The sequence below is a fragment of the Miscanthus floridulus genome, chromosome 17, assembly GCF_019320115.1.
Source record: "Miscanthus floridulus cultivar M001 chromosome 17, ASM1932011v1, whole genome shotgun sequence".
Taxonomy (NCBI): domain Eukaryota; kingdom Viridiplantae; phylum Streptophyta; class Magnoliopsida; order Poales; family Poaceae; genus Miscanthus; species Miscanthus floridulus.
In genome coordinates, this window is record NC_089596.1 from 80,908,153 (window position 1) to 80,980,241 (window position 72,089).

The following is a 72,089-nucleotide window of genomic DNA, read 5'->3' on the forward strand; positions in this document are numbered from 1 at the left end:
GTAGCCCTCGACGCGAGGATTATAGAAGTACAGCCCATTTTTCGAGCCGCCACTCGTAGCCCCGCAGATCGGACGCCGAAGTTCTCCACAGCTAGGTTTCCGGCGAACTCTTCGGCGAGCTTTTCCGGTCAAACCGTCGTGTTCTGGCATCAACCACCACCACCACAAGGTAGATCTCGTCGTCCTCTACACCGTAGTGTATCCCTTTTATTGAATCCATCACCGTTTGACCGTTTCCAATTTGTTTCTTTGTTTCCGGTGAAGTTTTCCGGTGAGAGCACCATGGCCGGCCCTGTTCTTCGAGTTCTCTGGCCGTCCACCACCGTAGCCAGGGCCGAGCGCCCTATGCCCCGCGACTCCCGTGCCGCCACCCATCGCGTGTGCGTGCTCCTGCTCACAGTCGACCAGGGCCACCGCCGGCCTTGAAGCCGTGCAGGAGTGCCTTGCGTCGCTGCCTTGGCGCATGCCGAGCGGGCCCAGCCCATCCCGCGCTGCCGTGGACCTACGCTGCCCCTGTCCCGGTACTGCGCCGCTGGCCGGCCAGCAAGCCCCAGCCGAGCCCCCTCCCCGCCCAGCGCGTGAGCAGCAGCATGCCATCTTCATGGCCAGAACGTTCGTGAAGATGAATGAAGCCCAAGGTAGAAGATGAGAGTAATTACGATTTTGCCATCCGCTGTTAATTCCCGCCGTTTAACCGTTTTAACTCCGTTTTAGTTCATACCAGTTGCGTTAGATTCATGTCGTCGAGATCTACACAGTAGAGTTATTAGTTTATATGTCACATGTTTATGAATTTATTTTATTAAAATATTAATTGTGCTATAATTAATTAATCGTTGTTTAAGAAAAATCGATTTAGGTTTTTAATTCCGTTTCAATTACGCTAGTTGCATCGCAACGTTTGATACGTGTTAATGATGATTCGTCATCAATTACAATCGTAAGATTTTCCCAAATCTCTGACTTTGGGATGCTACATTACAATATTTATACACCTGATATATAGCTGGAACTTTCTAATATATAATTATATATATCACTAGTGTTTAGGTACTATCATATATAAAGCCATGTACAAGCAGTATTTATGAACGTATAGTACGCGTAAGATACTGTCAGAACCATGTATAGATAGATAAATGAACATTACCTTTAATGGGGAGCGTTGGAGCAGACAGACACTCCATAGGACCAGCTCTGCAAACCAGTGCTAGGCCTTTTAACTAAAATCAATCTAGATTTTAGTTCCGCTTTCCATCCGTGTTTGTTTTATAACGTTGTATGCTATGCACCATGTCCATGTTTATGGTTTTCAACATAAATCTTAATTGGTTAATATTATTGCTCACACCATTTTTCGTATTAAAAGCAATTTAAGTTCTAATTCCGTTTTGCACCGTTTAAGTTGCGTTTGGTTCGTGCTGACGTGAACTATATGTTAGGGACAATGTTTTTCATGTCACATGTTTTTCCATATATAGCTAAATATTAAATTGATTAGTATATTTGCACACAGGTTGGAATTAAAAGCAATATAGGTGCTTAACTTTGATGATTTATACCTAAAAGTTAATATGATTAATTGTTAACTTAAAAGTGTTTCTAGAATATAATTTGATTAGCTGAACAGGATACATATGTGATAAGTACGAGTAGATGCAGTCACATGCTTAATTCCTTTGCGAAGGTAAAGTTTAATTGTTATGTGATAACATTTATAAATAATACATGATTAGCTTTAACTCGACTTTTAAAACTAAATATGTTGTGATTAATCTAAATCAATATTGCTCATATAGTTTTTCTTAGCTAATCTAAAACAAGCTCGTAGTTGTTTCTTTTATAATATAATATAAATCTTTTGATAGTGGTTTTCTTTTAACTGTAGCTCCTTTCTTAGTGTCTCTTGCATCTCATAACCCTAGCATCGAGCCGTTCTTGTCGTGTTACTTTTGTTTTGGCGTGTTCGACGCAGTGGCGTTAGTGGTTCTCATGTTACTCAAATGTGTTTTGGCAATTAAAAAGTTAATTGTATTAATACTATCACTTGCATCATTTTCAGAATATAAAGTCAATATAGGTTTTGTACTACGCTCTTTCTTAAGCAATGAATCAAGTTGATTAATGAGAATATTTACATGTGTTTCTACAGTTAAAATAAGTTAAATGGATAGGTTTTATTTTCCGTTGCTTCGATAGTCGCTTTTTCGTTGAATCGCATATAGCGTGTCTTTTGCGTTTGTGTGTTCGTAGCGATATGTCGTTTTGCTTATTTTATTGGTTGATGTACTGTTCTCATATATTTTTATTTGTATACCATGTATGGATGTTTGTGTGGTGATATATGGTTCAGTCAATCGGTGAGGTTTACGTGGTGATTAAGAAGTTGTTCTCTGAAGACTAGAAGCTGAGAATTGGAAGCAGAAGATTGAAAGTGGAATACTAAAGGCTTTTGAGCGTATTGCTTTGGGGGAAAAGCAAGTTAAGGCAAGTATAGCATAGGATTATCCTTGTTACCTATTCACATTTAACCACTTAATTCATATTGCATGTGTCTACCTTGGTTGCCAATAAGGATATCCTAGATATTTGATATCTTGTTCCTTGAAAACCTTTGGGATAATGCATTGGGATAGTTTTTGCTAGTGCTTAATCAAAACCATGATCTTGTAACTTGACTAATGGTATATGCAATAAACATTAAAACATGACTTTTTAGTAACATGGAATCAGGGGGCTGGAGTGTTTATATGCTTCAGATTCCTCTCCCTAAGGACTTATCTGTAAGCGATCATCCAGGACTTACAGTACAGCTGTGAGGGCCATATGGCTCTGGCTTTAGCTTAGTATGAGGATCTTTTCTAGCTTGTTAGTGGTTACCTTTCAGGCGCGGGGTATGTTTCCTTTGCTGCTGGGAAGTGTGTACCGTGCTGCGATGCCCACGCATGCCACTCCTAGAGATGGGCCACATACGCCTGGCGGCCCTAACATGTTAGACGAATTCTTTGAAAGGCTTCATAGTGAACCCTGCCGACCTTCCTTGGAAGTGGGTCAAGAGAATAGCTACCTCGGGCGAAAAGGTAAATCACAACTCACAGTGAACGTGTACAAACTCTGCAGAGTATAAAACTGTTATAACAGCCGTGCTCACGGACATGAGCGGCCTTGGACCCTTATGGAATAGAGATGATCACTAATGGATAATGGTTCTAATAATTGATTGTTTATGCTATACATTAATCATGTTTACCTGATCATGTGTTTAAGGGAATGATAAATCCTTTGCCACCCAACTGCTTAAAAAGATGATCTATTAAAGCTAATCGCAGTAAACCAGTGTCAGCCCTTTTTGAGCCTCATGAACCCCATGATATAATTGTTAAGTACGACATGTACTTACACTTGCTTTATTTTTCTATACTTTGGATAAAAATCCCGGATGGGTACCAGATCGCTGGTTTGGAGGAGTTAGGCATGTGGTCAACCAGTCAGTCGTCCCTGTGAATTTGAAGTCTTCACCAGAAGATCGGAGTCAACTTTCCACTGTCTATACTCTGAGGGTACTTTTCTTTTACTAATACGTTATGTAATAAGTATTGTCTTTTGATATTACCCTTATTTGTGGCTATATGTGAGATTTGACTTCCTGGGCTCACATATAGTGTGTATCTGGTTTTGTCTTTAAAACCGGGTGCTACAGTTGCCGTGGTAGTCGTCATGGTGTGGGGGGTGGTCGGAGCGTGGAACCCTTGCTGCTTCTTCAATAATTATCTTTTTAGCGTCGTCGGCGTCCGCGTATTTCTTAGCAGTGGCCAGGAGCGCTGTGACCGAATCAGGTCTCTTGCGAAGGAGCTTATCCCTTAGGGCGTCGTGGAAGCGGAGGCCAGTGATGAAAGCCTCGATTGCCTCGTTGTCGGAGATTGATGGGACCTTGATGCGCATCTCCGAGAAACGCCGGACGTACTCGCGCAGTGGCTCATTTTTTTGATCTCGAATACGTTGCAGATCGTATTTGTTGCCTGGTTGTTCACAAGTAGCAATGAAGTTGTCGATGAAGGCTTGCTTGAGCTCCTGCCAAGAGTCAAAATAGTTCGTCGGCAAGCTGACCAGCCATTGGTGACCCACATGGCCAACAACGATTGGGAAATAGTTAGACATGACGTGCTCGTCAGCCATGGCTGATCTGCACACAGTCTCGTAAAGCATGACCCATAATTCAAGGTTTTCCTTACCGTCGTACTTCTAAAGTTTCTCGAGCTTGAAATTCTTGGGCCATATGACTTGGCGAAGGTGTGGAGTAAACTGCTTCAAACCCGGCGGGCCGTGGGCAGTGTCATATTCCATACGGCGATAACTTTCGTGGGATGCTCGATCATCGGCTCTCTGGTTGATGTGAGTGCGTAGATCGCGTCCACCGAGGTAATGGTGGAGATCGTTATTGCCATCGCGGCGATCTCGATTGCCATCTGGATTAGCCCTACGACCGTGGTTATCGCGGCGATTGTCGCGGTTGTCCCGACGGTTATCATCCCGGACGTCGCGGCGGTTGTCGTCCCGACGGCGGTTGTCGTCCTGGCCACCATCATGGCCACTGTTTCCACCTTGACGGTTGTCTGATGGGTCGTTGTTGCGCGAGCCATGTTGGTTGAGTGGCTGTGAGCGACTTGGGTGTTGGCGGCTGTGGCTTGACTCGACTGAGACGGATGGAGCCCGAGCTTGGTTTACAATCTCCGCAGTCTGGGCCATAGCAGCCGTCAGATAGGCTTGTATTTCATCGCGAACTACATGGGTTTCCGGGGTGTTGGGTAGCCGTTGCATTATCGCCATGGCGACGGCTACATTGGCACTTGGAGTTCTGAAGACCTGTTTGTCCCCCACCCTATCGAAAGCATCGTTGAGGTCACGTGGCTGGACCCTTATGCATCGTGCCTCCTAGTCTGCTTCGGCTTCGATTTGTCGGCGATTAAACCGATCAATATTGCGTGCCTCACGTGCAGTCCTTTCTTGTTCTGTTTCACCAACTACCGGCGGTTCATCATTGCTGACAACATGGATCAAATCCCCTCGTTTTGGTGGGAAAGACGGGAATTGTGAGAACCCCGGGGCGTGGTCTGGGATATCCAGATCGTACTTGACGCCTTCATCTTCGTGATGCTGAAGCTCGGTGTGGACAAATGCATTAGATGCGGTGCCAGACGAGGAGCTAGAGTCGCCCTCTTGGACTGTGTGGATGGATCCTTCTTGATAATCTTCAATCTAGATCATGTTGACGAAGTTGCATGGCTTTGGCTGAGGTCGGTGCATAAGACACAGATCCAAGCGGCGTTGTAGGTTGTAGGCATAGCTGGAGGCAGCATTTCATAGGCCGTAGGGCTGGACCTGGTAGTTCTCCGTCGAGGCTTCGTACTCAGAGAGCCGGAGACCCGTCACGAAGGCTGGCCAGCGACGAGCAGAGCGCCCTTCAGGAGTAGATGTGACCACGAGATCTGTACTAAGTCATGCAGGACGACTGGTCTGAGCTAGTCAGGTAGATCTATTGTGGGGAGCGGTTACCTGGTCATTAGGTTGACTTTGAATCGTACTTACCAGAGCTAGGGTTTCAGCGAGTTTGGTGCCGACCCGATCGATGGAGTCGAGCAGGTCGGTGTTATCGATCTGCTTCCCTTTGTAGCGGGGAAGCGGATGACGAGTTGTCGGCATGGCTGAAGGTGATGCAGGCATGGTTGGAGCCAGATGTACCGTGGTCGGAGCCAGATCCATCGTGGTCGGAGCCGCATCCATTGTGGTCGGAGCCGTACCCATCGTGGTCGGAGCCATAGCCGATGTAGGTGAAGCAGTGGTCGGCGCAGACTGAATCCACGCCTCCTCCGGGGTCATGGCGATGAAGTCGTCGAAGCCGATGGTCCAGGTGATCTGGCCAACGGTGAACGTGAGGCCGTTCGGCGTAGCCATGGAACCGGAGATGATGACCATCTTGTTTGCTTGGAGAGCAGTACGCACACCCCCTACCTGGCGCGCCACTGTCGATAAAATATGGTCGGCAGTCTACCTAGGGGTATGCCCAAGGTAGTAGATTGTCGACAGACAGATGCGCAAGCCACAAACAAGATGGTGACACAAGACAGACATGAGGTTTTATCCAGGTTCGGCCGCCAAGAAGGCGTAATACCTACGTCTTGCGTCTGATTTATATTGTTGTATGTCAATGAGAGATGTTTTTAGAGGGGTCTCCTGCCCGCCTTATATAGTCTGGGGGCAGGGTTACAGATCTGGAAACTAATCCTAACCAGTTACAATTGCCATATGTGGCCGGATAAGGATTCCTATTCCTAAACTACTTCACATAATGTTCCTTCTGCTGGCAATGATGACACCTTCTCTTAGCTAGGTCTTTTGTGATGTCATACTCTACGGAATTGTTATTTGGTGTTTTGTTAGCTTTCTGACTCTGAAGATTCACCTTGGTTTGACTGATCTGTTTTCTAGCTTGCTCGGTCTTTCGAGGTTGAAACTCCTTATAGGTGATAGTCCACCCACCTATGCATACCTTATGTGAAGTAGTTTTAGTTTGAGAAGCTTCTAACTCTTTACAGTTTAAATTCCTCTGACTAGGGATCAGAGCTAGATGTGACAAATCCAAATGTTGATTGCTTCCCAATACTTGCTCTGTTGAGACCTCCTTTCTCTTCTTATCCATATTAGTTTCACAACTCAGGTTCACCTTAATTTCCTTCTTATTAGACTTGTCCTAAAAATAGGGAAAACCAAAATGTTTACATCACTGACTTGGATCCTAACCTCTAAGAGACTTGCTATGAACACCCTCATTATTTAATACTTTGAGTTCTCTCTTACATCCTTGAGTACCACCACGCTTCCGCTGCGCAAACTAGAATGTAGGACACTTCATCTTCTTCCAAGCTTCTGCGACTTGTCTCTTCACTAGTCCCTTTGGTATGTTGGTTTGACCTTGTAACAAGCACTGTTGAAACTCCTATGTTGAGTTATTCCTTCTAGCACTTGTTATTGCATAGCTACAGGCTTCTCCTTGTCAAATGCAGTCACGGCTAATGTAGCTTGACCCTCCTGATCTCTAATGTTGGCAGTTAACTCGTTACGTTCCATCTAATAGACCAAGAGAGAAGATTCAGAATAGAGACAAAGTTTTCATAACAGACACAGGCTGAAGTAAGCATAACTTTTCGCAAATAACAAGGTTAGAGAGAGAGCAAGAAGTAAGCAGAGATGAAGGCATGCTAATACGTCCAGTTCTAACTAGGCTTGCGTCCTACAGTCAGCATTGCTCTGATACCACTTTGTAGCACCCGGTTTTAAAGGCAAAACCAGATACACACTATATGTGAGCCCAGGAAGTCAAATCTCACATACAGCCACAAATCAGGGTAATATCAAAAGACAATACTTATTACATAACGTATTAGTAAAAGAAAAGTACCCTCAGAGTAAAGACAGCGGAAAGTTGACTCCGATCTTCTGGTGAAGACTCCAAATTCACAGGGACGACTGACTGGTTGACCACAAGCCTAACTCCTCCAAAACCAGCAATCTGGTACCCATCCGGGATTTTTATCCAATGTATAGAAAAGTAAAGCAAGTGTAAGTACATGTCGTACTTAACAATTATATCATGGGGTTCATGAGGCTCAAAAGGGCTGACACTGGTTTACTACGATTAGCTTTAATAGATCATCTTTTTAGCAATTGGCTGGCAACAAGTTTATCCATAAGCCCATAAACTCATGATCAAGTAAACATGAATAATGTATAGCATAAACGATTAATTATTAACATCGTCATCCATTAATGATCATCTCTATTCCATAAGGGTCCAAGGTCGCTCGTGTCCGTGAGCACGGCTGTTATAACAGTTTTACACTCTGCAGAGGTTGTACACGTTCACTGTGAGTCGTGATTTACCCTTTCGCCCGAGGTGATCAGCCTCTTGACCCACTACCAAGGAAGGTCGGCAGGGTTCACTATGAAGCCTTTCAAAGGTTCGTCTAACAAGTTAGGGCCGCTAAGGTTTTCCCATCAATAAGCATGAACCCCTCTCCAAGTAGTGACTAGCAAGTGCACCTACTTGGCAGACCGAGATCATACCCGTTGGAGCCCCTCTTGCGCCGTAAAGGTAACCACTAACAAGCTAGAAAAGGTCCTCATACTGAGCTAAAGCCAGAGCCATATAGCCCTCACAGCTGTACTGTAAGTCCCGGATGATCACTTACAGATGAGTCCTTAGGGAGAGGAATCTAGAGCATTTAGAAAGTAGCTAAACACTCCAGCCCCCTATTTCCATGTTACTAAAAAGTCATGTTTTAATGTTTATTGCATATATCATTAGTCAAGTTACAAGATCATGGTTTTGATTAAGCACTAGCAAAACTATCCAATGCAGTTACCCAAAGGTTTTCAAGGAACAAGATATCAAATATCTAGGATATCCTTAATGGTGACAAGGGAGACACATGCAATATGAATTTAGTGATTAAATATGAATAGGTAACAAGGATGGTCCCATGCTATACTTGCCTTACACACCGATCCTTCGGTAAGCTTTATTCTTTGATGTCTTTCTTCTTCTTCTGGATCACCACGTATATCTTACCGACTGGACAATCGTAGAACACCATACAAACATCCATACACATACATGCATAGCATACAGTTGCATCTATATCAGAACAGTACACCAATCATAAAAAAATAAGTAAAAGAGATTGATATACGATCCTACGCATCACTACGAACACATAGTCGCGAGAGGCACGCTAATCGAAGCTACGGTTGAAAAGTTACAACTACCGAGAGATTTGCTTTATACGTGGAAAAAGAAACTATAGGCTTCATTTATGTTAACTTTATGAATTCATATACAAAAGATATTTTATAAACAATGTGGATTGAATTAAGTCAATTTTAGATTTATATTATAAAACAAAAGTAATACAACTTATATTTTATGTATAAAACTTAGTTACATAATCATTAATCAAGATATGATTTAAATCACGTTATTTCAGAAATATCAATATAGTAAACACTATTACTAACGTGTAAATCTCGTCACTACGGATCTAATGCAACTTGAACGGACTATTTCGGAGTTGAAATGAACAAGTTATGATTTAAACAAGTTTTACTTTAGTTAATTAATAGATTAAATCTACTCATGAATTTCAAGTGTTGAAAACATGCCTAACAGTTGTATACTCATGTAGAAAACGTAAACACGGTCCTAACGCAACTCGAACGGATCAAATCGGACTTAAAACGCAAAAGTTACGCATGAAATAAGGTTCAGTGGCATTCCTGTGAATATTTGAACTCAAATTTGAATTAAAACAATTAAAAATCTGAATTTAAATGTACTTTGGACTGGGCACACTAATTCTGGAAAATACAGGGGTCTAACCGGATAAAAACAGGGCCTAAAAGAAATCATTTTGAACTGCATGGGACTGCGGGTTAATTTCTTAAAACTCCAGGGCTAATCTGCAAAATGTGCACGGCTGACCGTGGGTTGACCCCTAGCTGCTGACCAGGCAGGCACGTGGCACTCCGCAAGTGGTGCGGTTCACCATGTGGCGCGGTGGACACGGTGACATGGCGCCGTGGACCACGTCCACGAGTCCGTGGTGCACCGGTTACATAACCGACCGGTTGTTCTAATCTAGGACGTCTGTGCTCGATCCGACGGTGTGGAGTGAACGGGAGGAACTCCAGCGGCGGCACGGCATCTCCGACGAGGGCGCCATGGCCAGCGGTGAGCCGCGCTTGCGGGTACGGCGTTCTAGGCCATCATTTGAGCAACGGAGAGCACCAGGAGGCGGAGAATCTCACCGCGAGGTCGAAGGTTGTGGTCGCGGCGTCTGGAAGACCTCCGAAGCGGGTCGTAGACGGCGGCCGTGAACTGGAGAGAGAGGGAGGGCGCGGGTGAGCAAGAAACCCGATCAATCCATGGCAAAAACGTGAATTGAATGGCACCTATGGGCGCGGTGAACGACGGCGTATCCTTGGGAGTCGTCGGCGACGTTGATTGAGGCGCCGAAACGATGATTTGCGGCGGCGGCGGAGAGTTGCTTGAGCGCGGCCGGGGAAAGGGGAGAAGACGGGGCTTGGCTCGGGGCTTTATAGTCCAGACGGGGTGCGGCGAAGAAGGAAGGGGAGCGGGGCACGGCGATGGCCTTCCATACGGGCGCTTTCCATGTGGGAGCAGCGGCGGCGGAGACTTGCCGTGCGGGCGCGCGCCATCGGTGGGGCAGAGAAGGGAAGGAGCGCGGGGAAGAAGGAAGGGGAAGGTGACGCGGCTGACGGGTGGGACCGGCAGCACGGTGAGGGAGAAGAAAACGCGTGCGGGCGCGCGCTGACGAGCGGGGCCAGCTGACTGGCGGGGCCAGTAGCGCAGCAGGAGGGAGAAACGACGGGTGCTGACGGCCGAAGCAGAGCGGGGTGCGGGGCTAGGCCGCGGCGCTGATGCGGGCCGCGCTGGCGAGTGGCGCAGTGGGCGCGCGAAGCAGGCCGCGGGGAAGCTGGGCCGCGGTGCTGCGGGCGTAGGCGCTGCGCGCGGAAGAGAAAGGAGAGGCCGACGCATTGGAAAAGGAGAAGGGAGGAGCGGGCCACCGTGCGGCTGGGCTGGCCAGCAGGCCAGGCCGGTTGCTGGGCCGAGAACACGAAGGAGGCCGGGAGTTGGGCTAGAAGAGAGTTTTTCAAATCAATTTCTTTTTCAATTCTTTTTCTTCTCTTAATTCAAACAATTTTAAATATAAAACAAATCAAGCATAAATATAATTTAAAATATACTTTATAATTCCAACATAAATGAACCAATTTTTGAGTAAGTTTTCCAAAAATAACTTTTTAAGTTCTCACATTTTCCAAATCCTTTTCTTTTTCTAATCTTCCAATTCTAAGCTAAATTCAAATCCAATTCAAGTATGGTTTCAAAAATACTTTCCCATTTAATAAAAATGGTCAATTCCATTAGGTTTTCCAAGATAAACTTTACAACTTTTAAAAATACTTTTATTTTCTAATTTTCTTTTCTTTCTTTTCTTTTATTTCAAAGCCATTTTCAAACTCTTTTCAAAAGCATTCCAAATTACTTTGGAGTTTGGATCAACACCATTCATCGCAATAAATAGAATGCAACAGCATGTATGTTCACATATGTTGCTACCTTATGATGAATTTTAAATTAATCAAATTTTTTTTTCCTATATTTCATGTGCACAAAAATTCACAATTAAATCATTTTAATCCTATTTTCAAAAGAGGCAAATTTTTAGGGTGTTACAGACATGTTTGACCAAGTTTAAACTAGGTGTTAGAGACCTTGCATGGAGGTGGTCACTAAAGCAAAGCTGTAGTATTTGGTATAAGGAACAACTTTTATTTTTGGGTCATTGAATGATTCAGCTCCTAACATGTTTGAAATTGGATCACAAGAGTCAGCAAAACAAACATTTCAACACTTATAAAAAAAATTTCTAAGTCATGTTCACTGACCGACTGACAGGCTGACATTGGGGGTGATATTACTCAGTTTTGGTTACGAATTAGAGCATGATCCCTTGACAAGAGTTGTAGCTGGTACATGGGTCTACAAATCCTGTTCTGATTGTTTGCGCTTAGGAGCTACGGTTTAGCGGTTAAATCATCGTCAAGTCGCGCTGTCAGGCACCGTTGCTACTTAACTGAATGAACGATGACGAGATTCAGTGGCCGACACCAAGCAGAGTCCGCACGCTGCGTGGAGGCCAGCAGCGGCCATGCGTCGCCAGTGTCCTGCCCCGCGCTGTAGAGCCAGGCCAACGCGCGCGTTAATACCCCAGCACCCCCGCTCCCGCCCAGCGCACCATTTCGCATTTCCCGGCTCCTCCTTCGCCGTTCGCAGCGCCCGTAGCAGCAGCCATCCCCATGCCGAGAGTCTGCCATCGCCGTTAAAGGCACCAGCTCGCGCCTAGCTACTCCATCACCACCGCAGCACTCCACCGCCACCCTAGCAACCCGCTGCGTCCACCCATGTTCGCTGACGGTGCTTGGTAAGCCACAGCGCCGCGCGCAAGCTCGCCGGAGCCCTGCCGCCAACCCCGTCGTCGTGGCCACGCCGCTACAGTCCACCTCTCGCTACGCTAGTTGATACGCTAGGTTTCCCATAGTTCGTAGATGCTTGTACGCGCGTTTGATTGAGCCGCCGAGGTCGTCACCGGCGTATCGCCGTCGTCCCGCCTCGCCGTGCCGCTATGGCCGCCGCCGTCAGCACTAGCGCCGACAATAGGGCCGACCAAGTAGTGCAATAGGTGCGCTAGGTCGAGTAGGTCCCACCATGATGAAGTCACCGCCGGCGAGTTCCCCATCGGCGAGCTCTGGCCACGCCAGTAGCGTAGCACCGCCTGCTCTATTCTTGTCTCACTGACGCGTCGGTCCTCTGTCCAGCAAGTCCCATCGGTCAGCGGCAGTGAGAGTATAGGATAGTTCATATATTCCAGATTTGAGTGTGTTTTGTAATTTTTAGATCTCCAATTTGGTAGCTTGAAAAATGGTGAAATAAATTTGGTAGTGTTCCTTAGGAAGTGAAGTATTTAAAAAAAATATGATCTTGACACTTACAGTAGAAATTTTTGGAAGATTTAAATGGAGATTTGAAATGTGTTTTTGAATGCATGCAAACTTGTTTATTTTATATCTAGAGTTCTTGTGCTCCAAAAATTATGAAATTTTTGTGGTAAGCTGTTCTTGACATGTATGAGCTCTGGTAAAAATTTGAGGATCAGTGCATGCATAGATTTGTGGTTATAAAATTTCCTTTAATAATTAGGAGATCCTTGTATGAATTTTCATAAATTATTTAGGAATCCAATATTCATGAAATTTGTTGGAGGTTATCCTAGTACCATATGGATGCTAAGAAAAATAGGAAATCTGTTGCTTGACACTTTTCACTAGGGTTTTCTATTTTTACTATTGTAAGCCTTTTTGTCTTGTCATTCTTGTATAGAATGTTTTACTGTATAAAATGGTATGAAACTTTTACAATAGTCTTTTGATAGCATTATTAAGGCACTGTAAATTTTTGAGAATTTATGAAGTACATCTGGTATATGTTTATTATTTAACCTAAGTATTTAAATAAAATAATAAAGGCATTTAAAGAAATAGTTTGGTCTTCACCATTATATTTTCTTGAGTGTATTTGGTGTGCTTAAACTGTTGGTAGACTTTGTGTTATCAAACTTTGAATGATTACATGAAGTAGAAGTATTGTTACTTTGTAATGCGAATTGGAAGGATTCCGAACAGATTCTGGAGTTTGATAAGTTGCATGATAGAAATGACGTTTACTGTAAAAATAGTTATTAACAAAGTTGTAGATAATTTCATCATATGTCTTGTGTTAAAATTTCAGGACCATAGGTCAAACGGTTTAAAGTTACCTTTTCCGATTTTGCTTGCTCTCTAGAATTTCTGGACAGCACTGATATGATTGTCTGTTTTGCCTAAGATAAGTTGTGAATTAGCTTTTATGAATTAAATAAGAGTTGTAGGTAATTTTATAAGCTTTCCAGAAAGTCTAGGATCACTACATTTGGATAATTAGAACCCCAGTTATGAGTAAAACAAGTAGCTGTTATTTGTGAGATAGTTGATGAATTGTTGAAGTAATTAATTGCATAATCAAGAAGAGATATGCACCTACTCAGTAGAACATGATGCACTTGTAACATATATGCATTCACAATATCTTATGACATATTCATGCATCTAGGATCAGAGGAAGAAATAACGTTGCTGGAATTCGACGAAGTAGAGGAAGGGGACTAGTAGGAGAATCCTCAAGTCGCAGCTCCCGAAGGCGTGGAGCAGAATCCTGAAGAGCTTCCGGAGTGTCCTGACCATCGCCCCACTTCCTTTCTGTGAGGCAAGCCCCGGAGCATTCTAAGTCTCCCAGTATTTTACAAATAATTACTTAAGTACTTATGATTGATGCATTAGGTTATAAGAGTTGAATGGAACCACTTGATGCATATACCTTCCTTGTCCAGATATTACACCTTTAATCGGTATAGGTCCAGGATCGAATATATGCTTAGCCATGCTTAGACCGGTAGAAGTCAGGTGATGTCCTGTCACCTGCGAGACATAGGTGGATACCGGAGCACGGTTGGCTATATTTGCTATCGTGGAACAGAACCATAGGGTAAAAGCAAATCGAGGCCGGGCGGAGTCTATGTGTGGGATGACTCATGTGATTCCGTCTATGCCGATCAAGGACCGTACCATTGTTGGAACTTCTGACAAGATTGAACGCATGCCTATCACTTAGCTGGCCGGATAACTCGTTTTGACCACGAAGCCGAGTAGCTCAACTCAGGCCGGGACCTGTTCTGTTGTGCGCTCCTTGCGGGGGGTGATTAGACTAAGCCCAAGGGCAGGCTAGGCCTGAACATCCTGGCATCTGGTGTCCCAGATTGTGCGGCGTGGTATGGACCCACAAAATGTGGACCTGAGTTGTACCAAAGGTGACCTAAGGCTGCCTTCGCGTGGTATGCCTAGGTTTGTGTTAGGAATAAATTCCCAGCTGGTTGAAATCGATTTGAATCGACGTCTCTCCCGGATAGTGAGAAACTTGGCTAGCTCCAACATCGTAGTAACTGTGTTATGGAACATGATGATTTGAATGAATATGGAAGTACAATACCTGCTATGGTTACTATTGTATGCTTTTAAATTGATATATATCACATGTTTGGCACAGGATAGTTGCTAATCTAGAAATGGATAGTTATAATTAACTTGATAAAGGAACCAAGAGTGTACAACCAAATCGATTGCTTTTATGCAAAATGTTGTCAAGCTATCTCCACTTATACAGCCTTGCATAATCCTTGGAGTCGATTTATTTCTGGTTTATGATGGGTAAGTCTAGCTGAGTACCTTCTCGTACTCAGGGTTTTATTTCCCATTGTTGCAGATGGCACTGTGTATCATGGTTATTGCAAGAGTTGCTTCTATCCCGCCGTGGATGAGAAGTAAGCCTTGGGCAGGCTTCTTTATTAATCCCTATCTTTGCTTTTGTGGACCGTAAGCCTTGGGCAGGCTTCTTTATTAATCCCTATCTTTGCTTTTGTGGACCGTGATCCTACTTGGCACTGTATCAAACTATGTTGGAAACTTTATTTTCGAACTTAATTGCTTTCGCTTTATCTATCAAACTCGGTTTGTAATAACTTTTATTCGTACTCTGATGATGAAAATGTATCTGTGAACTTTATGTAATATGTGGCATGTATGTTGAATCCTGTACGATCTTGGTTGTTGTAATCATTTATCGAGACCCGTCGTGGTACTCAACGGACTACCGGGTTTATATGGGTTCAAGTATGACAGTGCGACCGCTTGCGGGCTGCCATTGTACTTGTACTCTTATAAATTGGTCGGTTCTGCGACACGTCATGGGCCACAGCGCATGCACGCCCACCGTCTCCATAGAGCTTGATTTCTTGCTCAAGCTTTGCGTGTTCCTGCTTGAGCTAGAGTCGTCATTCCACGAGCTCTTGGTGCCAAGCCTTCAGCTACTCCACCCACAGGCGAGGTCGGGCCCCTGCATCCCTCTCGACCTCATCATCAAGGTCGTTCATTGGGGTAGCCTCTCCCTCGTGGATGCTTTTGACGTGTCCCTTGGGGGTTACCTACCACGAAACATTCATGAGAAGGGTGATGGCTCCCCCCCCCCCCCGCTGGAGTCCAAGTTGTAGGCGACCCCGATTCTCCCACGAGGAGGTCATGGAAAGATTCCGTGACATATTCGGTCATCCCCATGAACTCATCGTTTGTGGGGGATGGAGGCGTGTATTCGCCACAAGGTGGCCAACGGTCTCTGCGGTGTTGCGAAGACCGGATGGGAGCGCTGTCGGGGCACTCCAGATGAGGTATTCCAGGGAGAGCGGCTCTCCTCTGGTAAGCTACATTATGACATTGGCGAACGAGAAGGTGAGGTGACGCAAGTCCTCCCGAGATGGTCGGGGTCCTAGAAAGGTGCCGAGCTGGCGCTCTAACCTCCCGTAGTCAAAGCAGTGGAGCTGGTCGCTCTCGGGGATGTGGGCCTCCAGTGCGCGTAGCTATAGCTCATCAAGCGCCTCAGCGATTACGTCGAGGCCAGCGGGTGGAGAGGTTGGACGGCGGCAGGAGCTTGTGCCAACCCTCCCTCCATCGTAACGATGAAGTCCAGGTTCCTGAAGCGCACGTGCATTCCCAGGACCCAGCTAACGTCGTGACTGGCCATCCGAGACCTAAAGTGGATGTCAAGACGCACAAAAGGCCCCTACCTGGTGCACCAACTGTTGGTGTTTTGAGTTACCACTGACGAGTAAATTTGTATTATTGCATGTCTGGCTCGGATGGTGTGCTTAGAGGACACGAGGTTTATACTGGTTCGGGTAGAAAGTCCCTACGTCTAGTTTGTCACTGGTGCTCGTGTTACTAGCACCGAAAGTTTGTAGTAGGGGGTACAAACGGGCGAAAGAGGAAAATGATCCCAAGTCTCTGGTGAAAGGAGTGAACGGGTGCTGAGAGCTCGATTGCTGCTCAGTTGAGTGCTCATGTCATGCTTCTTGTGTCGATCTCGATTGATCGGTTTTAATCAGATCGGCCCCCCTTCATGGGACACCCTGCTTTCCCTTTTATGAAAGCACGGATTACAGTGGTGGAAAAAAGAAGAACAAGAGAGAAGAAGTCCTTCAGGATCGCCGGGTCCTTATCCTTCATGCGGGCCCCACCGACCCTATAGATATCAATAGGGACAACTCCACGTCGTGGCCCTGTCTGTTACTGGTGCCATGCACAGGCATCGTCTGCCAGTCATGGTGTTCCATTCCATGGCTACGGACGTCGTGGTGAGCTGACGCGCCTGTCAGCGTTCGTACGGGGGTTAGGCATAACAGCACCGGTATGCCCGACGTTGTTCTTGATGTGAATCCTCAGATATGGCCCTATAGTGGACCGTGATGCCTAAGAGGGAGGGGTGAATTAGGCAACTTAAAAAATCTAACTCCAAACTATGGCCTCTTTTTCTAGCCTTAGCAAAACCTATGCAAAAGATAAACTATCTAAAAGTGCAACTACGGTTTTGCTAGTGTGTTGCTATCTCTACCGCAAAACGAGTAATGCATCAATGTAAATCCGGAAGCTAAAGAGAAAGGTAGAGATATGCAAACTCCCATCAACGAGTCTGGTATTTTTACCGAGGTATCAAGAAGCACGCATGCTTCCCCCTAGTCCTCGTTGGAGCCCTTCGCCAGGAATCCCTCGCAAGGGCCAAGCTCTCGATCGGGTAACTCCATGGATAGCCTCGGGCCTTCCCCACGCGCAAGTGGGTCTCCGACGTGCCTTCCGGCAAGCCTCTCTCGGATGCTCCTCGCCGTCTTCACTATCAAGCTTCTGGCCAAAATGCCGCGGGCCTTGTTTCCTTCGGTACACGATGGCGGCCACACCACAACCGTGGTTGGTGTGATCTCGCAAGACTATAAGCTCCTCCGATGTACAACAATGGTGCGTGCAAGCACCGAGTGATAAGAGGTATCTAAACCTCACTAAACACTAGGCCTAAACCTAGAGCAAGCACATAAGCGGTGGTCTAATCAACCTAAGCACTTCGCAAAGCACCTACGCTAATCACCTAATGAATCACTAAGCACTATGCAAGTGGAGATCACTAAAATGGTGTATCAACACTCTTGATATGTTTCCTCAGCTCCATTTACTTCAAATAGCCGGTTGGGGGTCTATTTATAAGCCCCACTGAGAAAGTAGCCGTTGGGGATGAAATTCCGCTTTTCTGCTACAGACCGGACGCTGATCACATCCTAACCAGATGCGTCCGGTCGTCCCGACCGTTAGATCCACAATCAACTGATCGGATGCTGCCAGCGTCCGGTCACATGCCACCAGACGCGTCCGGCCGTAATTTCACCGCTCTAGAACCTTTCTGTGCTCGATCAAACGTTGTAGCCCTACGTCCGGTCGATTTGCCACCAGCGTCCGGTCGCTGCTGCTAAAGCCTGTTGTTGCCGAGCCTCTTGATCGGAGTGTCCGGTCACTTTCTGCCAGCGTCCAGTCCAGCGTCCGGTCACCTCTATGAGCTCGTTTCTTCGTGATCTTGCATACGGCTTGGTTCCTATCTTTGTGCTTGGACTTTGCTTGATATCTTGGGTCTTCTCTTGTGCTCCTAGGGTCTTGCTTATAGTGTTGATCATTGGATCATCACGTCACCTTCGTCCAAGTCACGTCTTGCACCCTATTGAACTACAAAACAATCACTTGCAAATTCATTAGTCCAATTTGGTTGTGTTGGTCATCAAACACCAAAATCCAAAGTAAATGGGCCTAGGGTCCATTTTCCTTACAATCTTCCCCTTTTTGGTGATTGATGACAACACGACCAAAGCAAGCAAATAATAGAATTTTAAAAATTAAAAACTACCTACTTGCTAGGATGCAATGCAAGGGGCAAGGTTATATGATGCTAAAATATACTACTTGTAAAACTAAAGAATACCACATAAAACTTATCTTGCCCTTGCAAATGTCCCCATGTGGTACTATGGATTTAAGCCTTGCTTCCTACAAATTCTCCCATCAATTAGACTAATCCATAATCCACTATCCTCCCTTTCTCAGACCATTACCATTTGTAGACCATTACCACTCGTAAATTATTATGGTCTAGCTTTTGGTTCTACAAAATAATTCTTGCTTTTGGTCCTCTAAATTCTCCCCCTTTGGAATCAAACACCGAAAAGGAAGACATTAGTAGCACAAGGGAGGGTCAAACTTTGTGATCCTTTGTGTGTAGAGTGAAATAGGTCACAAAATTTGACTCTCACATTATATAGATTAAGCTCCCCCTAAATATATGCATACATATGGTAGAAGGCAAAGCATATGCATAATTGGCAAATAATTGCTCAAGGGAATTTAATCTATATAATGCATGGAGAAAGCATATAAATATCAAAATGAAATCAACATGATGATATTGGTTTAGAAATACCACATGTGGAAACCAATTTGATTTCTACCACTTGCAATAGGTGGTGGATGTTTGAAGTATGATGCTTAATTCCGTGGACTCCATTTTCCTTGCAATGAGACTACTACACACATGATAAGTTTGAAAAGGTGTTAGTCTCAAAGCATCCAACTTGTAGAGTAACCTTCCCCTAAATTTGTGCACATAAGTATGGAATACTTGTAGGAAACATGCACATTGATTTTAGAATAAAAAATACCACTTGAAAGATGACATCACATGAATGTGAGAGTCATTTTCGAAGGCGATATTCGGGAGAAATTATCTACAATTTGGACTTTAGCACATATTAGATGAACAATCGAAAGACAAGCTATGTGTCGTGCTCCTAAACAATTTTAAACCATGTAGGATTGCTCCAAGGGATAAGAATGAAACCGAGCAAGCCTACCATAAGATATACCTAGTGTATGCATGACAAAAAGATATAAACATGCAAATGCAAACCTAGGCATGAAATGTAACTAGATGCTTAAAGATACCACTTGTAGGAAATTAAATCTAGTACCAATTGAATCAAATTGAATCTAGTTACCTAACATGGGAAGGGGAATTTGGGTCCATAGTATTCACTAACCCACTTGGCAATGATCTTGTTCATCATGATGCACCCCATGAAATGCATCCATAATTGCCAGGTCTCCAAATTTCCCGAAGTCCATTGGACTTCTCACTTCCCTTTCGGGATCAAAACCTTCTTGGTGCTCTTCATGTTTGAAATGATCTCCTTAGGCACCCAAAAGCGTTTGACCCTATTGTTGGCTTGCTTGTTCACCTTGATGGTCGCCACCTTGTCATTTTTCTTCTTCTTCAAGAGATAAGGTGTGGAGGCCTTCTTGTCCACCTTGTTGGTGTAAGTGTTGGAGAGCTTGCTTGTTTGCTTCTTCTCTTTCTTCTTTGCTCCTCCCCCATTCTTCACCTTGCACTCATAGGACTTGTGACCTTCTTAGTGGCACACGTAGCAAACCACGGTTTGTCCTTCATTAAGCTTTTTCACTCCCTTGACGGTGTTATCTTGATGAAGTTGGGCTTGCTTCGCCTTGCCTTTCACTTGAGTCAAGTCCTTGGTGAGGCGAGCTACTTCTTGCTTGAGTTGCTCATTCTCCTTTGCAACCTCTTGTGTGCATGTATCTACAACAACTTTCTCAACACAAACTTGGTTGCACGAAGATGAGTCTAAACATAAATCATTACAAGAAGTGGAGGCATCTTTTTAGACATGTTAAAGATAAAACTTTCCTTTTTAGATGACTTGGTGAGGGTTGTACTAACGGCTTCAAGATTAGCAACTTTATTAGTTAGCTCATCACAATGTTTGCATATGGTTTCCATTTTAGCAAGCAAACTTTTATAAGCATCTTGTGAGCTAGCTAACTTTTCTTTTAATTTTTCATTTTTCTTTACAAGTTGCTCATCATTGATTGTGCATGCATTTGTTGTTGCACTAGCCTCAAGTTGCTCGATTTTAGTAGATAGCTCAACATTGAGATTAGCAAAGTTCTCATATTATTCAAGCAAGGTTTTATATGCGTCTTGTGAACTATTTAGCTTATCTTTTAATTTTTCAAGCTTCTTTTGTTGACTAGTGCAAACTTTAGCATAATTAAGATTTTGTTGCACAATTTCAACATAAGAAGGCATTTCATCATCACTATCACTCTCACTAGAGGATGAGCTTTCATTACCTTGTGCCATAAGGCACATACGAGATGAGCTTGATGATGAGTGCTTGCGGCCTCACCTCTTGTGATGGTGTTCTTCTTCACTTGAAGAATCATCCCATGACCTTATTGATATGAGGGCTTGTTCTTGCATGCCTTTTTCTTTGTCTTGGGTGTGGACTTGTTTGGATAAACTTCCACAAAGTACCCTAACTCTCCGCATCCATAGCATCCTCTCTTTCTTTGCTCATTTCTTCGATTGGTGAAAATAAGATCTTGAATTTGGATGGGCACACCGTTGACATTGAACCTTTGGATCATCTTCTCCACCTTGTTGATAAGTTTGATTGATTCTTCATCAAGGTCGGAGGTGGTGGAGGAAGATTGATCATCATCACTTGAATCTTCATTATCATCATCATCCTCATCTTCTTCTTCATCTTTACTTGAGGAGCTTGAGCTTGAGCTTGTCTCAACTTGCTTGCCCTTCATCTTCTTTTTCTCGTTACATGCGAGAGCTTTGCCTTTGCTTGATGAAGAGGCTTCTTCTTGACCTATCTTGTGTGACATTTCAAATGCCACTATCTTGCCAATGACTATGGCCGGGGTCATGATGCTTAAGTCCCCCATGTTGTGAAGGATGGTGATGATGCTTGCATATTTTTTTTGTGGAAGCACGGAGATGATCTTCCTCACAATGTCCGCATTATCTAGCTTTGTTAATCCTATTGAATGGAGCTCATTGATTATTAGATTCAAACAAGAATACATATCACGAACAAGCTCATCATCATTCATTGTAAAGGAATCATAAATTTTTTTAGCTAGACAATGTTTTTGCTTATGAACATCAGATGTGCCGTCATGGAGCTCTTGAAGTTTTAACCAAATTTCATGTGCCGTATTTAAAGTGAACACTTGGTTAAACACATCCATGCTAAATGATTTAAACAGGCAATGCTTAGCTCTAGCATTGAAATGCATTTCCTTTTCTTCACTCTTTGTGGGTTTATCGGGATTCTTAATGGGTTTCATCCCGTCACGAGTGACTCTCGAAACACCCAAATCAACCGTCTCAAGGTGGCAAGCCATTCTAGCTTTATAATAGGGGAAGTTAGTGCCGTCAAAGTGTGGAGGCCTAGAGGTATCCATCCCAACCACTTTAAATAGCGTCGGCTCAACAGCGATTAAGCCAAAGGTCCAAATTGAGCCAACCGGCTCTGATACCACTTGTAGTGGACCGTGACGCCTAAGAGGGGGGGTGAATTAGGCAACTTAAAAAATCTAACTCCAAACTATGGCCTCTTTTTCTAGCCTTAGCAAAACCTGTGCAAAAGATAAACTATCTAAAAGTGCAACTACGGTTTTGCTAGTATGTTGCTATCTCTACCGCAAAAGGAGTAATGCAATCAATGTAAATGCGGAAGCTAAAGAGAAAGGTAGAGATATGCAAACTCCCATCAATGACTCCGGTATTTTTAGCGAGGTATCGAGAAGCACACAAGCTTCCCCCTAGTCCTCGTTGGAGCCCCTCGCAAGGGCCAAGCTCCTGGTCGAGTAACACCGTGGATAGCCTCGGGCCTTCCCCACACGCAAGTGGGTCTCCGACGTGCCTTCCGGCAAGCCTCTCCCGGATGCTCCCCGCCGTCTTCACTATCAAGCTTCCGATCGAAACATCACGGGCCTTGTTCCCTCCGGTACACGGTGGCGGCCACACCACAACCGCGGTTGGTGTGATCTCGCAAGACTACAAGCCCCTTCGATGTACAACAATGGTGCGCGCAAGCACCGAGTGGTAAGAGGTATGCAAATCTTACTAAACACTAGGCCTAAACCTAGAGCAAGCGCATAAGCGGTGGTCTAATCAATCTAAGCACTTCGCAAAGCACCTACGCTAATCACATAATGAATCACTAAGCAGTATACAAGTGGAGATCACTAAAATGATGTATCAACACTCTTGATATGTTTCCTCAGCTCCACTTACTTCAAATGGCCGGTTGGGGGGTCTATTTATAAGCCCCACTGAGAAAGTAACCATTGGGGATGAAATCCCACTTTTCTGCTATTGACCGGACGCTGATCACGTTCTGACCGGACACGTCCGGTCGTCCCGACCGTTAGAGCCGTGATCAACTGAGGTCACATGCCACCGGACGCGTCCAGTCGCAATTTCGCCGCTTTGGAACCTTTCTGTACTCGATCGGACGCTGTAGTCCTGCGTCCGGTCGATTTGCCGCCAGCGTCCGGTCGTTGCTGCTGACGCCTGTTGTTGCCGAGCCTCTTGATCGGAGCGTCCGGTCACTTTCCGCCAGCGTCCAGTCCAGCGTCCGGTCACCTCTATGAGCTTATTTCTTCGCGATCTTGCGTACGGCTTGGTTCTTATCTTCGTGCTTGGACTTTGCTTGATATCTTAGGTCTTCTCTTGTGCTCCTAGGGTCTTGCTTATGGTGTTGATCATTGATCATCACATCACCTTTGTCCAAGTCACGTCTTGCACCCTATTGAACTATAAAACAATCACTTGCAAATTCATTAGTCCAATTTGGTTGTGTTGGTCATCAAACACCAAAATTCAAAGTAAATTGGCCTAGGGTCTATTTTCCTTCTTCACCCTAGCTAGGTTCCTCGGTCGCCAAGCCGTCGCTTGCCCTTCGCCCTTGCTTAGTACCTTGAAGCCTTTTCTTACTGGGCCTGTTCGGCTGGCAGCCGGCTGAAGCTGATTTGTTGTGAGAGAAAAATATTATAGATTCTAGGTGATAAGCCGGCTGATAAATTCAAACAAACAGGCCCGCTATCTTCACCATCTCAAGCCATCAAGTCACACTTGGTGTTGAATCATTCATTAAGATCATTTGTATAATTGTCTTTCAATATAGCAAGCTCTAAAAAGTGAGACAATTCCATAAACAATCATTTATGTCTCATTAATTATTTTTCAACGTGCTTACTTTCATATGAATCATCGAAATCCCATCATAAATAAGCCTTGCATAAGTTACATTTACATTGTTGTCTTGTGTTTGAACTAGATTATTTATACAACAACATATTATTTTGGTTTTCATCGAATACATGTAAGATAACCCATTTCCTGTCCAATACTTAACAACCGAATTAGACCTTTAATTACGTTCTTAAACCCAGATGCACTTTCAACGACGATGGGCTACTCCGCGGTGGTGGCTTCCAACAAATGCAGCAGTGGCTGCCAGTGCAGTAGCGCGTGCTCATTGGGCATCGGCGGTAGTAGTAGCATGGAAGTCGGACAGTCGGGTGATTTTTTTTAATTTTTTAGTTAATTCCCACTGTCGATTTGCAACCGGTGGTGATGAACTTCGTTTTTCACGGTCCACTTTCACTAGCGTCTTTTAAAACCAGCGGTGGTAGGGGGTTAAGAGCTAGGGGCGAAAATAATTGTGCAGTAATGACATGTTGTTTTGGAAGACTAAGGTGAAGTAAATGTAAAGTAAAAAATTCAGTTGTGGACGAGAAAAAAATTATTTGGACATGATATTTCAAAAATATACAAATATATCAATAGTAGTATCAAGCTGTTGTTGTCTAGGAGGAGTAGCTGGCTTTCTCGAAACTCCTTCCCTCTCAACTCTCATGCACACTGCACAAACTCTCAACGAAACCACGAACTGTACGGGGCCTCTCAACTCTCATGCTTGCCTCCGTTCCGGCTCACGTACACTGTCACGCGGTCACACCCACCCCAATCAGCGATCCATCGATTAACCATTAAAGCCCTCGGCTGCTGCACGGACACGATGGCCGTAAGCCGGTGATCACACTGGGACCCCGCATCCATGCATGCACAAACACACGAGACACGGACACGGCAGTGCCCCATGGACCATGGCCTGGTATGCCTGCCTGCCTGCCTCGGAGGTCGCGTCATGGGCTCGACGGGAAACTCGGGCGCCTCTGCTCCACACCTTCTTCTCAGAGATCTTGGTCGTCCCTGGCGCTCGTTTTTGAAGCAAAAAGACTGATGCGTGCGTCGTCGCAGCAGCGCCACGGCGATCAGTCCACGCCGCCCGAACAAACGTACTCGTATACGAATGCCGGTGCCAGGCTCCCCCTCGTGGCGGTGTCTACATGCTGTCTCTGACCGCCACTAACTTGGCGGCCCGCCGGCCTGGCTGTGGGGCAGGGAAAAACAGGGAGAGGCGACCCCGCCGGCCGCTGTGCTTGTGCATGCGCTCATGGCCGGACGGACGCTGCGTCGCTGCGTGCGACAGCGTCCCCCTGTGAAGCCTGTGACTAGAGTGACTGCGACCGTCCAAGCGCCGCGCTGGCCAATGCGCGCGCACGGTGCGTGCAGTGCCGGGAGTGAAGGCAGCATGCAGCCAGCCAGCTAGCTGTCGCTCGCTGCGCGACGTCCGTGACCGGCCGGTCGCTGAGGCACGGGAGCGCCTGGACGACGACAAGAGTACCTCGAATCTCCTGGTCCTTGTGCTGCCGGAGCAGGACAGAAACGGTATAGCTCTACATACTTGCACTGTGGGCGTAAAAAACATCATGTTATCTGCAATCGTGACGTTCAAGTTCAATGGCCCGAGACTACTACAGTGCGTTTTCTTGGTCATATAAATAATCTAAAAATATGGCATAGTATACAGGTAGAACGAGATGAAAAAAGTTTCGCACGATGAAATAAGTTTCATATAGGTATAAAACTTGTTCACACTGTTTGCAGCGTCAGATAGTCTTCTCTGATCGAGGGACATAAAACTGCCAATGGCACTGAGAAAACCTCTGATCGAGGGCGGGCAAATCACCAAACACTCTGCCGTACGTGTAGGTTTCCGGAGCTCTGAATTCTGATGCATGATTGGTCTGTCCCGCTCCGTGCCTCCGTGTGCCTGCCGTGCGCGCGTGGCAGCTGCGAGTAACTCGACGCCATGCATCCACCGCGGTCCGCGGCACATATCACACAGTGATCAGTCATCACTCATCAGTCGACCGAGGACGTACGCGTACGTGCGAGCCAGCCCAGGGGGGACTTGCATGGTGACTGAGCGTACGGGTACGGGTGCGGTGCACCAGGCGTCCCCCGAGGCCCGCCTGGGCGCCATGAATGAATGAATGAGAGGCGGAGGCGCGGAGCAAGCGCGCAGAGAGTGCAGCAATGGCGCACAGTGCATGCCGCTAGCGGCTGCATGGGGGCCGGTCCCGCCCGGGACTCAGGATTCAGGACGAACCTAACTCCGGTGACGATGCTACATCGGCACCACAGATAAGCCAACAGTACCAACGAAAAGCTCGACCACGGACACGGACGACTCGTTCCTTCGTCCAGTCCAGTAGTACCAGTAGTAGTGCCCACTCTCTCTCTCTCCCCTACTCCGTACTGGGTGTCGTGATAGATAGACGTGACGTTAAATGGAAACAGCAGGGACGTCACCTCCAGACCGCCTAGCAAATCTACGACTAGCAAAAGCATCACAGGCAGGATGACAAGCTCAGCTGTGAGTCTACACCAGTACAGTACGTACACACGTACGCACACTGTATCGCAATCTTTTGCGTCGCAGCGACCGTATCTAGCCCGTATAGCCGGTAGCCTTGCCCTCTATCGGGACGTGACACGCGTCCCGTCCCGGGACCGCGACTGACACCCCCTCGACGCGACGACCGTATCCCGGGAAATCTACTGTACGTGACAATCCTGGCCCCCCCGCTGTACTGTACTGCTCCCCTTGGCGAGGGGAGAGCGAAATTGTCCCACATGTCATTGGCGATAGCCCCGGGCCCAGAGGGGTCCCGTGACGGAGACGGGCCTGGGCCAGCGCTGTGCAACGTTGCGTCGCGTCGGTAGTGGTGGGACCCAGACGGATGCCCGATTGTTTATTTGGGGGTCCAATTATTAATGGGCCATCTGATTCTGGGGTCGCTCGCGCTCTCATGCACTCCATCCCGTTGGTTGATGCGTACTCGTCCCAACGGGGAAGATTGCCTTTCTTTCTATGTTTATATTTATTTTGGGTCTGTTTAGAACCGGAAAATTTTTTCTATTCCTACGTTTTTCTGTGAAATTAAATTGATTTCTCTGAAATTCCTGCACGATTCCTGCGAAATACATGTGTTCCAAACATGCCATAATTAGAATTAGAATGTACACAGGAATTAAGAGATGAGGAAATAGTTTACATTCAGTAATTAGAGTGTTAATTAAACAAAATTATAATGTAGCTGTCCATACTAGTTAAGCTGGGACTGGGATGCAATGCATGTGTACTGAGTAGTTACCTGGAACTCTTAAAAAAGAACAGGGATTGAGATATCGATTACCAATAAAATAATTTTCGCGGACTAGTTATTTTGGTCAATTCTCATTACGATCAATGTATGCCTACTTGATAAATCAGGATATTTTTTCACCAATAAATTCATTGGAAATTGAAGCTCTCTTTAAGGTAAAAATCTTCTTTTAGTCCCTCCAAAGAGGTGTTATCTTAACAAAGGACAATTTAGCTAAGAGGAACTAGACTTATAGCCAAAAGTATCATTTCTGTGATTGCCATAAAACAGTTAAGCATATTTTTTATTGCTATCATGTTAAGACTATTTGGAATATTGTTTATATAGCTACTGGGTAACCCACCTAGATCTACTGCTCACATGCTTAGAGACTACCTCGGGGTGAAATGATCAATGGATGGTTAGAGGGGTTGAATCGCCTAATTTGAAGTTTTTCACAACGCTTAGACAAAGCGTTCGAAACAAAGATGACCCTAATGAGCACTACTTTCTAACTATGATCTTGCTAGCCTAGGTTGAGCACAACTAAACCAATCTAGCGATCAAGAGAAAAAAAAACTAAGGCTATGCCGCTAGGAATTGTAAACAAGCTAGGCAAGCAAACTATATGAACACAATCTAATATCTCTACACTAGGAATTGTAAGAACACAATATAAAGCACAAGTGAAGAGTGAACAAACCACAAAAATGAGGACATAAAATATATCCGGTTGGTTTAGTGGCTTGCCGTCAACCTACATCCACGTTAAGGCGAGTCCAAGGATCACCACTCCTCTACCAACTCAACAACCCCTAAAGGACGACTCCAACATGAGTGCTTGTGTATGAAACTACTCAGTCAAGAGGTACTCCAACAAGCTTTGTATCAACTATAATTGCCTTTTACCTCTCTGATGGGGAATGAGCATAAGAGCCCCTCACAATCAATCTCCGAAGCCCTCACACTCTCCAACTGAGAGTTATCACAAGGCTTGGAATGTTTCAAAAATCACTTTTGATCAACAACCAACTTAGGAGAAAGACAGGGAGTATAAATACCAAGGCCAAGAAAAGTAGGGATTAGAGCTTAGAAACAAGCTAGTTGTGGGACCTGTAGAGTACGAAACTTCCACATATAATTGCAAAAACTTCTGCAGTTGTGCAAAACATCACAAGTCACCACATGAAAAACGACATAACTTTTCACACTGAACTCTAATATGATCTTGGACTCTACAAAATGCTTGTTCAGAGGGCTATCCATCCTAAGAAAGAACAAGCTAAAAGATAAAGTGCAAGTGTTGTTGTCAACACGGAAATTTGGTCACCGTGCAGGACACACGACAAGCCTAAAAAGATCTGCTTAACTTCAATGCAAGACAAGTCGGCTTCGAGTTCGTGAGGCGTGCCGATCAATTGACCTTACAATTGAAAAGGAGAGAAAAAATCATCAGTAATTTAAGGTGAAACATGTTGTGTTGTTCCAGACAGTTCCAATGTATGGCTAAAAAGTCTATCAGATAAGGCTATCGACTAAAGAGTCGATATCTAGCAATAAAGCAATTGAGATAAACATCATTGGCTAAACAAAGCATAATCAAAACAAAGCACTTAACCGACAAGTTTGATGAAAAGAGTATAACATGAAGACAATCATCTATTTTAACATAAACAAGTTTATAAACCGTCTAGATCTAGTTCATTATCGTTATCAAACATGAAAGGATCAAGATGCCCAAGAGGGGGGTGAATTGGGCTAATTTTAAAATTCTTTGCAATAATTAAACCCTATGGTTAGCCCACTTCACCCCTTGTGCCTAGAAAGTGTTTCTATTGTTCTACCGCACAAAAGTTTAGCAACATATGTCTAATCCTACTCTAGTATGGTAATTCTATGAATGTAAAGACAAGAATTAAATTGCTCAAAGTAAATGCTTAAAGTAAAGAGAGAAGGAGGAACGCGGCGATATTTTGCTAAGGTATCGGAGAGTCGCCACTCCCCACTAATCCTAGTTGGAGCACCCGTGCAAGGGTGTAGCTCCCCCTTGATCCACGCAAGGATCAAGTGCTCTCTACGAGTTATTTCTTCGACACTCCGTCGCGGTGAATCACCCACAACCACTCGCAACTTGAGTTGGGTCATCCACAAGCTCCGTCGAATGATCACCAAGCTCCCAATCACCACCAAGCCGTCTAGGTGATGGCGATCACCAAGAGTTACAAGCACGAACTCTCACTTGACCATGACAAGCCTAATGAGAAGGGTGGATGCACACTTTGCTACTCTTGCTTTCACTAATGAGGCCACTTTCTTGGATTCTTAAATTTCAATCACCTCACTAGGACCTTGCTCTTCTTGGCACTCTCAAGGGTGTTTCTCAGCTGTTGGAATGAGCAAAAGTGATCCCTTGAGTGAATAGAGGAAGTATTTATAACCCCTCATTCAAAACGAACCGTTATGTGCCACTACGGGGTGACCGGAAGCTCCGGTCAAGGTGACTGGACGCTCTGGTAAGTTCTCCCTGCAACCAAGCAATTAAGTTGTGACCAGACTCTGACCAGCGTCCGGTCAGCACTGACCGGACGCGTTCGGTCACAAAAACTGCCCTCTCGAACCTTACTGATGTTGACCGGACTCTGGCACCCAGCGTTTAGTCAATAGCCAGAACCTGATCAACGTTCGGTCATCACTGACCGGACACGTCCGATCAGGATTCTCCCTCTCTAGGACCTTACTGGAGATGACCGGACTCTAGCACCCAGCGTCCGGTCACATTTCACTCAGCGTCTGGTCACATCCAGACGACTTCACCCTGATCAAATGAACTGACTGAACTCTGCGCCAGCATCCGGGCACACTGGAACCAGCATTCGATCAACATTTGACTCTCCATTCACTTCTAACTCGCAATCATATGTGAATGAAGTTTGCTCCAATTGATCTAAGGGCTATTTAGGAGCTACCTAGTGCTAGATTTGATAAGTGTACACCACACCTAACCCACTAGACTCACCTAGGTCAAGCTACCCATCCATACCCCCCTTAATAGTACGGCCAAAGGAAAAAAAGTTCTAAACTACTCTAAGTGTCTCTTGAAAGGTCCTAATGGCTAGAGGGGTGAATAGCCTATTTAAAATTTTCTACAACAACACTTAACAAACCGGTTAGACAATTATGAGACGAAACGAATGTTGTGCTAGCCTACTAAAAATGCAAGCCACCTACCATAATTATAGTTTATGTAGTTTCTATCCACACAATAACTATGTCACTACACTCAGTTAGCGTGCTCTCAAAGGCTAACTAAAGAGTCACACTAACTAAACTAACAAGCTCTAACAACTAGCTACACTAAAGAGCTTGACAACTAGTTTGCGGTAATGTAAATAGAGTGAGCAATTTATTTATACCGCCGTGTCGAGAAAGGAGCCAATCAATCACAAGAATAAATACTAATGAAGACCAATCACCTCGAAATCAAATGATGAACACAATGATTTTTTACCGAGGTTCACTTGCTAGCCGGCAAGCTACTCCTTGTTGTGACGATTCACTCACTTGGAGGTTCACGCTCTAATTGGCATCACACGCCAAACCATCAATAGGGTGCCACCCAACCAACACAAAATGAGGATCATATAAGCGACGAGCAATCCACTAGAGTACCTTTTGGCTCTCCGCTGGGGAAAGGTCAAGAACCCCTCACAATCATAATGACCGGAGTCGAAGACAATCATCAACCTCCGCTCGATGATCCTCGCTGCTCCAAGCTGTCTAGGTGGCGGCAACCACCAAGAGTAACAAGCGAATCCCGTAGCGAAACACGAACACCAAATGCCACTAGATGCAATCACTCAAGCAATGCACTTGGATTCTCTCCTAATCTCACAAAGATGATGAATCAATGATGGAGATGAGTGGGAGGGCTTTGGCTAAGCTCACAACGTTGCTATGTCAATACAAATGGCCAAGAGAGTGAGCTTGAGCCGGCTATGGGGCTTAAATAGAAGGCCCCACGAAATAGAGCCATTGTACCCCTTCACTAGGCACAACACGGGGTGACCGGACGCTCCAGTCATATTGACCGAACGCTGGACCTCAGCGTCCGGTCACATGATGCATGCCACATGTCCCTCTCTTCAAATGCTGTGCGCCCGATCTCAACGATCAGAAGACGACCGGACGCAACAGCTAACAGTGACCGGACACTGAACCCCCAGCGTCCGGTCGTTTCTAGTAAGCTTCCAAAAATGATTTTTCCCGACCGAACGCGTCCGGTCATGCTTGACCAGACACAGCCAGTGTCCGGTCACATGGTGTCTTCCTCTGTGCTGCCACGTCAGCATGACCGGACGCAGCCTTCCAGCGTCCGGTCGCTGAGCGACCCAGCGTTCGGTCATGAGACCAAAACGCACGCCCTCTGCTGCCACTGATCGAACGCGTCGGTCCAACCGAGACCAACGTCTGGTCACTTACAGTGACCTCCATCCTTTCCGTCTAGGGCGCCGGTAGCACCGTCGGATTGTCCGCACTCTATGGGCGGACACTCCGCCGATGAAGTTCTTAACCCTTACTCAAATGTGCCAACCACCAAGTGTATCACCTTGTGCACATGTGTTAGCATATTTTCACAAACATTTTCAAGGGTGTTAGCACTCCACTAGATCCTAAATGCATATGCAATGAGTTAGAGCATCTAGTGGCACTTTGACAACTGCATTTCGATACGAGTTTCACCCCTCTTAATAGTACAGCTATCAAACCTAAATGTGATCACACTCTCTAAGTGTCTTGATCACCAAAATAAAATAGCTCCTACCATTTATATCTTTGCCTTGAGCCTTTTGTTTTTCTCTTTCTTCTTTTTAAGTCTAAGCACTTGATCATCACCATGGCATCACCATCATCATGTCATTATCTTTATTTGCTTCACCACTTGGAATGTGCTACCTATGTTATGATCACTTGATAAACTAGGTTAGCACTTAGGGTTTCATCAATTCACTAAAACCAAACTAGAGCTTTCATCTCTTCAACACCAAACGACACTTAGAACTAGTCCATCCTTAACCTTGTCGTCCATCCTTTGAAAACTGAAACGATTTCCATCGTAGGGGCATGACAACCATGATTGCCCAATCAATTGACATTACCGTGACCTAACTTAATTGTCTCTGCAAAACACACGTTAGTCACAATAATCTTGTATTGTCATTAATCATCGAAACCCAACTAAAGGCCTGGATGCTTTCAAAACAGTTCAAAGATGATGCAGCGTTGATAAAGACAATAAAATAAAGCCATTTGACTTAAAAGGCTCATCTCAAAATAGATTCTCGCAAACATGCTGTGAAGTGAAAGCGCAAGCTATCGGCTATTTAGCCGGTGCGGCATAGGTTATGTATAACATGCGATCAATCAACTATTTAATACGAACAAATCTATAGACTAGCCAGATCTAATCTATTACCACTACAAAATAGTTCAATTTGATGCAATGTTGGCAAAGATAGCAAATTAGACCTAGCAAGCCGGTAGATTTATCCATAGTTCAATAGAAATCGTGAAAACTTGTTATAAGCATGCAAGCACAAGCCATTGGCTATATATACCCGACCTCCCCTTATATATCGAGGTAGATCGGGTACATGGCGGTTTGTAGGAGTTAACATATGGTCTACATGCACCGGTATCCAAGAGCGTCTTGTAGCGGCGTGGATGGACCTTGGCGTTGTCGTGGAGCCGAAGAAGCTCTGGGTGTCGTCCGGCTCCTCTATTCCGGCACGCTGAGTGTCAGGCTTTGTTGGCTTGGACCAGCCTCCACCAGGTGCATCTTTTGGAGGCTTCTTGGCGGTGAAGGCATCAAGCTTGAGGGGATGACGAACGGGCCCGGAAGCCCTCGAGCCCCTAAAGCCAACGAAAGGATTTGTCCCGTTGTGTCACGCCCTGTGCGTGACTCTGTTAGAGAAGTGGTTGACAGCGTTGCGCCTGCTAGGCAGCGCTGGGGAGCCCCCGAGCTACGGAAGCTTGGGACGCTCGTCTCCGGCCCGAGCCTTGGCTAGTGTTGAAGGCCGGGAGGGGGCCAAGGATTGGGGTCACACTCCGGTCGATCGGGAGTCTGAGGCTAGGGCGAGCCCCCAAGTTCTGAGTAAAGGCGGAGGGCGTGCTCGGGCTCGGCCCAATCTTTAGCCGGAAGGTGCATGCGAGTACCCCTGAGGTGTGTAGCCCCGGAGCCTCAGGGCGATCCTTGAGGGATCGGTCGGGAACCTTTGACCCCGAGGCTTAACATATTCTATGTTAGGATCTCGTCAGCTATCCATGTTTGTCTATCTTCGCATATCTTGATTCTTTTTCCCTAATCTTGTTTCCGCCAAAAAAATTTAGAAATGAAAACACAAGATAGGTTTTTCTGCTTGTTTCCGCATGTTTTCATTCCTACAACCACCTAGGTCATGTTTATTTAGAACCTATTTGAATTCATGATGTTTTTTATTTTGTGCTATTTTTTCTATGAAAATAAATTGATTTGTATAAAAAAATATAATTTCCGAGGCACTTGACTTTCCGCCGCCTGCTATGCCGGCGAGCGGCGGCCACGAAGACACGAACACCTGGCCACGTCGGAGCTACCCGGTGCCTAAGTACAAATAAGCCCCCCCCTGACCCCGGCCAGGGTCTCTACCGCACGCCCTGCCGCGCGCCCGCGCCGTAGCTCGCGGCCTCGCGCCCTATCCTCGCAGGCTCGCACCACAATCACACGAGCAGACAATCACCAACCCCCTTTCTGTCTTTCGCTTTCACTGCTCACCATTTCGCGTCCTTGCCTCGCCCTCTCGCCGTCGGGGGCATCTCTTTTTCACCTCCCTCCCCCCATCTGCCACGCACCTTTGCAGAAAGAAAGGCGCCCCGAGGTAGAGGTAGAAGAGGTGGAGCCCGGTAGCCGAACACCTCCACCAACAGCAAAGCACCACCACCAGAGCCGAGCGCACAAAAGCGCGCGGCCGGGACGCCGGGACAAAGCAACGGGCAGACTGTACTGCCCGCTGCTGCAGCTACCCTTCCAGCCCCGGCCAGGCGCTCGCAAAGTGCGGAGCCGTCCTCTTCGCTCGTGGTCTCTCTCCGCGCTCTCGCTCCAGGTCGTGTACGACCCTCCCGTCCGTACGGACCCCGGCGCTCGTGCGCGGGCGACATGTCTTCGGCGGCGGGCGGTGGATACGGAGCCGGCGGCGCCGACCACCAGCACCTGTTGCTGGGGCAGGCCGCGGGGCAGCTCTACCACGTGCCGCAGCACAGCCGCCGCGAGAAGCTGCGGTTCCCGCCCGACCCGGCCGACTCGCCCCCGCCCACTGCCTGGCCGGCGCCCCCACCCTTCTACTCCTACGCGTCCTCGTCGACGTCGTCCTACTCGCCGCATAGCCCAACGCTGGCGCACGCGCAGCTAGTAGCGCACGCGCTACCTGCAGGCGCCGGGGCCCAGATCCCAAGCCAGAACTTCGCGCTCTCGCTCTCTTCGGCGTCCTCGAACCCTCCGCCCGCGCCGCGGAGGCAGCTCGCCGCGGGGGTAGCCACGGGGCCGTACGGCCCGTTCACGGGCTACGCGGCCGTCCTCGGGCGGTCCCGGTTCCTGGGCCCCGCGCAGAAGCTGCTCGAGGAGATCTGCGACGTGGGCGGACGGCCCCCGCACCTGGACCGGCGCTCCGACGAGGGTATGCTCGACATGGACGCCATGGACGTGGCGGGGGACGTGGACCACGACATGGACGGCGGTGACCGCGCTACCGCTGAGGCGGTCGCTGTCTGCGGCGCCGAGCAGCAGTGGAGGAAGACCAGGCTCATCTCCCTCATGGAAGACGTGAGTTAATCACTACGATCCGCCTTCCCCAGCTTCTTGATCCTTCAAAGAAAAACACAGCCTTTTTCTGCTTTTGTTTCATATCGCAATTATTTCTTCGTCGGCGAGAAGAATCTAACGAACACACCTCATGGTCACGTCACGGAGCCCACATCCTGGTTGAATCTTTATTTACTGTTCTGGTACAGCTTATTTCTTGTGCTTGTGATTTGATGATAGTAGATATGGATTGTGATTCGAGCTCTTTCGGATATGTTTCTTTGGAATATGCATCAAATCATTGTTCTGCACTGTTGATGTTGAGCGGTTTCCATTCCTTTTCATTTTTCCCTTGTGAAAACTAGCAACTTGCTGTGAAGTTCTTGATGAACAGAATTGCTCAGCAGTTCAAAGCATGAAATTGGAACATCAAAATATATCAGGGTTCTCTAGTTTTATCCGATCCCGTAGAAACTTTCAAAATTACTACTCGATAAGATTCCTAGAGTTTTTGTCTTCTTTCGAAAGGATGCCATATGCATCAGTGTAACCTGAAGAAAGATTCTGTTTATCTGGTCACCACTCTTTTGCTAAAATAATTCTATTGTTCACGGTTGTAATTTTGCCAAGCAAAGTACAGTACGTGCTAGCATCTTGATTCCTAACATACACTTTGGTGCAGTCTTGTCTAACGGGAGGAAAATAAATTCTTGCTATGTCTTATATATGCTGAACTTCCTGAGTTTATTGGCTGCACTAAGTAGTTATTAGTTAAGTACTAAATTTTAGGTGTGCTCTACCTTTAAACTCAGAGTCCATGAACCTTGCAGGTTTGCAGGCGATACAAACAGTACTACCAGCAGCTGCAATCTGTGATCTCCTCGTTCGAGACCGTTGCGGGGCTGAGCAACGCAGCCCCCTTTGCTTCCATGGCTCTTCGGACAATGTCGAAGCATTTCAAGTGTCTGAAGGGGATGATAATGAGCCAGTTACGGAACACAAGCAAGGTCGTCGCCAATGATGGTATTGGCAAGGACGATATGGCAAACTTTGCGCTTATGGGTGGTGGAGCAGGCCTCCTGAGGGGAAACAATGTGAACGTGTTCGGCCAGCCTCACAACATTTGGAGGCCTCAAAGAGGGCTTCCTGAGCGTGCAGTGTCTGTTCTTCGCTCATGGCTGTTCGAGCACTTCTTACATCCGTAAGTATATGAATGTCGTATCTGCTGATCTTGTTATCTTTGAAGTATTTTGGTTTTGGTGAAACTGATATTACAAAACATGATACATAGTCACATGTGTACTTGTAGTTGCTATTGAATTCGGGTGTAGAGCATTAGTACTTGAATCTGGTAACCATTGGGTAGAAAAGACATGTCATGATGATATGCTGCTTGCGCAACATGATCATGATTACTATTAGTGAGAGAATCATGAAACAATGCGAGATACGGGATAAATGCCTACATAGTTCCAACCGAACCAATGGCCAAATTCTTTGCTTTATTGGAAGTTTTTTTTCTTGTGCATGCACTTATTTTTTTGCCAGTGGTTAGTGCACAATGGCCACTGCTAGTGATAAGTCCGAGTTATGTTTTCACGGATGAGAAGTACTATGCTTGAAATTTTCTTTAGAGTCGCAAATCGTGAAATATCATTGATGTTAGTTCATTACTATCTGATTACATATTCTTCCCTCAAATTGTCAATAGATGTTCATTGTTTAAGATTTCCTCGTGGAGCCCACTTGTTAGTTCATCCTTATTGTACTTTGTACAGCAGCTTGAAAAATCCTTATATGCAACAACCTTAGACATGTACAGAAGTCTAGGGTAATGTTGTCATTATACTTGCAGTTTTTGTGATCGCCCTCTGGGGCCTCCTGTGCCTCCAATGGTGGATGCACATGGGGGCACATGCCCTTAAGGGCAAAACTCCGCGTCCTCGTCCATAATTTTGGATTGATTGTTACATCTGTTGGAATAAAGCCTTGCATCAGAATGGAGTTTGGTTCTGGTTGTGGAAACCTACAGGACCATTTGCGATCTTTCTGGTGTTGTTTAGTCTCATGCACTAGTGGTTGGACAAATTACTCCTTAGCGACTTTCGAATTACATGCTATATGTAACTTTACTCCTTAGCGACTTTTGAATTACATGTTATATGTAACTTTTATTTCAGTGAGTTTGTTCGAGGATTGTTTGATCACTTGCTTTCACGTGCCATTGTGCTGCTATCAGCTGTGCTTGCTTGGTTCTCTATATATCCTAGTTCTCATGTTTGGTGGTCATTTTTCAGGTATCCAACTGATAGTGACAAGCAGATGCTGGCTAAACAGACAGGCTTAACAAGGAACCAGGTAAGTTGCCATGAATGTAAAACTAACAATACTACTAGAATTTTACCATCAGCAATGTTTTCAACTGTCAAAACAAATATGTTGTATTAAAACATTATTGTGTCCCTGATAAGCCCGTGAATTCAATGAGCAGGTGTCAAATTGGTTTATCAATGCAAGGGTGCGGCTCTGGAAGCCCATGGTGGAAGAAATCCACAACCTGGAGATGCGGCAGCTGCAGAAGAACATGTCGGTGGACAAGAATCAACTCGGCATGCAGCAGATTCAACAATCGTCGGACAGCAGTGGGAAGCCTTCTGACCCTTCAAACTCTCAGCGTGGGCAAAGCAGCGGCATGACAAGAAACCTCAGCTCTCCGGCATCATGCCATATCCAAGACGAGCTCTCCCAGATGCCCCACGACATGCCAGGCCAGGTGAGCTTTGCTTACAATGGGCTCCCCACGCACCACGGTCTTGCGCTGTCACATCACCAGCAAGCTGAAGCAGTCAGCGCCGGCATTGGTGTTGGTGGCGTGGCTGCCGCCGGCGGCGGCGTTTCCCTCACACTTGGCCTTCACCAGAACAACAGGACCTACATTGCCGAGCCCCTTCCGGCCGCGCTCCCGCTCAACCTCCCGCACCGTTTTGGGCTGGAGGACGTGAGCGACCCCTACGTGATGGGGTCATTCGGCGGCCAGGACCGTCATTTCACCAAGGGAATAGGCGGCCACCATTTGCTCCATGACTTTGTTGGTTGATCTCGATCGTCTTAATTGGAAGTGTTGTCAGCATGCATGTATTGTATTATTAGGGGTAGGACAGTCGAAGAGACCATTTGGTCCATGCATCCAAGAATGCTGTCGATATTTGACAATGTGAGGGCTATAGAGGGCATGACATACCGTTGAAGATCTGTTCCAGTTGTATGTTGTAGAGTTGAACCCTATTTGTTCTAATCCCAGGTGATCGATTAAGCGGTGTTGACACATTGTACCACTATTCCTTTGACATGCAATTGAAGTGAAGGTTGAAAACAGTGGTTAATTAGTTCTTGCTCCTTTGCAGCTAGTCCCCAGTGCTCCTGGAGGTTGAGATGAGATGTTTTTTCACAATAATTTACAGTGTAGCTTCATTGTGTAGCCCTAAAGTATGACTGCTGGGATAGTGGACAGGTGGTAGCCTTATCTTGATGTTGGATATATGTAGTTAGCCTTTCCATGTACTCCATTAAACTAAGAAAGCAGGTTGGTGGCAGTATTAATCTGTGCCAGATCTTGCATCCTTAGATGGAGTACGCCTCCTAAAGCTTGGACAGGCCGGCCATGATTTGGCCATCAGCTACGTGACCTTCGCAGCTCCAGCACACGCGTACGGAGTACGTTGTCATCACCCGCACCTAGCTAGCGAACCGCTAACACTTGCTGTTAGGGCTGAGCTGTGCCTATTGGTAACCAAGCTTTCGCCTTGATTTACGCACTAAACAACCAGCCAATTAGCCAGCGGCGACATGGGCTACGCCATGATCTGGGGCTGTCCTGTCTATTTTTTTTACTTTTTCCCCAGGGTAAAAAGCCCATGTTACCTGGGATCAGTTATCCATGGCCCTCGGTTGTGCAGCGCCCGATTTGACGTACGCTTTGGCGAGTAGAATAACAGCTGGGGGGCTCCATGCACGCCCTTTTTTGCGTGGAGGGAATCCATGCACGTCACTGACTACTGCTGCTCAGGCTCAGCTTCAGCTCCTTCTCGGCAGAAAGCAACCGGTGTGTTCTTTGTTTAAAAAGGGCACTGTTGCGAGCCCCTTTCTTTTCTAGGCTCTACTAGCGCTCGAGTGGTGTGGTGTGGTGCCTGCATGGGCAGATTATTGCTCTCTGATTCTGCATGCCCGCTGAGGAAAACATGATGTGCTGCCTTTTTTCGATGCCTTCATGGATAAAGCAGGGGTGATCATTGCCACTCATGGAGAGGAGGGAGAACTGGACTTGCCAAGCTTCAGATTCTGGGTTCAGCAGCAGCTTCATGGAGGATGCATGGGAGCTAGAGGAAAGGCTGCCGGGACATTCCGGTTTCTACGTTGTTGGTAGGGGTACTACTACTACTCTCCAGAAGTGTTCGACGTGGAAAGGAGAACGCTGTCTTGTCAATTCAAGATCACGTTAACTCATGTCAGCAGTTCATGAGCTGTAAGCATCTTTCACCAGAGACTCGTTGTTTGGCGTTCGAGCATGGGTGACGGTAGTACTGGTAGGAATGGATCGGAGCTGTAGGTGTTTTGATTTTGAATTTGGTGTGGAGCTGTACAGCTCGTTGCTGGTTCGCGAAGGCTGACCGGTTCGTGTTCGAGAGAAAAATACTATTTTAATTAAAAATTTATAATCATTTATGAGAAGTCACAGCCGGTACTACTCTCATGGGACCAAGGAGAGGGCCAGTTTAGGTGCTTTGTTCCTTCTGTCGGCAATTTTGTTGCTTTGCTCAAGATTAGACAGCTTAAATTAGCATATCATAAATATTTTCTACGTTTTGTCTAAGGTTTAATCTTTTCACTTTTTTTAAAACACTGATGCTACTAGCATACTAGTGCCCAGTAGACAACATCTTTTTCACTCTGGCTGGCAGTGGCAGCTCAGAGCAACTGCAACACAGGAGGACATCAGGAGCAAATTCTCGTAAAATTTGTCATCTTCCTTATGTGCATGCATCCGAAACATAATATTTTTCCCCTATGAATGGTTGTATTAACTATTTTTAATCTTAACTTTTGTGACAAAGTATATCTATGATTGAATTATGAATTTTTAAAGTTTGAAAGCTTTTTAATATCAGTTGATATGTTTCTAAGGTACGTAATTTGTACCAAGGCCTTGTTTAGATGCCATCCAAATTCCAAGTTTTTTCACTCTCTCTCCATCATATCAATTTTTAGCCGCTTGCATGGAGTATTAAATGTAGGTAAAAAAAATAACTAATTGTACAGTTTAGTTCGAAATCACGAGATGAATCTTTTGAGCCTAGTTGGTCCACGATTGGACAATATTTATCAAATAAGACGAAAGTGCTACTATTCATCGAGTTGAAATTTTTTCGCAATCTAAACGTGCCCCAATTTGTAAAAGCGCACCTGATAATGCTCCCGCTCCAGCGCTGGTAAGCCTTTGCTCGCATCCTTCTCTGATCAGTAGTGCCAGCTTCTGCTCTTGTCACAAACATTTCTCAATCAAGTGACAGAGCATTGCAGCTGGTGTAGGTGCAGGTGCAGGTGCAGGGGCATGCATGGGGGCACACCTGGGAGCGGCGAAAGCACCCAAAGCTAAAGGGCAACGGCCTTTTGATCCTGCTCGTTAAGCATATGTTCCTTCCACTCTTAAGATATGACCGATCTGACGATCCGTCACTGGATTTGCCACTTTTAGCCTATTCGTTTATTGATTTCGACCAGAATTTATCAATCATAATATAGTATTTTTTTCTCAACGAGTCATCATTAACCGAACTCATCAACCTAGAAACCGGCCGGGCTAATCCGAGTGGCCACCTCCTCTTGCTCCGTCCGGCCGGCCGCGGCTGTCACACACCACACCACCACCGCTTCTTCGGTCCTGTTCGTTTGGTTTACGGCCCCATTTGCTCATAGGAATTCTAGAGGAATCTAGATTAATTCAAAAAAATTTATGAGAGAAAAATACTGTTTCAGATGAAAAAAGAAACAGATCAAATTGGATTTAAAGGCACACGAGCAGGACCTATAAGTCATTTTTTTAGCTAATAAATAGCATTTTTTCTCGATTCAACCAACGGTACTTTGCACTTTCAGCCGCACTTTCGCTTAAACTTATTTGGTCGATTTATTGGTTACAATCTATTTTTAACAAATTAGCTTCGGCTTACGTACTTTCAGCCGCGGCAGTGGCTCAACGTGCTTTCGCCTCGGAAATGACATGCGGCACTGTGCCCGCATAGAATAATTGCTTTTCTTGGGAAATGCGGGTGGCAACAGGCAGGCAGGCACAGGCGCTCTGAACCAGAACTAGTAGAGTCCGGGATTGGATGGCTTTTGCATCATGCATCCCCTCACGGCACCTCCTGCTCACCTGCAGCACTGGCACTGCTACTCTGCTAGCCTGCAGCTGCCTGTTGCATGGATGGATAAACAAAATACGTACGTCATCGGGACTCATGGCCTTTTTCTATAAAGAAATTGTTCAGTTTGTTGGGGTCGGGTTACGGGAACCGAAACAAAATACGTACGTACTACGCTGTTCTCTTCTCATATCTCTGTGATGGCTGCTTAACGGTTTTCTTGGGCCAACACAGCGAATCAGTGACAAAAGAGGTGAACATCGGGCCTTTCGTTTGAACTTATACTCTTGCAACAAAACTTTGTTTCAGCTGACTTTAATACCAGCTAAACAGGAGGCCATCGTTCGCCAAATGTTAGCCACGCTCTCAGCGAAAATATTTTATACAAATGATCGCGTTGCTGCAATAATCATGCATCCCATGCCACGTTTTCAATCTAGATTTTGACTTTACAGTAAGTTATTAGTTGCTACAAATGTCTTGTCCACATGCTAAGTTCAAACTTTTATGTTTACATTAAATTATTCTTATATTACAATAAAAATAAGGATAAATTCTATATCTTGCATTACACATTTGCCTCTTTGGCGTGGCTCCCAAGGGCTCCGGCTTCATCTGCATGTGTACTGTTGAACCATGTGCATCAGGGTAGGGAGGAGTCCTTCCATCAACATGAGCCAAAAATTGAACCGTTGAATGAAGGAGCCGGCGGAGCTGGTTTTTGAGGCTTCAACTGGCTCCCTGCTACAGGAGTTCTATAGTGAGGAGCCAGAACACCTCAGAGCCGCACCAAACGGCCCTAGGATCGGTTTAGAAGAGCTCCACCCGCTACAGATTCGTGAAAACTAGATCCAGATTCTGGCCCCATTTGGTCGGGCTCCCGCGTGCTCTGGCTCCTACACTATAGCGACACTATAGCCAGAGCCAGAGGAGAAAAAAACGAGCTTCTCCCCCTCAGAACGGCTCTGTGAGAGAGGAAACGAAGAGAGAGAAAACCGGCTCTGATGAACAGTGTCTGCACAAGACGTGAACAGTGTCGTAGCAGAGGGAGCTGGAGCCGCCCGGAGCTGCACCAAAGAGTCCTCTATTTTTCAAGTCAGGCATTTCTAGATCTACCAGATCCACCATGGAACTCATAGATCCATAGATTTCGTGGAGTATCTCAAGAGATCCTCCACCAAGCTCAAGTTTGATGGAGTTGGGTAAAATTACTAAACACTGTCACTTGTTGCATATCAGTTTGTTTCCATTTTTTCTTCGTCTTCCGTCCGAGTAGCGTCACCCGTCCCTGCCTTCCTCACGGGCCTCTTCACCGGCTGCCACCAACCTCCATGGCTGGCCACGACCGTCGTGCTCAAGCTTGCGATCGGCCACCCTAACCGCCACCACCCCCACCATGACCAGCAAGCCCGGCCCACCACGGTTGGTGAGCACGGCCACCACTGTGGCCGAAGCTCATGCCCGATGGTCCCCACGCGATGCCTCACGAGGAAGATGAACTGTTCAATTTGCCCCCCTGGATATTTTTTTTATGATTACATGTGAGTCCATGTCAGAGCTAGAGCTATGCCAAACACTTGGATGAAACGTAGATCCATGGTGTTGCTGCTCCATGGTGGATCTGGTGGATTTAGGTGGATCTGGAGCTGCTGGAGCTCTCTCAAACATGCCCTTAATAACTATGACAGCACAAACAATCCATGTTTCATGGAGGACCTTCTCTTAAGGCCGCTCCAATACCCATGGTACCAGGTTCTTCACATAATAAACTTGAATTCATGGAGGACCTTCTCCTTTACATAGAACCCAGCCCTATAGCATAAACAACAATTTCTCTTCTACCCTTTTCACTACCCCCTCTTCTAGGTCCCACTTATAGATCCAGCCCATGGTTCTATACATTGCGACCATTTCAATAAGTGACATCACATCATTGTATAGAACCGGGTTTGGTCCTATACATTGGAGTTTCCCTAAGGTCCTCTTTAGCAGAGCTTGGGCTTCTCCAAAAACTGTAAAGCTAGGAGAAGCCGTGTTTTGGTGGCGCAAGCTTCTACCTAGAAACGACTTTGCCTTCACTGTTTTTGCCTTGGTTTTGGCTTTAGAAAATTGTTCTTATATGCGCTTGTTTGGTATGACTTTTGATTAAGGCGGTGGACAAGCCACAATAAAAGTCCTACAAAAAGGGCCTAAGCCTACAACACCGAAAGAAACCAGGAGTCCTTGGACTTGAGAAACTCAAGAGGGGGGAGTTAGTGAATTGGGTCTCTACTAAACTTAACGTCAGGGCTTTCTTGATCTACACTAAAAATCATAATCTTAAGCATAGAGTTTTGCAATGCAGTGTCAATCCTATAAACTAGCCTATGCTAATCTAGGAAAGGTAAATGTCACACAAAGCCTGCACAATACGGAACCTTAAATGTGGTAAGTAAAGAGCCAGTTAAGATAGGGCATACACTTGGAGACAAGGATGTATCCCATAGTATCAGTTGTCCATGTTGGAGCTCAGGTACACTCTCGATTACCAAGTCTTCCCCAGTTAGGTTTTTTTATCTCACCATAAATGAAGCGACCCCGATTTCCGTGAAGGGAAATCCACAACGTCGAAGTGTAATAAGACTGTGGTAGATCATATTACCCAAATTCTAGTCGAATATCACATCCATACAACGATAATATCAGAGTACAAATAGTGCGGAATTACATAAATTATTACATCGCCACATTGGCGGAATCAAAAGTAGCATTCATTCAGAACAGCTTGAAGATAAGATCGCCAAACTTGAGCGTAGGAACGAATCCCTCAACCATCAAACTCCTTGAAGCTATACTCCTTAGCAGAATCTGTGTGCCAAAATTTATCAGTACGATTTGTACTGGCCACTCCCAACCCTATGAGCATTGCTTTATGGAAATTGGATGCAAGTTGGATATAGTCAAAAGGAACCTATAAGGCTGGGGTTTCCTATGTATTAGCATATCAAGTATATAATAATGGTTGGTCAAGTTTTAACACCATTCCCACACACATTCCACCCTATTCCCTTTCCAAAGCTAGGTTTCGATCCTAGGATCGATATACCACCATCTCCACACCATCGCCATACCATAACCATACCATCGCTCAGTCGATAGGCCAACTCCCTCTTGGCACTATCTCAAGGCCCGTAGCCCCTGGCTACGACCGACACTCTCTCACAGGGGAAGAAGAGAAGGACTCATCTCACTATCTAGTTTAAGCGAAACCCAAGAAAGGTCCATAGCTGATAAGTCGGCACATGTATTGATCGATCAACCATACACTCTGCAGAGTTTTACATAACCACAAGATCTGCCTTCCTCACTGACTGTCATCAACTAGGCTGATTTCGGCCGCTTGCTAGCCTAGGATAATGCCACTCTACCATTCAGCCCTGGTACACCCTAAGTCTAGTCTAGGGTGGCTGAAACTATGAGTCATGAGCCAGGTCCACAAGGTCTCCATGAAGTCTCGGAAGGGTGTGTGGGAAATCCTCCATGCCCCGTGCACCTATTTCCACCATGCATCAACATAGTACAAGCGTAGTAGAAGTAATAAGTAATATAGTAGCAAGCGTGTGTCTAGCCTAATAGCAGGGTGAGCAGGGGTAAGGTTGCGTCAAGGTAAAGGCCATCAAGAAAGCATACTACCATGCAGGTCCTATCACAGTGTGATTACAACTATAAAGTAAAGCAATATCAGTTCTATATTAGCCATGCATAATAAGTGCTACAAGATTGGATGGGATGTGGCACCTTTAGTGTAGTCATCTCCGTACTCCTCACGGTACTCATGATCCTTGTCTGTCTGATTCTCCTCTGAGTCTACAAACGATCGCATTATAGTCGTGTTAGTGACATCTATAGAATAGCACAAAGAAACAATGAAAATTCAAAAGAGCCAAATGCACTCAAACATGGGTTCATTGCGTAGAGCTCGATTTTATATGAATTTTGGTCCTAATTTCGTATTTTTCTGAGGTCGTATGAATTAGTTATGAATTTCTGAAGTTTAAATAATTTCTGAAAATGGAAAAAGGCTGAATTAATCCTGGGCTGACACGTGTCACGCAATGACTGGTCCACGTGGTATGCTGACGTCAGCATGATGTCATCATCCTAGTTCTGGTACTAATAGGTGGGGTCCAGCCGACGTCGGCATGACGGCAGCATGACGTCAGCAACGTCACCAGTTCTGACAGGTGGGTCCGGTCAAAGTCAATGGTAGTCAACGGCTAGTCAACGGTCAACGGTCAGAGCCACTGACATGTGGGGCCTGGCTGCTGATGTCAGCAGCTGATGTCATCGTGACGTCAGCATGACATCACCCTGGCTGTGTTGGTTTCTGACGTGTGGGTCCCGTGTGATGTCAGCATGAGGTCAGCATCTGGCGTGTGGTTCCAGAGTGTCCGTGTCACTAACATGTGGGGCCAGGTCAATGGTCAACGTTGACCGGTCAACGGTCAACATGGGCCGGGTCTCAAACAGGCTCTGGTGGGCTCGGGTTGGGTCGGTGTGGGCCAGGCTGGGGCAAACACGTGGCAAGCTATGGCGCTGCCACGTCATAGTCGTGGGCCACCACTGGGCTGTGGTCTATGGCTTGCGATCCATGGTGGACCAAGAGGCGCTGGTCCATGGACCGCAGACAGGACTACGGTGGACCGAGTCCACCCTCCTTCTCTCAGGCACGATCCTTGTGCACCGGGAGCACGCACGGGTGGCCGGCGAGGGGGGGTGTTCCCCTGTTTCTCCTGCAGCGGTGCTCCTATCGGCGGCGAGCTCGCTGGTGTCCAATTGGGGAGGGAAAAAGCTTCCCTAGGCCATGACGATCATGATTCTAGGGTCTAAGTGGTGGCCGGGGCCTTCCAGGGCATTGGCCACGGCGGCTGGCGGCTCGGTAGTGCTCACTGGTGGCGAGGTCACACACGCAGGCTCTCTAGTGGCTAAGCTGGGTAGATGAGGGCTTCTGCGGTTTTGTGGGTGCACGACGAAGGCGTCCAGGGCTCAAGGCGAGGCTTCGAGTTCCTAGGTGGCCGGTAGGGATGTCCTGGCGGCCACGGCGACATAGTGACGATGGCGAGGCGCGTGGGTGAACCATGGGGCTCCGGTGGGGTGGTCATGGCGTGGTCGTGGATGTGTGCGTGGGTGTGTGTGTTTCCAGTGGCCGGAGATGGCCCTAGCCTATGCGCTCCTGGTGTGGAGCGCCATGGCCGACAAGGTGAGGTTCGGCGGTGGGCAGAGAGAGACCGGAAGGGGGCTCACCATGGGTGTTGTGGAAGAGGGGATGGCGGTGCAGTGATGAGTTGCAGCTATGTAGCTCCGAAAGCCATGCAGTGCCGACCCACGACCGTGATGACAACGATGGCGTCGCCCTCGGCTTCGGCGACTTCGGTAGCACGCGGGGGCTCCGATCCTCCTCTCACGATCTCCTTCTCGGCCCTCCGCTCTCGGTGTGGTGCGGCTGCTGGGCCACCAAGCGGCGGTTGTAGCTGAGGGAGAGGCTGAGGCGCCGGGCGTGGCTTTATAGCCGAGCACCATGCTTCCCATGGCTGCTGGCATTGTGCGGTGGAGGCATGTGCACCGCATCAGACGGTGGCGCGGTGTTGCATGAACACGGCACAAGGGGGGGGGGGCAGGGTCATGCCCCAGGCGTGACCCCCTGGCCCACCCCTACCACCACTGTCGGCTCTTGGTCGCACGACGGTTGAGCGTGGCATGGAGAAGATGAACAGGAGGGCTGTCATGCGGGGCCCGCATGGCAGCGGCAGTAGGCGAGCGGAGGGCGCGTGAGCGTGCTGGGCTGCTGTGCGCGAGTTGGGCTAGCCTGCTGCGCGCTGGCGGGGCTGCTTGCTGGGCTGCTACGCGCTGCGCGAGCCGAGAAGCCGAGCAGGCCTGGGCTGCGAGGCCTTCTCCTCTTTTCTTTTCTTTTCTATTTTCTTTTTCTACTTCCTTGATTTGAATTCAAATTTGGTTTTTAAATTTGGATTCCAAATTGGTGCACCATATTCATTGGAGTTTAGATATGAGGCCCACCACATTCTTTTATATATTTTTATATATTAGGAATTTATTTAGCTAGTTTGTATATCAATCATAGGTGTAGTTTGATATATATAAAAATAGGATTAGTTTTCTCTTTTTACACAATTATCCTTTGTTTTTTAATAGTAATTACTTTATGGTGTGTTTCTTTTAAAAGAGTTGTCAAGCATAACATAAAACAAATGGAAATCCAAATCACAATTTGGGTTAACAATGTATGCATCGCTTTATTTGTTATAAATTAAGTAATCATAATCAACAAAGGACATGCCATGCTTATGTGTTAACTTGGGTTGGGGTTAGACCTAATGCATCTCTTAGGTTGGGTTACTATACATGACACTCATCATCACATGGGAGTTTTGAGAAAAATTTTGTAGTTGGTATTTTTGGTGTATGGATTTTTGGGTTGTTACAGTCCTACCCCCTTAACAGAATCTTGTCCCCGAGATTAAAGCATAACGTACTCTTCGAAGAGGTAAGGATATCGTAGCCAGAGGTCAGACTCTTTCTCCCATGTTGCCTCTTTCTCTGTGTGATTGCTCCATTGGATCTTGCACATAGGAATAGTCTTACTTCGGGTCTCTTTGGCATCTCTGCCTAGAATTCTGATAGGATGTTCTTTATACTCAAGTGTATCTTGAATGTCAAGTGTATCAGTTGGAACCACTTCATTAGGCACTCTCAAGCACTTGCGTAGCTGTGAAACATGGAATACGGGGTGTACACCCATCAATTCCTTGGGTAGCTCAAGTTTGTAGGCGAGCTTTCCAATCCTCTTGCAAATCTTGTATGGGCCAACAAATCTAGGGGCAAGCTTTCCTTTCACATAGAATCTGACAGTTCTACGTAGCGGGGATACCTTGAGATAGACGAAGTCTCCCACATTGAACTCAAGTTCTCTTCTCCTTTTGTCAGCATAGCTCTTGTATCGACTTTGAGCAATTCTCAAGTTCTCCTTCACTTGAGCAACTCCTTCGGCATCTTGAATCTTGGCAGAGTTAAAGAACGATCTTTCTCCTAGTTGGGACCACATCAAAGGTGTCTTATAAGGTCTGCAATACAGAGCTTCAAATGTCAACATCTTGATACTGGCTTGGTAGCTGTTGTTGTAAGAGAACTCTGCATAGGGTAGGCATTTCTCCCAATAAGTGCCATAATTCAGTACACTAGCACGAAGCATGTCTTCCAAGATCTAATTTACTCGTTCTGTCTATCCATCTATCTGTGGGTGGTAAGCTGTACTGAAATCAAGTTTGATTCCAATGGACTTGTGCAGAGCTTCCTAGAATCGAGACACAAACTGAGGACCATGGTTAGATACAATACTAGAGGGAGCTCCATGCAGTCTGAGAATATGCCCAACATATAGATCTGCTAATTTTTTGGCATTAGTCTTTGTCTTAACTGGTACAAAGTGAGCAATCTTGGTCAAGCGATCAACAATCACCTAGATGGAATCATTGCCTTTCTGCGAACGGGGCAATCCAACTATGAAATCCATGGATATGCTTTCCCACTTCCACTCGGGAACGTCAAGAGGCTTTAGCAAACCTGTAGGCCTTTGATGTTCAACCTTGACTCTATTGCAGGTGTCACAATGTGCCACATGTCCTGCAATGTTTGTCTTTATGCCTTTCCACCAAAAGTGTTTCTTCAAGTCTTGATACATTTTTGAACCTCTAGGGTGAATACAGTACTTGGAATCGTGAGCTTCTAACAGAATTTCCTCTTATAGTATTAGGTCAGATGGAACACAGATTCTGTTCTTGAACCAGATGGTTTCTTGTTCATCTTCTTGGTGGTTGGTCTTGTAGCCTAGTTTCATCAGACCACGAAGATATTCGATCTCTTCGCAATTTTTCTAAGCTTGACGGATATGATCTGTGAGATCACACTGTATGCGAAGCTCATTCAACAAGCCATGCGGTAGTATCTCTAGTTGGAAATCATCAATCTCTTCCTTGAGCTCAGGTGGTACGGATTCAGTGATCAAGGCGTGATAGTAACTCTTGCGACTGAGAGCATCTACGACTACATTAGCTTTTCCCGGATGATAGTGGATTTCCATGTCATAATCTTTGATCAACTCTAACCATCGGTGTTGCCTCATATTTAGATCTTCCTGAGTGAAAAAGTACTTCAAGCTTTTGTGATCCGTATAGATATCACACTTGTTGCCTATCAAGTAGTGCCTCCAAATCTTCAAGGCATGCACAACTGCTGCTAACTCAAGATCATGGGTTGGGTAACGGTTCTTGTGTTCTTTCAACTATCGGGATGCATATGCTATCACTCTTCCATTTTGCATCAGTACACAACCAAGTCCTTGACGGGATGCATCACAATAGACTACAAAATCTTTACTGATATCAGGCAATGCTAGCACAGGAGTTGTGGTAAGCTTCTGTTTTAATCCCTGAAAGCTTTGTTCGCACTCAGGCATCCATTCAAACTCCTTAGTCTTCTTTAGAAGGTTGGTCATTGGACGGGCTATCTTGGAGAAGTTCTCAATGAATCGGTGATAATATCCGGCCAATCCCAAGAAACTTCTGATTTCTATCACATTACGGGGTTAATCCCACTCTTTCACGGCTTCAATCTTGGCTGGATCAACTACAACACCTTCAGCTGATAGTACATGGCCTAGGAAGGCAACTTCCTATAGCCAAAATTCGTATTTGCTGAACTTTGCGTATAGCTGATGTTGGGCTAGTTTCTCAAGCACCGTTCTCAGATGATGTTTGTGTTCTTCAGCGGTGTGTGAATAGACAAGGATGTCATCAATGAACACTACCATGAACTTATCCAGTTCATTCATGAAAACCTTATTCATCATGTTCATGAAGTAGGCAGGAGCATTCATGAGTCCAAAGGACACCACGGTGAACTCAAACTGTCCATACCTAGTCACGAAAGCGGTTTTCGGGATGTCACTCTCTCGAATCTTCATCTGATGATAGTCGGATCTGAGATCAATCTTGGAGAAATACTTGGCACCTCTGAGCTGATCAAGCATATCATCGATCCTTGGTAGGGGGTACTTGTTCTTGATGGTGACTGCGTTCAAGTTCCGGTAATCAATGCACATTCTCATCGAGCCATCCTTCTTCTTAACAAACAGAACAGGGGATCCCCAGGGTGAAGCACTAGGTCTGATATATCTCTTCGAGATGAGCTCATCAAGCTATTTCTTGAGCTCGACCAGTTCATCAACTAACATACGATAGGGTCTCTTGGCAATAAGTCCTGTTCCCGGTAAAAGATCAATGATGAACTCTACATCATGGTCTGGTGGCATACCCGGTAATTCTTTAGGGAATACATCAGGGTAGTCTCTGACCATAGGCACATCTTGAACTGTCTTCTCCTCTTTTTGTGATTCTAAACTTACTTTAAGAGCACATATGATAGAAGTGGACTTTCTAGACTGGGGTTCACATCTAATGACTTGGCCAGATGGGTGGGTCACTTGGACGTATCTAGGTGAACATGATATGATACCTCAGTGAATTGTTAACCAATCCATACCTAAGATGACATCTAGGTTTGTGGAAGGTAATAGGGTTAGGTCGGCTTTAAAGATAAGACCCTCAATGGTAAGACTCACTCCCTTATAGATATGGGTGCATTTTAGGTCTCCTAAAGGTGAACTGGTGATGATAGGCTTTTCACGTGGGTTACAGACAGGTCATGTTTTTGTGCAAACTTGGATGATATGTAAGAACAAGTTGCTCCAGAGTCAAATAGAACTGATGCAGTATTGCCATTAACTAAACACATACCGTACACAATGTCAGAGGCAGCTTGTGCTTCCTCGGTGTCCAGATGGTTGAGACGTCCACAAGTAGCAGATCCCTTGAACTGAGACTTCTGAGCAGCTGAGTTCTAAGGGCATTCAGTGGCTTTGTGACCTGGTTGGCCACAAGCAAAGTAGGTGAAAGGCATACTGCCTATAGGGGTTGGCGCAGGTGCCTTCCAGTTTCCAGTGCTTGATGTGGAGCAGTTCTATGCTGGGCGTTCATTTGCTAAGCGAGGACGGTTGAAACAATTCTGAGTGTTGCGATCCTGAGCATAACGGTCCCGGGTGTAACGATCCTAAGCAGGGCGGGAGTATTTGGTGGTGTAGCCTCCACTACCCCTACTCGATCCAGGGTTGTCATCCCTATTGTGGTGAGAGCATTCCCTGGATGGTGCATCTCTGTGGAACCTCTTGCGATCACGACCACAGAGAGACTCCTAAGGCTTACGCTTCCTCTCCCTGTACTCTTCTCCAGCTTCAACATGGTCCTTCTCAATCTAGATGCAGCGATCCACCAGAGCACGCAACGTGTTACTCTCAATACCGCCAAACTTCAGCTTGATGTGCGGGTTAAGTCCCTTGCGGTAATAGTAAAGCTTCTCCTTCTCAGAGTTCACAACATAGGGAGGTGCATAGCGAAGAAGATTGGTGAAATGAGTAGTGTACTCAGTCACCCTATCCTTTCCCATCTTAATGTTGTGGAACTCCTTAGCTTTGGCCTCCATGACACCCTTGGGAATGTGATACTCAGTGAATGCTTCGACGAACTCATCCCATGAGATGTTGGTAGAGTCCTCATGGGAATCACTGAAACTGTCGCACCAGGCGCGTGCTGCACCTATGAGTTGGTGTGCGGCTGCTCCAACATACTCATCGTCGGTGAAGGTAGTGAGGTCAAGCTTCTTCTTCATCTCCTTGAGCCAGTCATCGGCTACAAGCGGGTCAGGGTCGGTGCCATCATAGGTCGGTGGCCTTAGCTTTAGGAATCCTTCCAACTTCCTTTGGAAGTCATTCTGTTGACCTCCCTAGCAATGGTTTGCTCCTTCAACAAGAGCTGCAAGAAGCTGGGTCTGTTGTGCCATCACTTCTGCCAGGTTCGGTGGTGGTGGTGGAATGTTCTCCTTAGGTGACAGGGTATTCTCCAGGTGGAAGGGTATCCCTCCATGTCCATGGCCACGACCACGGCCATAGTTGTTGCCACCACACCCCCCATTTGGTTCGACTGGTTTAGGGGTGGGCGCACGTCCATGGTTTATTAGGCGATTAGATCGGCGGTTCGGCATCTGCAACACGGATCATAGAGATTTTAGTGCTTGTGCCATAAGTGCTTATAATTCAATATGATTACATGATTTTGATGATTTAAAGAAAAACGTTTATACTATCCAACACTCATTACAAAGAAGCAATAAGATTCATAAGATGCAATAAGATCCGAAACATTCATTACATGGGTTTTATTACATAGCATCATCTCCAGTAGCTACACTTGAAGACGTGCGAGAATCATACTATGCATAATATCTCATAAGGGGTACATCATGGGGTACAACTTACAGAAGCTACTGACATGACTCATGACCACATAGGGTCATCCTACTCTAACTCGTACACCACAGCTAGGATACGACTATTCTCGATCTCGATCTCCTCGTCAGACTTGTGAAGTCAGGACACGTACTTCAGGGCCTCAGCGAGCTCCTTAGTAGGCTTGGCTCCAGGTAGGGTAGGGTAGGTGTCTAGGTTGAGGCGAGTCGGGGCTAACTCAAACTCCTCTATCCTAGGCTTCATCTTGCTGCGAATCTCCTTAGGTAACTGATCCCACATACCCTTCATCTCCCTGAGGCACTTCCTATCAAACTTCTACCAAGCCTGCCATGTCCTCTCACACTTGTCCTGTAGGTACTCAATCTGCCTGAGTGCCTCGATCAGGTGACCCTGGTTGCAAACGGCCTTCTTCTTGAACTCCTCTAGCTCTTGAGTCATGATCTTGTTCTGAGATTGGATCTTCAGCATATCAATCCCCTTGGATCTCTCTCTGTCCCCTCTACGGTTGAACTTGGCCTTCTTGTCATCTAACTCTCTCTACAACTCTAAGACCTTGCTGTCGAGGTAGCAGTTCCTGTTGCCTAGGTTGGCTGCTTTGTCCTATAAGTCAGCGACCACGACTCTATGGGCTTCTTCATGACGGTTGAGCTTGTCCTATAGCTTGGCAACTGTCTCTAGTAGACTAGCCTGCTCCTATGCTCCCTACAAGTCTCACTCCTGGTGCTCCCACTAAAGGGCCTGGTCCTGATGTCTCCTCTGCTCCAGCTTGGTCATGTACCTTTCCTGCTCTAGTAGGTGTATAGCTGAGACACGAAGGCATCTATCCTCCTCGACAAGGATAACTCTGCCTGCTACGAAACTCTGCTCACTAGGGGTAAGGCTGAGGTCGAGGGCCTAGGGAAGTAGATGGAACTCTATCATCTTCAGGTGCTCGTAGTGGTCCCTCATCACTCTATGAAGTGCCTTGTGTGAGATAGCTTGCAGTCCCTCCTTGACTGTGTCCTCTATAGTCAATTCAGTGAAAGCTGGGACAGAAGGCAAGGTAGTGCTAGCTAGGAACTCGACTGAGCTGGCTTCCCGGTGCAGGTGACCTTGACAAGCTTATCGGGGACTCCTAACGTGACGAGAACTCGGCAGAGGGTCTATGCAAAACCCTCGAGCTCACGTAGGTCGAAGGTAAGCTTGGCGTGGTCTAGAGGTAGCGGTCCTAGAGGCGGCCAATCGACGTTTGTTGCCATCTGCATGTTTTAAGGAATAGGTGTTAGCAGGTCAATAATAGATAAGCCTTGCATAAAAGTAAATGCAGGGTCGGTATATAACCGAAAGAAGGGTTGTTCATGTCCTATTCTATATTCCATTTCTAAGGGTTTCGTCCTATGGTCAAGTATGGCTCTGATACCAACTAAAGCGACCTCGATTTCCATGAAGGGAAATCCACAGCGTCGAAGTGTAATCAGACCATGGTAGATCATATTACCCAAATTCTAGTCAAATATTACATCCATACAACGATAATATCAGAGTATAAATAGTGCAAAATTACATAAATTATTACATCACCGCATTAGCGGAATCAAAAGTAGCATTCATTCAGAATAGCTTGAAGATAAGATCACCAAACTTGAGCGTAGGAATGAATCCCTCAACCGTCAAACTCCTCGGAGCTATACTCCTCAGCAGAACATATGTGCCAAAATTTATCAGTACAATTTGTACTGGCCACTCCCAACCCTATGAGCATTGCTTTGTGGAAATTGGATGCAAGTTGGATATAGTCAAAAGGAACCTATAAGGCTGGGGTTTCCTATGTATTAGCATATCAAGTATATAATAATGGTTGGTCAAGTTTTAACACCATTCCCACACACATTCCACCCCATTCCCTTTCTAGAGCCAGGTTTCGATCCTGGGATTGATATACCACCATCTCCACACCATCGCCATACCATAACCATACCATCGCTCAGTCAACAGGCCAACTCCCTCTCGGCACTGTCTCAAGACCCGTAGCCCCTGGCTACGTCCGACACTCTCTCATACGGGAAGAAGAGAAGGACTCATCTCACTATCTAGTTTAAGCAAAACCCAGGAAAGGTCCATAGCCGATAAGTTGGCATATGTATCGATGGATCAACCATACACTCTGCAGAGTTTTACATAACCACAAGATCCGCCTTCCTCGCTGACCGTTGTCAACTGAGCTGATTCTAGCCGCTTGCTAGCCTAGGATAATGCCACTCTACCATTCAGCCCTGGTACACCCCAAGTCTAGTTTGGGGTGGCTGAAACTGTGAGTCATGAGCCGGGTCCATAAGTTCTCCATAAAGTCTCGGAAGGGTGTGGGGGAAATCATCCGCGCCCCGTATCTCCTTACACTGTCTGCTATCAACCTAGCAGTAGTGGCAATATCCTACCAAGTAGTCCGGCCGTCCCGCACCATATAGGGCGAGTGGTACGTAAGGCTTCCCGGTGAATCTAAGTACTAGTAAGTCCTTAGGGGTGAACAAGCTAGAATGTCTCCATCAGGGTTTTCATTTACCATGCCACCACAGCACCTCCATCCCGGGCTCCTCCCATCACAGGTTCACACCCAGGACCACCTCATATACCATTTACCCACCATAGGTATCCATTTCCAGGGGTGCCCAGGTAGCACCCCATGGCAAGACTTGCCCCAGGCTCATCGTATACCCCAACTTGGTTGACACAACCCTCACCCTCCACACACCCAAGTCACACACGCAACACTCTCCCCATAGTCTATATAGCACCTATTTCCACCATGCATCAACGTAGTACAAGCATAGTAGAAGTAATAAGTAATATAGCAGCAAGCGTGTGTCTAGCCTAATAGCAGGGTGAGCAGGGGTAAGGTTGCGTCAAGGTAAAGGCCATCAAGAAAGCATACTACCATGTAGGTCCTATCACAGTGTGATTACAACTATAAAGTAAAGCAATAGCAGTTCTATATTAGCCATGCGTAATAGGTGCTATGAGATTGGGTGGGATGTGGCACCTTCAGTGTAGTCGTCTCCGTACTCCTCATAGTACTCACGATCCTTATCTATCTGATTCTCCTCTGAGTCTACAAACGATCGCATTATAGTCGCATCTATAGAATAGCACAAAGAAACAATGAAAATTCAAAAGAGCCAAATGCACTCAAACATGGGTTCATTGCGTAGAGCTCGATTTTAGATGAATTTTGGTCTTAGTTTTGTATTTTTATGAGGTCGTATGAATTAGTTATGAATTTTTGAAGTTTAAATAATTTCTGAAAATGGAAAAAGGCTGAATTAATCCTGGGCTGACACGTGTCAGTAATGACTGGTCCACGTGGTATGCTGATGTCAGTCGTCAGCATGACGTCATCGTCCCAGTTCTGGTACTGACAGGTGGGGTCCAGCTGACGTCGGTGTGACGTCAGCAACGCCATCAGTTCTAACAGGTGGGTCCGGTCAAAGTTAATGTCAGTCAACGGTTAGTCAACGGTCAGAGCCATTGACATGTGGGGCCTGGCTACTGACATCAGCAGCTGATGTCATCGTGACGTCACCCTGGCTGTGTTGGCTTCTAACGTGTGGGTCCCGTGTGACGTCAGCATGACATCAGCATCTAACGTGTGGGTCCAGAGTGTCCGTATCACTGACATGTGGGGCTAGGTCAATGGTCAACGTTAACCGGTCAACGGTCAACATGGGCCGGGTCTCAAATGGGCTCTAGTGGGCTCGGGTTGGGTCGGGCTAGGCCGGACACGTGGCAAGCTGTGGCACTGCCACGTCATAGTCGTGGGCCACCACTAGGCTATGGTCTATGGCTTGTGGTCCATGGTGGACCAAGAGGCGTTGGTCCATGGACCGTAGATAGGACTATGGTGGATCGAGTCCACCCTCCTTCTCTTAGGCGCGGTACTTGTGCATCGAGTGCACGCGCGGGTGGCCGGCGAGGGGGGGGGTGTTCCCCTATTTCTCCCATGGTGGTGCTCCTACCGGTGGCGAGCTCGCTGGTGAGCCTCTGTGGCGGTGCTGGTGTCCAATTAGGGAGGTAAAAAGCTTCCCCAGGCCACGGCGATCATGATTCTAGGGTCTAAGTGGTGGCCGGGGCCTTCCAGGGCGTTGGCCACAGTAGCTAACGACTTGATAGTGCTCGCCAGTGGCGAGGTCACGCACGTAGGCTCTCCAGTGGCTATGCTGGCAGATGAGGGCTTCTGTGGTTCCGTGGGTGCATGGCAAAGGCGTCCGGGGCTCAAGGTGAGGCTTCGAGTTCCTAGGTGGCCGGTAGGGATGTCTCGGTGGCCACAGCGACATAGTGATGATGGCGAGGTGCGCGGGTGAACCATGGGGCTCCAACGGGGTGGTCACGGCGTGGTCGCGGACGTGTGCATGGGTGTGTGTGTTCCCAGCGGCCAGAGACGGCCCTAGCCTACGCACTCCTGGTGTGGAACGCCATGGCCGACAAGGTGAGGTTCGGCGGCGGGTAGAGAGAGACCGGAAGGAGACTCACCATGGGTGTTGTGGAAGAGGGGATGGCGGTGTAGTGACGAGTTGTGGCCATGTAGCTCTGGAAGCCGTGCAATGTCGACCCATGACCATGATGACAACGACAGCGTCGCCCTCGGCTCCGGCGACTTCGGTAGCACGCGGGGGCTCCGGTCCTCCTCTCACAATCTCCTTCTCGGCCCTCCGCTCTCGGTGTGGTGCGGCTGCTGGGCCACCAAGTGGCGGCTGTGGCTGAGGGAGAGGCTGAGGTGCCGGGTGTGGCTTTATAGCCGAGCACCATGCTTCCCATGGCGGCTGGCATCATGCGGTGGAGGCGTGTGCAACGCATCAGATGGTGGCACGAGGTTGCGTGAGCACGACACAAGGGGGGGGGGGGTAGGGTCATGCCCCGGGCATGACCCCCTGGCCTATAACAGAACCGACCAATTTATAAGAGCACAAGTACAAAAGCAATCACCGGAGTGATCAAACCATCATACTCGAACCCATATAAACCCGGTAGTCAACTGAACCACGAAGGATTTCAAACCAACTTGTATACAACCAAGATCACAGTAATTCAACATAACAAGCCACATGTTACATCCATTTCACAAGTAGTTTATAAGTCCCACATACATCGGAGTACACATAGTTATTATAAAACGAGTTCACAAATAGCGGAAGCAAAGTAGTTTGACACCATTACACACACTTAGTTCAAATACAAGCCAGAACCATAGTCATATCCAGCAAAAGCAGTAAGATAAGATAACATAGATGATCATGCCCATGATCTAGTCTTCATCCCCAGTAGGGTGGAGACAATACTTGTAGTAGCCGTTATAGAGCACGTCATCTGCAACAAGGGGGAATAAACCCTGAGTACGAGAAGGTACTCAGCTAGACTTACCCGTCGTAAACCAAAAATAAATGACACCAAGGAGTATGCAAGGCTTTATCGGAGGATCTTGCTTGACAACCATTTTGCATAAAAGCTTTAGTGATAAGAGAACATAATTTGATTTATGAGTAAGCAGCAATTTAATAATATTAACCTATCCACTAGATTAGCACCTGTACTAGAGCAAGCAATTGATTAACTCCAAACATTAGTAACCATATCCGATATAATGTTGTATCATCATCATCATCATCGATTTAACCATCAAGTTCAATTAAGTGCATCTACATTGCCGCTGCTCAGTCAAGTTCTCACTATCCGGGAGAGACGGTGATTCGAGTCGATTCCTATCCAGCTGGAGGGGTATTCCTAACACAAACCCAGGCATACCTCACGAAGGCAGCCTTAGGTCACCTTTGGTACATCTTAGGAATCGCGGCTCCGAGCAGCGCCGCACCCTCAGGGAGTCTACTCTGCCAGGTGGTCAATCTCACCTCAGACTTACACCAATAGCTCCCCACACATCCTTACTACCGCCAGGGTGCGCACTTTCACTTCTCGGTCTTCCAGCCTGAGTTGAGCTACTCGGCTTCGCGGTCGGAACGAGTTATCCAGCCAACTAAGTGATAGGCATGCGTTCAACATGACATGAGGACGTACAGCGAATCAGTCCTTAACCGACACAGATGGGGGATAGATCCACACCCAAGACCTCCTTGCCTTGTTGCTTCTCTATCGACCTCCTGCCCAGTCACAATTCATTATTAACATAAGGTTATTCTCCACGATAGCAATTATAGCCAACCATGACCAGACCTTTTCCTAATATGCAGGTGACAGGAAATCACCTGACTCTTACCGGTCTAAGCATGGCTAAGCTTTGATTCGCTCCTAGACCTAAATAGGATTCAGGGTACGTATACTGGCCAAGGAATAGATATATATGCAAGAAGTGTTCGCATCCAATTCCTATCACTTAATGCATCAATAAATAAAGATACTCAAAGTAGCCATTTTTAAAACATAGGAGACTTAGAATGCTCCGGGGCTTGCCTTTCAGAAATGATGAAGGTTGGTGATCGAGGCACTCAAGAACTTCTTCGTTGACTCCTTCTTCAGGGGCCTGCACCTCCTGCTCCTGGGCTTGCTGCTGCTCCTCCGGAAGTACTGGCTCGAATTCTAGAAGCATAACTCCCTCCGGAACACCTATTGCATGCATATGCATAGTATAAGAATCATGCATGCACAAGAGATGGAAGATGATGATGAAATGTATAGCCATGTATGAATGAACGCATGAAAGGCATAATGATGCAAGATTAACATTTGATTTTTACCGAGTAGGTGCATATCTCTTTTTAGAAAACAAGAACAGCACACTCACCAAGTTCTAATAACCTAAGATAAAGTTATTCATCTTCGGTAAGAGGTCTATCACCTGCAACTAACAATTTATCTTAATTAGCCTAGCATCTAAATCATCACATCAACTCATATAAGCAAACAAGTCAGTCACTGCACTCAACAGTTTTCAGGCTGCAAACAGCAGCTACAAGTTTGATCCATAACTAGAGTTCTACAGATCCAAATACCATGATTTAAGACTTTCTGGAAAGCTTATAAAATTTCCGACAACTCTTATTTAATTGCCAAAAGCCGAATCACAATCTAACGTAGCCAAAATAGTAAATCTATGCTTTGCTGTCCAGAATTACGTAACGGGAGAAAATAATTATTAACTTATGTTTCAAACATATCATTGGACAAGACCAACTTTACTAACTCATCACACATATCAAAATAATACCAGAAAGTAGGGTGTTCACCATCAAATCATTTCTTTTAATGCTTTTCTTAATTTATTTACTTAATCCAGGGAAATGGTAAACATATATGAAAACTCTACCATTAAATCTACAAAAATTACAGTAGGTACTACATGCTCTAAGTAGACTACTATAAAAATTTCACACCATTTGAGTAAGTATAACAGCCTACATAAAAATGATAAGGCATAATGGCTTGAAATGAAATAATTAGGAAACCTTAGTGAAAAGTGTCAAGCAACAGATTTCATATTTTTCCTAGCATACTTAAGGTAGTAGGATGCTACCCACCAAATTTCAGGGTCATAGGATTCCTAGATAATTTATGAAAATTCACACAAGTATCAACCAATGGTAAAAGAAAAATCTATAACTCAAAAACCATAAATGCAATGACTCTCAAATTTTTACCAGAGCTTCTACTAGGCAAGAATAGCTTACCCACAAAATTTCATAATTTTTGGATCACAGAAACTCAAGATATAATTTAAACAAGTTTGCATGCATTTAAAAACACATTTTCAGTTCATATTTAATTCATCCAAAATTTCTACAACATGTGCTCATGTCCTATTTTTCTTAAATACTACACTTCATTGAGACTCTACCAAAATTTGCCTCACTCCATTTGGATCTACCACTTAGGAGATACAAAAATCACAAAATAGCATAAAAATATGCATTTAAACTCAAATCTAAAACTCTATGAGCCATTGACAGGCGGGTCCCGCGGGGTCAATGGACCCACCGGCCAGTCGCAGCCGAAGCAGGGGAGGTCGTTGACCAGCCACCGCTCGATGATGGCGAGGATTCCGGTGAAGGGGGTGGCACCAACGTGCTCAGCACACTGCCCTGCGCCGATGGGAGTAGAAAACGGACCCCCTAGCTACAGAGGAGGAGGTCGCTGTCGGCAATGGTGGTTGCGGCGGCGCTGCGCAAGGTACGCCGGCCAACTCTGGCCATGGCGGTCCGACCTAAGCCAGGCGTGAGCATCAAGTGTTCGTAGGGAAACCGAGGGAAGGGAGAGAAAGGAGGGAGAGAGCTCCGGTGGTGGTTGGCCATGGCGGGCTCACCTCCGACTCCAGCGGCAATGAAGGAGCACTGCGGAGAAGGAGAAGAACAACGTCCACCTTGACTCTCTGGCTCAGTGGCGAGGTGGACAAGCTCCGAAGGAAGAAGACAGAGTCATGTGCTAGCTGGAGTGAGCACAGACGTGACAGCGAGCGAGCTGGGCGACGGTGTGCTCTCGGCAACGACGGCGGAGGCGTTGCGCTGCTGCAGCGAGCGGAGGAGGTGAAGGAAAACGAAAATGAACTTGAGGGCCGGTCGGGCAGACGAACGCAGTTCAAGCAGGGGCCAGTAGCGCCAGGACGGCCGCAGCACGTGGCCTACGCAGCCAGGCAGCCAGCGACGAGTGTCCTCCACGCGGCGTTCTTTCTCTATTGCCGGTCGGAACTGTAGACACCGATTCAGTTACATAGGTGCCGACTGATAGCAAAACTTGTCAACCATAGATCTCTCAAACCGTGGCGATCTAGGTTAAGTCGTAGTTAACAAAGTTGGAGACCTACATGAGTACTACAAGTTTGCTAATTGGAGCTCGAGCTGGTTTGGCTTGGTTAGTGAGATACAGTGCTCCAAACTAGGGTACATGAAACTGAAATCCAGTAAAACACTTAGAAAAATTTTCAATTGTTGAAACAGCTTTCAATTCTGACTTGTGGGTCCTTTTTGAACATGTTGTGCACATTTTCATGAGTTGGCTCCCAAACAAAGTTTGTTCCTTATAAAATTTGCTACAACTTTGCTTTAGGTTGCTCAGACATGCAGACATTCTAAGTTGTACTTCTTAAATAGTCAAACTAAGGAGCTCTAGTGTTCTACAATGGTCAAACCATGACTTGGAAGTGTAATTAGGTAAGATGATCAACATGAACATTGTTGCTAAAGACATTCTAAGTGTAGCTAAGTTGCTTAAGGGGACATTTGGCACACATTTGCATAGACCACACATGAGCACACACAAATGCTAGTATAACACCAAGCAGTTCAAATAGAAACACACATGAAATGATAACATTCATAATGGTATGATGCTTATGAATGGGATGATGATGCTCATGCTCATGTGATGCAAGTGTTTTAGTGCAACCATAACACTAGGGTGTTACATGGCCCACCCCTGCCACCACTGTCGGCTCTTGGTCACGCGGCGGTTGAGCGTGGCGTGGAGAAGATGAACAGGAGGGTTGTCATGCAGGGCCCGCGTGGCAGCGGTAGCAGGCGAGTGGAGGGCATGCGGGCATGCTAGGTTGCTGCGCGCTAGTGGGCCGAGAAGCCGAGCAGGCCTGGGCTGCGAGGCCTTCTCCTCTTTTCTTTTATTTTCTATTTTCTTTTTCTACTTGATTTGAATTCAAATTTGGTTTTTAAATTTGGATTCCAAATTGGTGCACCATATTCATTGGAGTTTAGATATGAGGCCCACCACATTCTTTTATATATTTTTATATATTAGGAATTTATTTAGCTAGTTTGTATATCAATCATAGGTGTAGTTTGATATATATAAAAATAGGATTAGTTTTCTCTTTTTACACAATTATCCTTTCTTTTTGAATAGTAATTACTTTATGGTGTGTTTCTTTTAAAAGAGTTGTCAAGCATAACATAAAACAAATGGAAATCCAAATCACAATTTGGGTTAACAATGTATGCATCACTTTATTTGTTAGAAATTAAGTAATCATAATCAACAAAAGACATGCCATGCTTATGTGTTAACTTGGGTTGGGGTTAGACCTAATGCATCTCTTAGGTTGGGTTACTATACATGACACTCATCATCACATGGGAGTTTTGAGAAAAATTTTGTAGTTGGTATTTTTGGTGTATGGATTTTTGGGTTGTTACAATAAAGGCTTGCAATAACAAAGGCAAGTGTTGCTAGCCATTAAGGCTCACCACCACCACCTGACTCTTTCGGACATCTTGGCATCATCCACTATGGAGATTCTACACCAATCAAGAGGTCTCCTTGTCACCCGCACACCAAGTCGATGTCATTCTACACCAAGCTAAGAAGGTCAATATTGCCAGAAGGCCACCAATACATCAAATGTTTTGACTCGCTAAGAAGGTCTATCTCTCACAAAGATGAACACAAATCCTATTTGTGCCATGGATATGCTCAATATGCATTGAGAGGGTAGATGGAGTGTAGAATCACTTGCTCTAGCTTCTAGCAACCTTGGGTGAATCCTTTGTTGGTTTTGGTAATTGAGTGACAACCTAGGTGGACTAATTGTGTTTAATGTGAGATACATAGGTGATTAGTCCACAGGTATACTTGTGTGAGAAACTCATGCCATGATAGCAAAGATGGCTTGGATTTGTTGCAAGGCTCACACATGTGATGAAGGAGCTCATTACATATGAGATATGACATTGAGTCATGTGACTAAGGTGGAGAAGATTGAGACAAGGCTTGGCTCGATAGACTGGTTGCAAGTGTGAAGGGCAAGTTGAGTGATGACTTGGCGCCGATAGATTGAAGCAACGGTGAAGTGCAAGTGAAGTCAAGATCGATGAACCAACAAGGTCACATGATGATATGAAGTGGATCATATCATTTGTGATATGGTTGGTGCATGTGTTGCATCAACATCGGAGGAGACGAAATGGAATGCACAAGGCAAAGGTATAACCTATAGGATATTTCATTTCACCGGTCATAGGTGTGTAGAGAAGTTTGTGATCGGGTTTAGGATAGATGGTCATACTATCAAGAGGGGCAAACTTGTTTGCATATCGGTCATCTAGTGCTACTCGAATGATCTAACTTTGCATCGTTACTAGGATTGAGTGGCATGGTGAATTGAGTGATTAACTCCTTAAAAATGGTTGTGAAAATGCTAATACAACTGCACATGATGGTGTACACTTGGTGGTGTTGGCACATTTGCAAAGGAGAAGTTGTTGGAGTTGAATTGGATCAACTTGAAGAAGAGAGAGGTTTTTTGGTGTGCTCCGAACTTGTGGCAGAACCGTCCAAAATAACCCACTTACTAAGGCACTTGTCTTCCACTAGATGCTAAGCACCTCGAAAGGGAGCTATATCAAACAGTTCCATCGACCACACCCCATGGGAGAACCCAAAAATCCACATTTTTCCATCAGGGTCACAAATGATAGAATAAAGCTTACAACATTTTAGCCATTTCTTATATCACTTTTCATGCAACATCAGAGTATAATATTTATTGTTTATAACAACGGAATATAATCATGTTATCAGAGTCTCAGCAGAAATAAAATTATTTGATAAGTTAAACATTAACATGATGATCCGTTATATACATCACAACAGGTTATAAGTTTTTCCATTGTAAAACATTTTGGTTGAAAGTTTCAAATAAACTCTATGTTTTCAACATTAAGGAAATCCTCGTTGAGCCCACCAAGAGATTTCCACACACAAGTGTTAACTCCACATGTTCCTATCACCTGCAATAGGGTAGAACAAACCCTAAGTACTCAATTGTACTCCACAAGGCTAACCCATTAGGAGGAAACAAAAGACTTCAAGGATATGCAAGGCTATCTGGCGTGTGGGTTATTGCATCTACAGAAAGCATTACTAAGCGAGCATCCTTAAATTTAATTTTATTAGCAGTCATCATTAGTTCATTAACTAACCATTCTATGTAATCACCTAGGCTACTTTCAAGTAGGTGGTAAGTAATCAGAACCATTTTACCATCTTTCATATTCTAGTTCTTACTACGGTGTAAGATTGTAGACAAGTCGTACTGGACTGCCTAGCAATTTGTGAATCAATGTGCCCAGCTAGGTACCTCAAAACATACGCCCTGCTTGTACCCCAGGCACAAGCAAGACCAAGCCACCACTCTCCAATCAAGGGATCTAGATCCCTGTCCAAAGTTGGCCTCTAAGCCCCCACTCCTAAGTCCTGGACTTAGTGTGGTGCTTAGACCTCCACCATCCCCGCCTCCAATCAGTCGGTCCAGAAAGAGCTAGAATCCATGACAAGAGAGCAACAAGCCTTCCCTGCTCCCATAAACAAGTGCGTGCTCAGGATAATAAGTCTATGACCTAACTAGAATCTAATACAATGGCCGATCCTTAATTGACACAGGCGGAAAAAGTGCAATCCGAGCCTGGCCCGAATGTCAAACCAAGTCCAGATCCAAAGTACCATTTCACCCGGTCTCCAATTATCATTCATATGTATTTTCTAGATGATAATAATATAATGGCAATGACAATATCTTTCCTATCTCTCGTGAGTGACAGATAATCACTCGACTTCTACCGGAGTCCTATAGCATAGCAATCTACACGATCCTATCATACTAGTAAAACTCATAGGATAAGGATATATATATATATATGCAAATGGGTTTCATCCAACTGCTTAAACTTAATGTACAAGCATAAATTAAAGTGCAGAATAATAGGGGTTATGCACCAGGGCTTGCCTAGGTAAGATATAACCAAGTTAGCTTTCATCTTGGTGGCATGATCATCAAGTCACCATCTATTTCTGTTACTCCCGATAACTCCGTGATCCAACATCGTTCCTATCATGAAATACGTGGATGCAACGCAGGGACGTAAATAATCTATGGCAATCGCAACTCTTAAAATACGATTACGCCTCTCAAGCTAATGAGCTAGTGCTGACGATTAACGTACTAGGCCATGTACCCAAGTTGTCGAACTAGGCGCTAATTTCCCACAATGTTTTAGTTATAAAATCCCGAGGTGTTTTTTATTTCTTCTTATTTACTATATATATAAATTAGGGCTCATTAGTTACCTTAGCAAACTAATTATTATGGAGCTACAAAAATTACCGATGGCACATAATAATACTATGGAGCTACTGTAAAATTTTCATGGACAAAACTATTACCCGTTTACCACAAAAATTCCTACAAATATTAATCTAAATAATACTAAACACTCGCAATTGATTTAATAGGCCTCAGTATCAACTCAGACATGCATAAACTAACTATGCCATCAGATAGACAACCTTTTTAGGAACTAAGCAAAATTTATTTCATAATTTTTTGGACATCTAAGCGAATTGATATTAATTTCTAAAGTTCAGCTTAGAATGTAAAATATAAGACTATTTCTATTTTTAGGAAAAAGAAAAGGCAATTCAGCCTCGTGGCCCAACGAGGTGCGGCCCACGATGGCACGAACCGCACGGACATGGCCCACGCGTGCTGTCGTAGTTACACAAAAGTCCCCGTGCTTAAATGAAATCACGCGACCATTATGCGCGCTATTCACGTGGTCAGCAATCATGCACTAATAACCCTATAATAATTCACCTTCGCATGGGGGGTCCCTGGCCACCCCTGCGCACGCCGACGCAGTGAACACAGCACTAGATGGCCACACCGGCCAACCAGGACCCGCCTCGGCCCAGCTAGCGGGCCGACCAGCACCTACAGCCCAAGTGCCTACAATAGCCGAAGCTACGGTAGCGGTAGAGCTTGCATGAGTGACGGCCACAGTGAGCGGCCGCTTACGACTTTGGCACGACCATACCAGCCACCCTAGGCCACCACGCTGCTACTGGCTAGCATGAGAGCATCACTAGCTTACCTTTGTCATGGCTGCAGTGATGGTTCGGTCGGAGATACCCTGAGTTGGACTGACCATGAGCGGCCAGCGAGAGGCGGCGGCGCTCCGCGATGGCGTGGCCGCGTCAGCAGCACCGGCCAGGCGGTAGAGGTGCAAGCGAGGAGTGCAAGGTGCAGTGGACATGGAGGCGAAGCTCGTGGTGCAGTTGGCTGGGTGTGGGATGGTGCGGTGGTTGGTTGCCCTCAGCCATAATCGATCCTGGCCTTAATGGCACGGTGGAGGGAAAGCTCCAAAATTAGAGCTTGGCAGCGCCTCCATCACAGCTTGGTAGGATCGAATAGCAAGTAGGCATGATGACTAAACTGTAGACACACTGAATTAAGGCGATGTGGTCCCTTGCTGGCTAACGACGTGGGCACAGCTCTGACGGTAGTAGCGGAGATGGATAGAGAGAGAGAAGTGATGGTGCGGCGGGTGGGTTTGGCACTTCTTCGGCTCAACGGGACACGGGCAATGTGATGCAAATGTACCCGCATAGGGGCTATGGACAACGTGTGTGTCCCCGACCGGCCATGGCCCACACGCGGCATAAATGTCAAGTGACAGCGAGCGGGCCACACACGCGTGACATCAAACTGGGCTAGCGGTGAGGAGCGGGTGCAACAGATAGACGCGAGCTCGATGGATGAGACTACAGCGACAGCGACTGCGGCGTGGCACGAGGCTATGGCGGCGCATCAGCGCGTGGAGCAGGGCAGCGCTGTAACACCCTTGGTATTACGATCTTGTTTGGCACTGAGATTTAGGCCTAAGAAAATTTTTTGAAATGATTTTCTTGGATTTTTAAAATTTGACTTATGTTTAAAAGTGTCAATTTTGGCAAATTATGTTGAGCAAAATAGTTCAATAGTGCTTAAGTATTTTGCTCCTATGGGTTAGTATGCACTATGGGCTAGGTCATGATATACTTGTTAGTTGAAATTGATAGGGTTTAGGCCTTAAGGAAATTAAGGCAAAAAGCGCTAGTGGATGTTAGTTCAAAACTAAAAGCTATAATTTTCTAAGTCAAAAACGATAATAGACAGTGCTAGGTTGGCATTTAAATTTTGGCAAACATACCTCAACACTAATGTTATGCTTTTGCATAGTTGGTTGCATCAGAGTAAGTACCTAAGCATGGGACAGGTCATAGTTGCGTTAGGGGTTACGACAATCACTCTAAAATAATCGAACTTCGCTAGAACGCATTGGGGATGTGTCGTTGACGCTCTGTTCATGAACCAGCAACTGTAGCGAATGATCTCGGCCACTCACCTCAACTACCTCACCTCGCTCGCTCTTGGCTGTTCGTTCCATCTATCGAGCTACTGCCTGCCTCTGCTTGTCTCTGCCCGCTTCTGTAGAGCCGAGCACCTGACGTGTCTATGCTACTTTTCACGCTGCCCGCATCTGACTGGTCCACTATGCAGGTGTTAGAAAGGGGAGCACATGGTTCTACCCCTGCCATGACGTGTCCTTTCACTTCCCTATGCATGCGTAAGCATGCCGCTGCCGGCCACGCTGTGCCGTCCTGTCCTGCCCCCGCGTCCATCCTCTAGCGTGCATACGATGTTTCCCTCCCTCACGCTGCCTCCTCCTCCCTTTTCTTCTCTGCTGCCAAAGGGATGCATCCCAATTCCTGCTCACCCTCCTAGCTTGCTCTCTCGCTCGGTCCCTATCGATAGAATATCGTCGGCAGTCCTCCGAGGGGTATCCTAAGAAGGTAGATTGATCGGCAGAGAAGCATGTGATCAAGAACAAGAAGGCAACAAAGACACATTAGTTAGATAGGTTTAGGCCATCAGTATGACATAATACCCTACTCCTGTGGTCTATTTGTTTGTATTAGCTATCGTATGACATTGCGTGAGTTTGGAGGGGGTCCCTGCCCGCCTTATATAGTCAGGGGTAGGGTTATAAGTTGGTTAGATCTGAGAGATAATTAGAAAGTAATAACAGATTACAGGAATCTTGGGATCATACGTATCCTAATAGATCTCATAGTATCTTTAGGATATCTTCCTTGTGTCTTGCGGGAAGCGTCGAGCAGAGTCATGCCCCACAAGGCTTCGTCTTGTGAGCTGGGCTGCCCCTAGGGGCGTAGCCCATGTTGTCTGCCATGGGTATCTAGGGTCATACCCCCCATAGCTAGTCTCCAAGCGCCTTGTACCCATTGTGCAACGCCATCTTGAGCTTGTTTGAGTAGGTGCGAACAAAGCCAAGTAGTCAAACTCATGGTTCGACCACCATGATGAGTTGCCGAGCAGTTATGAGCAGTTGCCGAGCAGCATGAACCATCGCCGAGCAGCATGAACCATAGCTGAGCACTATAACCCAAGTATGGATTGCCATAAGGGTGTAAGGAGCTCACATTCAGAATAAAAAATTTTCTTCGTAGTGGACCAAGTGTGCCCACTTAGAGTCCGACCACAAGAAAAGGAGATAGTCTTCTTCAACTTCAAGAGGCATAGAGTCTTCTAGAATAAAGCAAACACGTTCACCGCAAGGTGAAGTGTGCCCACTTAGTCCCCGAGCCTAACAGTAGATGACATAGTCATGTGGTGCCAGGGTCCAAAGTAGAAGAAAAGTAGAAGACTAGCCGAGCGGGCAGCTAGTCCCCGGGCGTAGCCCCAAAAAGCACATTCACCACAAGGTGAAGTGTGCCCACTTAGTCCCCGAGCCTGACAGTAGGTGACATGGTCATGTGGTGCTAGGGTCAGAAATAGAAGTCAACATGGAGAAAACAGAATCATGGAGAAAACACCGGAGTGATGGCTGTATAGTAGTAATTACTGAGGCGTATCGGCTGGCGGAGATGTTGGTGAATATTTGGTGAGCCATAACAAATTGCGGAGATAAATCAACAATATGGGCTGGGGCTACGTGAAGGCCTAGGTATACGGCCCACCTTTAGTTGTGGGGAATTCGAAGAAACACAAATCATGGGAACAATTTCATAAAAACCCTCGAATGCGAAAAGGTGGGGGAGAGCTACATAACTGCGCTGCCGCACCCCACGCTCATACCTTTGCCCTTTTGCCATCTCATCTTCCTCCCCACCATCGCATTTCTAGATTCACATCTACTCCTGCTTCCGCCGCCAAACCCTAGCCAGATCTGAGAGATGGTGTCGAAGAAGGGAGGTGCGAAAACAAAGAAGACGAGCCCCCAGAAGGCGAGCACCAAAATCTAGCATGACAAAGAGTGGGTGCCATCGTGAATGGGAGAGGCAGAGCTCAATAGATTGGTGGAGGCAGGCGTTCTGCCTGACCGCGTCACCGCCGGATGGCGGCTGGCCCATGGGGAGCCCTTCCCCATGCCTCATACCGATGAAGTGGTGGTATTTAAGGACTATTGCTGGCGCGGGTTGGGATTTCCTGTTCATCCATTCCTGAGGGATCTATTGGAGCTCTAGGTGGTTAGTCTGTGCAACCTCCACCCAAATACCATATTGCACATATCTATCTTCATCTATTTCTATGAGGCGTATCTCGGAATCCTTCCACACTTCAATCTCTTCCATCACCTGTTCTGGCTAAAGAAGAGAGGCGGTGGTGGTTCCAAGGTGGTCAGTGGAGTGTATCTTCAACTGCACGATGAAATGGTAGGAGAATACCTTACTATTCCGCTAAGCACATCGCTGAAAGGGTGGAACACCAGGTGGTTCTACATGAAGCAGAGCCACCCTATAGTCCACTGCAACGCCGACCACATACTGGAGAGCCAGAAGAGCAGGTGGGAGATGGCAAGCAGCGCTGATATGGAGCAAGTGAGGGAGCTCCTTAGCTTAGTAAAGGGTGTAAAGACCAACGGTGGATTAGTGGCGGCAAGCTTTATAATGCGCCGTATCCAGCCCTGCAAGGAGAGGGCCCACCCTACCTTTGAGTTCATGGGGGAGACTAACATTACCTAGGAGAGGTCGAAGATGCTGGCGAGGTATGTTGTGCAAGAGCGGGCTATAGAGTTGCTCCACTTGCCTCATTCAACTTGCTAGGGCAGATGAAACCCTTTCAATGCAAAAATCTATCTCCTTAGGTAAATATCTTAGATGTGTGTTCCTGATGCTTTTTTATCTTTTGTCATTGCCGAGCAGTTGACTGATTTACTCATGCAAAGATCCATTCGTAGGAAAGAGCAGTGTACTTCTTTGGCATGCTGAGGAGAGATTTGCCAAAGGGAGTAAATGCCCGGCCACCGCCATAGCGTGAGGAGGAAACTGTCAGCTTCATGTCGAAGAGTCCATCCCTGGTGTCGGAGAAAATCTAGGGGAAGAGGGCAGCGGCAGATGAGCCGGCCTGAATAAAGAGAAAGACAGCAGGTGCCGCTCCTCTTAAGCCGAGCGGCATCTCGCTTGGTGGCGACCAGACCACTCAAATGTGAAGGACCATGGTGTTTGAGTGGTCGGATGATGATGAAGTTCTGGTGGCTCCTCCACCGAGCACGAAGGTGCCTTCGCGCAGCACGCGTGTGGAGGAACAGTTGATGGGAGGGGAGGAAATTCCCCAACAACGAGCGACGAAAGTCCCCAAGCAGCAGGCAAGGGGAGCCCTAGAGCGGTAGGTGGAGGAAGTCCCTAAGCAGCAGGCGAGGGAGCGCCGGAGCGGTGGGTGGAGGAAAGACTGATGGCAGAGACTGCGGGTCCTCCACCCCAAGATGTAGGCATCGACCCCAAGGCCATGGCTGGGGGCTCAGGTAGGCATCGTCAGTTCAAGAAATTATACCGGTAGGCTAAACCGTAAGTATCCTTGTCTTGGAGTTATTTTGTCATCGTTCCTTAGCTTTTTTGGTGACTGACAAGCTAAAATGATGTAGTGCAAGGCGTGTAGAGGATCCGACCCCACACATCTAGACTATCGAGCAACTAAAGGCTAGTCCTGAAGTAGAGGAGGTGGCGGTAGACCCTATTCCGGAGTCCCTATGTGCTCAGCGGTCTACAAAGGAGTTAGCTACCGCTACTGGTGAACTTGGTGGTGGCGAACAGTTGGTGCCAATGGGAGACAAGTCAACGACAGTGCCCGAGGCAACGGCGGAAGCCGCCGGGTCTTCAGCGGCGAATGCAAGAGATGTTGATGCCGCACCTAAGTCTAGGGCGGCAAGGCCGGTCACACCCGAGGAGCAGACGGTGCCCCATGAGGCATCATAGAGCGTGGTTGGGCCTGCTGTCCGAGCACGGAACCCCCTAGTGGTGCCTCCAGCCATGACAGAGGAGGACGAGGTGGAAGAGATTGAACATGAGGACTCTCGACCCTAGGCCGTCTGAATCCTCCCTAAATGCGGTGATGAGGTGGTGGTTGTCAAGGAGGAGGACACCACCAGGGAAATGAGGAGACTGAAGTCTACCCTTGCCGGAGTGATGAAGCAAATCGAGGTTAGTACTGCATCTGGGATCCTTGTCTTTGACGTTGGAGATCGGAGTTCATCATTGCCATTTTGCACTTGTAGGGGATAACTCGTACTGTTGAGCAGCGCCACCAGCTGATCAAAAGGATGGAGCCTCTCACTGAGGAAAATGAAAAACTCAAGGAGGCGATGAA

General features: G+C 46.4%; 1 protein-coding gene across 1 annotated transcript; it reads left to right on the plus strand.

Annotated features, from left to right (window-relative positions):
- Window positions 1-33,727: 33,727 nt before the first annotated feature.
- Window positions 33,728-38,230, plus strand: LOC136516837 (BEL1-like homeodomain protein 9). The gene is made up of 4 exons (XM_066510328.1): window positions 33,728-34,876; window positions 35,686-36,056; window positions 37,153-37,213; window positions 37,347-38,230. The coding sequence occupies exons 1-4, from the start codon at window positions 34,214-34,216 to the stop codon at window positions 37,950-37,952; spliced, it is 1,701 nt and encodes a 566-aa protein (XP_066366425.1). The 5' UTR covers window positions 33,728-34,213; the 3' UTR covers window positions 37,953-38,230.
- Window positions 38,231-72,089: the final 33,859 nt, after the last annotated feature.

Excerpts from the sequence above, each read along its gene's own strand:
- LOC136516837 (XM_066510328.1), top strand. The coding sequence starts at position 34,214 with ATGTCTTCGGCGGCGGGCGGTGGATACGGAGCCGGCGGCGCCGACCAC. Across the intron at positions 34,877-35,685 it reads TCATCTCCCTCATGGAAGAC|GTTTGCAGGCGATACAAACA; the intron begins GTGAGTTAATCA and ends TGAACCTTGCAG. Across the intron at positions 36,057-37,152 it reads TTCGAGCACTTCTTACATCC|GTATCCAACTGATAGTGACA; the intron begins GTAAGTATATGA and ends GTCATTTTTCAG.